The 72089-nt window shown below is 40.6% G+C and overlaps 1 protein-coding gene across 2 annotated transcripts; it reads right to left on the bottom strand.

Annotated features, from left to right (window-relative positions):
* Positions 1-47661: 47661 nt before the first annotated feature.
* Positions 47662-65937, bottom strand: ASNS (asparagine synthetase (glutamine-hydrolyzing)). 2 transcript variants are annotated; one of them, XM_045827760.1, is made up of 12 exons: positions 65803-65937; positions 62127-62394; positions 58233-58470; positions 54236-54421; positions 53880-53981; positions 53294-53421; positions 52185-52311; positions 50939-51045; positions 50362-50462; positions 49285-49366; positions 48511-48666; positions 47662-48004 (listed from the first exon to the last, which is right to left on the bottom strand). In XM_045827760.1, the coding sequence occupies exons 2-12, from the start codon at positions 62373-62375 to the stop codon at positions 47795-47797; spliced, it is 1686 nt and encodes a 561-aa protein (XP_045683716.1). In that variant the 5' UTR covers positions 62376-62394; positions 65803-65937; the 3' UTR covers positions 47662-47794. The 2 variants fall into 2 exon arrangements, with proteins under 2 accessions (XP_045683716.1, XP_045683715.1); XM_045827759.1 differs by lacking the exon at positions 65803-65937 and adding an exon at positions 65365-65486.
* Positions 65938-72089: the final 6152 nt, after the last annotated feature.

The following is a 72089-nucleotide window of genomic DNA, read 5'->3' as shown; positions in this document are numbered from 1 at the left end:
AAAATTATAGTAATACTGTATGAGAGAGTATCATTTCCCTCTACACTTCTAAAACTCTAAGAATATCTTACGAGCTTTAGATGTCATTTTCTTGATTTTAATAGAAGAAACAGAGGAAGAAAAACTTCCAGACAAATAACTGTCTAAATATTTTAGAAACTAGTGAAATTTAAGAAAAATGCTTTTTAAAATAGCAAATCATTTATGTAATATATGATAATTACTCCTCATTATTAAATAAACTACAACTATTTGCCTGCATGATTTATAATATAAATCATCAGGCCAACTGAAATAATGTATGTCAATGGTTCTCAAAAAGATTCCACCGTGGGCCCGTGACACATAATATTCATAAAACACGTGTGACACGATTCTAAATGGAGGGCTACAACACAGACAGGACATTCTGAGGATTATGGACAGCTCCCAATAATGCTACCCTCAAAAGAGTCACACTCAAGAAAACAGAAGGGAATGCAAGCTAATAAAAGTAATTCTGTTTTTTACCTTTACTTTCTATTTTATTTATTTATTTATTTATTTATTTATTTATTTATTTATTTATTTTCTTTTTAGAGAGAGGGGAAGGGAAGGAGAGAGATAAATGTCAATGTGTGGTTCCCTCTCTAGCGCCCCCTAATAGGGACCTGGCCTTCAACCTAGGCAGGTGGCCTGACTGGGAACCGAACTGGTAACCCTTTGGTTTGCAGGCCCATGCCCTATCCACTGAGCTACACCAGCCAGGGCTTACCTTTACTTTCTTAATTGTAGTTGCTAATACTGCTCTGTCATTCATTAGTTCATTCAAACACCATGTCTTTTGCCACAAATTCACTGAATGTCTGCAAGGCCTTAGGCTTTGTGATGGGCACATTACAGAGAAAAATGAGAGCCGCTGAACTCAGCTTTGTCTCTTACTGATCAATATATTAATAGTATTGCCTGTAAATGTCAAATGGCTGTCTTATGTTAATTTCTATAATTGACAGATTGTAAAATATTCTTTATCTTAACTGAAGATTCATTGCACTTTTTAAAATTACTGAACGTTTTACCTATTTTACTTAACATACATTTACTGAGCACTGTGTGTTTGATAGAGAGGCTGAACAGAAAAGTTTAGGTTTTAAGATGACCAGTTAGAAATTAAGCCATAAGCTTCTGGTGAAGGTGACAGTTGTCACCAAATTAAGGAAAGACAGGACAGTCTGTGTATAATTAAAATATTCCACTTTAGCTTCCTAACCAAGAAAAATTAAAAATGAACCCTGCAGTTCCTCAATAAAGTGAACTGAGTTGAAACCAACACAGCCATCAAGTAAAAAAAAAATAATAATTGTATTTCAATTTCTAGCAATAGGGAATACCAGAGACCCTAAAATCATCTGGCCTCAAACCATCCTAAAATATTTTTAGGAGGAAAATATTTTAAAATATGCCTTTAAATTAATGAAAGATGCTGTGAAAAAATTAAGATAAATCATGTGAGGCTGGCAGCAAAGTGGGAACTGCAGCCTGGGCAGGAAGCCTGGAGCCCGAGGGGCCAGAGTACTGTGGGAGTTCTCAAAGTGGGGTCCCTGGACCAGCGCCATCATCATCAACGAGGAGCGTGTTAGAAATGCAGATTCCTAAGCCCTGCCAAAGCCCACCAAGTCAGCAACTCTGGGAGTTGAGCCTAGCAGTCAATCTTGTAACAGAGCGACAGTGATCCTGATCTTATAGCATAGAGCAGAGTCCTCTGAGGGCTTGCTAATTTCCTCCGTATGCAGTCTGGGAATCAGCAGTATTATTGGACACACAGAATCTCCGATGCAATCCCAGACCTACTGAAACGGAATCTGCAATTTAACAAGATACACAGGTGACTCGTGCTCACTCAAGTTTGAGGAGCACTGGTCTTCAGCCATGTCTTGCCAACTTTCTTGACCCACAGAAATGTTTATGACACACACATTGCAGTAGGGTCAGGACTAGCAGAGACCAGTAAGGTGCCCAGGGTGAACAATTTAAGAAAGGAGGCACTCATTCTCAGGGTTGTGCAAATACACGTCAATGAGTGCATCATTAGGATACACATATATGTATCTATGTGTGTATATTTGACTGCATTGTTAATATCTCTACAATGAACTTGAAATTAATTCTATAATTTAAACAAGAAAAATATCTCCTCTTAATCTTCAAAAATAAGAGAGAAAAAATACTAGGACTCTTCTCCAGATTGTTGTGTTATAAGAACCTCAAATCACAGTGAGGTGGTGATGCGTGGGTCACCGGCCAGCAGTGATCACAGAACGCTGCGGATGGCTCAATGAAAACACGCGAGAAAAAACATGCATAGAGACAGACTAGTTTCTGTGGAGAAGTAGGGATGAAATGGCCACCCCCTCTAGTGGGGAGTGCGGGCCGATTTACTGTCCATACTGCTTTTATTAGGCTCATTTTGCATAATAATTCAGGTAAAGTACAGTACTCATTAGGGGAAAGTAAGGAACCACAGAAAACAAGGAAGTCTGAGGGTCTATTTTGAGTAGGGGTAAAAGAGCTGTAAGACTTTGAGAAACAAACTAACTTCCTCCTTGGACCCTTCTCATTCAACTGAGAGCATTCTAAACAAAGTTTTCACAGTAATTTACATATTCTTTCTTAGGCCTGATCACCCGGGGAATCCGCCCTTTTCAGCACAGAGCTGTACCACCCTGTCATTGTTTCAGGCTTAGGTGGAGCAAGGGAACTAAGGCAACCAAGAGATAAGGAGATTTTCTCCCAGACGATGAGAACTCAGGCTATGTCAAAGCCAAGGAGCAAGGGTCCATCACCCCCTTTTGCTGCAACCCCCAAAGTCCTTCTTTTGGGGGGCCTCCCAAAGTGATCATGCCTGTCTTAGGTTGTTCCCCCCTTGGGGAATCTTACCCGTCTTTGGCTAACCGACCAAGCTTTTTGGGGGTTCAGTTATGAATAAAGCAGCAGAAGCAGCATTCCTGCCAGGGAGATAAGCTTTTGTCTCCTTGCTGGCTTACGGTTCCAAGGGCGTTCCCTTAGCCTTAGCCTAGGTGGGGGTTTCAGCTTCTGATACCAATCAGGGCGGTTCCCAACAAGGTGGGTATAGAGATATTACAACTTAGCATCTCATTCATTTACAGGAAAACTGGAATCACTAAACACAATGAGTCATTAATATCCTTAAGTTGCAGAACAAAACCAGTTTTTTGACTGTCAGGGATCTTGACTTTTAAAGCAATACAACAATCATGGCATCGTTATTCTTTCTTGGCACTGACTTGGTGTGAAAAGCAAATCACACATTTTTATGCCCAGGGTAGGGGCAAAGAGTCTCACACTGGAAACAAACTGTATGTTCAGTCTGCCACAAAACGGAGATATTATACTCGAGATGGATCAACTGAACTGTATTTGTTTCCTCGTTTTGTGCAGTTTGACCTTGCTTGTTTTGTTTTAAATAAAATAATGTAAGGATGATTCTACTTGAGATGGTAGACCTAAACAAGCCACATTTAACTTTTAAAAGGCATGTTATACAGATGATACATTATGAAATTGTATACCTGAAACCTGTAAATTTTATTAATCAATATGAATTCATTAATCAATGAATTTCATTGATCAATATGAATTTCATTAATAATAAATTCAATTAAAAAGGACATATAAATCCCTCCACAAGGGCTAAGCCACCTGGAGGGGTTTTGATGTCTGTTCAGAATGCCCAGCCTACAGTTTTCTCAGGAGTGCAGCACAGGTGAGGCAGCCCAGAAGCAGGGACAGAAAGGTACAACCCCGTCTTCAGCAGGCACTACACCACTGTTTCTAGTAATGTAACATCCTCCTCCCACCACAGTACTGCAAGCAGAGGATGGAAATGTAGCATCCAGCAAACACAAGAACAAATATCGGAGACTTTCAGGGTATCAAAGATGTTACTTTATTGGCCAAGTTTAACCTGTGCAGGGGCGAACTCTCAAAGTATCCAGCGACACAGTGCCCACAAGGAGCTGCAAACAAGAGCCGCGCCAAGCGCTTACAACTACGTTCTTATATATGGGCGGGCAAGCAAGCGTTATACAGAAGCAGGCGTGGCAGTTAGTAATTCGCTTACAAAGACCACGCGCGGGAATTTCAAGCCAAGCATTCTTGCATGAGGCGGGAAGGCAGGCTGTTTGTTCATTAACCTAGTAATCTCCTGGCTCTAGCTAGCTAGTTTTCTGTTTTCTCATTAAAAACTACAGAGCACTGCTTATCTAGCCTACCCAGGGAAGAGTGTCTGCTAGACACAGGATGTTTGCTTAACTGTACTCTGGCTCTCTTATCATTTCTTTTTAGCTACAATGTGGTTCTTGTCTATTAAGGTTAAATTTAGTTCTTAATTTCCTTGTTCCCAACAGAATCACTATTTCAGCAGTAACATTTTGTCAGTTATAGGTAGAAGTGGCCAGAAAAGAATGACAGAGTGTTCCAGCGAGAGCATCTTACCTAACTGCTCCGTCTGTGGCTGGGGAAGCCGACATCCAGAGAAGTCAGGCCACTCCTCGGTGACAGCCAGGCAGTCAGGAGAAGGCAGGCTTCCCCGCAGTTTCTGTGATGATTACCGAGTTGTAGTTGTGAAAATATGATATATTGGCTTTTCTGAAACCCAGGCAAATTTCAAGTTTAGAATCTGCTTTAGTTTCTATTGCTATTGCAAACCTAAAAATAAAAGGCCAAAGTGAGAGGCAACAAGCTTTTATTTGAGATCCAAAAGAACAGCTATTCAGGAAGCACTGATCCAAGCAGAAGTCCAAATAGGGTTCTGATGGGGAGGTGAAGGCAAGGGGTGTTTATGAGAAAGGGAAGGGGGGCAATTCACGAATAGATGGAAGGAATTTCTACAGGTGCTGACATAGTGATGCTTATTTTAAAGAATGTCTTTAATTTTCAGTCTATAGTCAGGATGTCTGCTTTCTTGTTATCTTTGCAAACAGCTGACATTGCAGGGCTGCTTTAGGCTCAGTCCGAAGATTATTCTACCTAGTTTTAACATTCCAGAAGTTTGAGGGGAAGACCTACAAGGTACTTCCTCTGGATGGCAGCCCCAACTCCATTTTAAAGTGGCTCTGTTTATATTATTTTTCACACTGCATAACAAACAAGCACAAATGTAGTGGCTTAAAACAACCCCCATTTATTAGCTCAGAGCTCTGTAGCCAGAAGTCCAGGCCCAGCATGGAAGGAACCTCAGGCCCTCACAGGGCTGGACAAGGTGCTGGCCAGCTGCACTCCCGCCTGCAGCTCAGGGTTTCTTCCAAGTTAATGTGGTTGTAGCAGAATTCAGTTCTCTGAGGATGTAACACTGACGTCCCTGTTTGCTTGCTAATTGTCGGCTGAGAGACATGCTCAGCTCCTAGAAGCTGCACGTACTCCTTGCCGCATGGCTCCTGAAAGTTCAAAACCAACAACGGAGAATCTTTCTCAGGCTCAATCCCTCTCATGCTTCAAATTTTCCAGACTTTCAATCCCTGTCTCCAGGAGGAGCCTCATTTCTTGTAAGGGTTCACCTGGTTAGGTCAGGTCACCCAGAATATCTCTCTTTTTTAAAGCCCTTGTGCCATGTAACATCACCTAGTTAGCAGAGTGATAACCTATCATATATTACTTAAATCTTTAAAAAAATGTTTATTGATTTGAGAGAGAAGAAGAAGAAAGAGACAGAGAAACATTGATGTGAGAGAGAAACATCGATCGATTGCCTCCCATTCGTGCCCCAACCAGGGACTGAACTCACGACCATGCCATTAAGCGGCACGTATGAGATCATGGCCACATAATTTGGAGGTACAGATTCTCAGACAATAAAACCCCCAAGTCAAAGGTGAATAGCTAAGCACTTTATTAAGTGAGAGAAAAGTGAAAGCAAGAATCAAGATCATACATCTCCAGACAGGAGCTCACCAACACCCGAACATAGATGCCAGGAATCCCAGAGACAGTACTTGGGGTCCGACTGGGAAAGTTCTGAGCGAAGCGTCCTTCTCACCTTCTCTCAGGTGAGATTCCAAAGTCTGGGGTCCAAAGGTGGGAGCTATGCTTAAATATGTGTTAGACAAAAGTGGCTATGCACCAAGGGCCTTGTGTGACTTAACTAACCAACAGGTCCCTCTGGGAGAAGGGCCAGGTCTCCTTCAAAGGAACAGCTAATATTAAAAGTACTAATCTCCCGGGGAGAAAGGCCAGTCCTCCCTTGGACATAGCATGCCTACATTTCATTCTTACAATAAAGGTCACAGCTTGAGCATAAACAGGGAGGATTCTCAATGTCCCTTTAACACATCAATGACCTAGGTATGTGCCCTAACTCAGGATCAAACCCATAACCTTTTCATAACCAACTGAGCCATACCTGCCAAGGCTGACAACCCACCATTGACAGGTCCCTCCCACACTCAAGGGTGGAGATCATCTTAGGATTCTGCCTGCCACAGAAGCCACCCCATTCAGCAGCCTGCTGTAACACGGGCCCAGCCCTGAGCTCCTCCAGGCTGAACAGAGGTGCGTCAGGATTCCGCACACTTCTGAGGGCAAGGCCACTGATTGTGGGCATGCAGATTAATGAGCCACAAAAGTTCTTGCTCACTCACCCAATTTCAAACAAAAACTTTAGAGGTTTACAGCCTTATGTAAGGAGAGGTACCCAACCTAAATAACATAAAATTATTGAGTGAAACAGGAACACTTCAAGTGTCTAGTTTGAGATTATCTATATCAACTACCATAATTTTTGGACTATAAGATGCACTCCCCCCCCCCCCAAATTTGGGAGGAATAATGGTTGTTAATGCTGCTGTTGAGTTCTATTTATATTTATATTGGTGAAATATTATGTTATTTATGTTATTAAATATTTTACCACATTTTTTGCTTAAAATTTTTTCCCCTATTTTCCTACTCTAAAACCTGGGTGTGTCTTATGGTCCAAAAAAATATGGTATTCAAAATTATGTTGTTCCTGTAAAAAAGCTGTGTTCTGAGTCTCCTCTTCATCATGAAAACAAAAGCAATGACGAATGAGAACCGTGCATATTGTAAAGACAGTGTTCCATCAGTGATGATCTGAGCCTTTTTTTGAGCTAACTGGGTAAAAGATGCATTCATCATACAGGTCAAAAGACATGGCCTGCTGCTGGCAGCGGTCCCACCCAACTATTTCCACCGCTACAGCTCAACTTCTGATCTTCTCTGCTTGTCTCCTAGACCCTGCACTAGCTCCTCACCAGTGCCTACGGTCCATTGCTATGCCTTGTAATGTTTTTCTTGGTAACTGGACACAATGCATTGGATAAAAGGAATTGCTCGGTAATGTGATGGTGATGTGTGGGGGAAGGGGAGGCATTCTATAGCCCTACGATTAGGTCTCAGTCTTTCAGGGAGCCTGTGCCTCTGGACCTCACGAGAATTTCTCAGCTGCTTCCTCCTCCCTTCGATGGGACAGCAAGGCTGGAGTGGGCTGCAGTTGGGTGTTTTTCTTCCCAGGTCAGGTAGGCTTTAATAATATCCCAGTAAGTTAGGCTGTGGTTAATTAGTTTCCCCTGAGGGCAGGCCTTGCTTGAAAACAAAAACAAAAACAAAAAAACCCAGAGGGCTTTTTTTGGTGTATTTTAAAATGGCTCCTTTTCACGTCCTCCTAATCGGGGCACCAAAGGACATTTGTCCAATATTTACTGGAAGAGCCCATCTGAGTTCCTAGAGATAAATCTCACAATAATGTCCCCACTTTCCCTACCACGACTGGATCCCCCTGAGATTCATTTCTCAGAGTTGTCCACACTAGGCCTCCGGCCACTCACCGATTCCAGTTCTGCCTTTCCTACCCCGGCCCTGGTTCCTGCTTCGGTTCCCACTCTCTGCTCAGGTAAGCCTGGACTCCCTGTATTCACCTGTCTGTCTCCACTTTGGGAGGCTATGGTTTGCTCTGTTTTCCCCCTTGTCTTACAGATTAAGAAGAGTTGTGTTTTGTTAGTAAAGATATGTGTACCCTTCATTTCACTGCAGCATTATTCATGGTGGCCAAGACATGGAAACAAAAGTAAAATGTCCCACAATGGATGATCAGATCAAGAAGATGCAGTACATATATACAATGGAATACTACTCAGCCATAAGAAAACATGAAATACTGCCATTTGTGACAACATGGATGGATCTTGAGAATGTCATGCTAAGCAAAATAAGTCAGAAAAAATAGAGAACCTTATGATTTCATTCATGTGGGAAATACAAAACTAAAAGCAAAAATGAACAAACAAGACAAACAAACAAAAACTCATTAATATGCACAACAGTATGGTGGTTATCAGAAGGAAAGGGAGTGGAAGGAAGGTAGTAAAGGGTAAAGGGGGTCAAATATATGGTGATGGAAGGAAAGCTGACTTTGAGTGGTAAACACACAATACAATATACAGATGATGCATTATAGAATTGTACACTTGAAACATATATAATGTTATTAACTAATGTTACCCCAATAAATTTAATAAAAAGGTTTTTTTAGAAAGGTAAAATCACTGGTTGGCAATAGGAAAAGATGACCATATATTGTATGACCCCTGTATATGCAATTTTCAGAACAGGCAAATTCAGGGAAACGGAAAGTAGATCATTGGTTTCCAGAGAATGAGCACATCAGGGAGTGAGTAGTGACTACTCCGGAGTAAGGGGTTTCTTCTGGGGTGATGTACATGTTTTAAAATTGATTGTGGGGATGGCTGTACAATTCTATGAATATTCTCAAAACCATTGAATTGCATACTCTAAAAGGGTGAATCTTATGGTATGTAAATTGTATCATGATAAAGCTGTCATTTCTTTTTAAAGAAAAAAAAAGTTGTTGAATTTTCAGCCTGTTCAGCTTTCTAGTTGTTACAACAGAGTAGCAACTTCCAAGGAAACCCAGCAGTCAGGATGTTTTTAACTTGTGTTCTCTTAAACATACTTAGACTCCGGATGTCATTAATGCCCAACTTTAATCCCATTACACAGAAAATTTAATACTATTTCCTTTTAGTCCTGTGGCCAAACCCATGCTTACATAATATTGAGAAATGTCACTCAAAATCTACAGTAAATAACTAAGAGAAATGTCTGTTCACCACATACAGTTAAACAGCATTTGACCCAACAAATGGATTTTGTCTGGAATGTGTATTCTTGTACTGGCTTCCCACAAGCTTGACAAAGCTTAGCTTGTTTTTCTGTCTGCCACTGGAAGTTCAAGTTTTATTTTCAAATTTCCCAATATTTCACCAGTATTAAGGGAACAAAATAAAGGATATATATTTAAGATGACAGCTGTATTTGAAATATGCTATAAAGCACTTCTCTTAAATTATACTATGTAGGTGGGATGCTATAAAAATGATTTTTGTTTTGTACAATGTATAGTATTACAGTATTTTAATATTTTAAATGGCTTTTTAAAGGAGGAAACAACAGAAATACTATTTGCCATTTTTCCCACATGCTATGAAGTTTATCATTAGTTTACAAGTTAGAATCTCAGAGTCTGAGGCGGTTTCGTTTACAAGACATATAAGCCACTCCCTTAGAAAAACAAGCCCGCAAGATGAATTCAGTGAACTGTGCATAGTTATAGTTAAATAGTACTAAATAGCTGGTTCTACCCAGCAGAAAACTGAAAATGCATAAAGAAGCAGGAGCCTACAGAGTGGAAAGGGGGGATCTAAGACTAAAGAACAAAACTAACGGCATCAAGATTAAATTAAGCTGCCCTGAAATCTGAGGAAAGTTACTGCCCCACCTATAGGTGGCTTTTGCTAAAATTGTAAAGTATAACTTACATGCAAGTGTGTTTAGAAAGTATTAGTGTGGTTTAAAGAGCAATAATAAAATAAACACTCATATGCCCTCTGCCAAGGTCAAGAAATAGGATATTACCATCATCAGAAGCTGCTCTGTGCTCTTTTTGATTGAATCCTATCCTTCCACCCCACCCCTCTCAGTGGTAACTGCTATCCTGAAATTGTAATTGTTCTCTAGTTTTTCTTTCTGTTTTTACAACCTATGTATCTCTATGGTTAAACATTTATAACGGACTAAGATTGCGTGTTCTTCTACAACTTGCTTCTTTTGTTCAAGTTTATGCTATTGAGATTGTCCATGTTGATGTGTGTGCTGGATGAATCTTTTTCACTGCAGTGTAGTATTTTACTATATAACTATTCCATTCTTAGTCATCCATCTTACTGTTTATAAAGACTTGAATTGTTCCACCTTTTTTCCCTATTACAAACAAAGTTGCTGTAAACGTTCAGCTACCTGTCTCCTAGTACGTGCGCCAAAGTTTCCCAAGAGCATATATTTGGTAGCAGAATGGCTGGGTCATACAATATGGTCATGCTCGACTTCACTTGGTAATGCAAACTGTCTTTCAAAAGTGGTTGTGCCAACTGGCATTTCGCCAACAGGGATGAGAGTTCACATGGCTCTACTATATCTTTGGCTGCGCTTGGTATTATTAGTCTTTCTAGCTTCTGTCCAGTTGATGGACTCTCTCTTCAGAATTAAATAGCATTTCAATATTATTGTCCATTTTTGTTGGGAACTGCCCTGCCTGGTTTCAGAGACTGTAATCCCCCATGGCGAAGGCTGGGTAAAGGACCTTGGAACCATAACCCACTTAGGAGACAAAGCTTATCTTCCTTGTAGGGGCACCACCTCTGGCCCCTTTCTCTTCACCCTGCTTGGCCCCGGGCAGATGACTCATTAGCCAATGGCAGGTAAGATTCCTCAAAAGAGGGATGACCTAAGACAGGCATGGTCATGAAGAGGCCCTCAGGGAAGGACTCAGGGGGCTATAGAAAAAGGGGGTAATGGACCCTTGCCCCTTGGCTTTGACAGAGCCTGAGTCCTCATTCTGTCTGCAAGAAGTCTCCTAAACTCTTGGCTGCCTTACTTCCCCTGCCTGACTTAAGCTTGAAACAATGCTGGAGGTAGGTGCAGCCCTGTGCTGGAAAGGGCAGGTTCCCTAGGGCAATCAGGCCTAAGAAAGAATGCATAAAATCCTATGAAACCTACTTTGCTAGTACCCTCAATTTAAATGATAAGGGTCCAAGCAAGAAGTGAGCTTGTTCCTCAAAGTTTTATGGCCCTTTAACTATCTCACCATGACTCAGAACAAGCCCTCAGAGTTCTTTGACTGTTTTCTATTGTTCAATCATTTCTGCCTGACAACGATTGATGAGCTTTACGTATATACCCTGTATTCCTGTGCAAATTGAACCCAATAAAATCTTGTCAAGGCAAGGGTCGAGGCGCTTTCCTCTTGAGAGAGTGGCTGAGGTGCTCTGAGGTTTGCTCTCCCCTTGAGAGAGAAGCCGCACTGTCCCTTTTCCTCTGCAAGACTCAGAAGTCCGTGTGAATTTGTGTCGTGTCATCCATAATGCCGCAGGCCACAGGAGCCAGGATCCGTATCACATTTTCTCTATTGTATTGGCTGCCTTTTTCTTATTTATTCATATCAGTTCTTTATATATTCTGAATACTAACCCCTTGTTAGTTAAACATGGTTCTGCAAATGTTTTTTTTCCCAGTTAGTGGTTTGTCTCATCCCTCTCTTGATGGCATCATTTCATCTCTCTAATGAGAGATGGTCCTAGTTGCTGGTAGGAGGGAGGGCAGAGTGGTTCACCAAGAAATACCAAAATAATAATAATAATAATAATAAAAAATCAAGAGAGGCTAGAAGAAAAAGTCATTGTATGGAATAGAGTCAATTCCTGACATAAAGTTCAAATGAGCTGGGCCAGACAGCATTTAAATATAAGTGAAAAAGAAACAAAAGTGAGGCTAAGTGTTTTCCTCTAAAAACCTGACTCACATTATTTTAAATGCAATGCTTACTTACATTTCTTAAGTTAGCTATTTTAGGGTATTTTTTAGCAGATTTCATTTATTTAATTTTAGAGAGAAGGGAAGGGAGGGAGAAAGAGGGAGAGAAACATAGATATGCAAGAGATACATTGATCAGTTGCCTCTTGCATGCCTCCACCTGGGGACCCGGCCTGCAACCCAACCATGTGCCCTGACTGGGACTCGAACCAGCAACCTTTCAGTTTGCAGGCTAGCACTCAATCCACTGAGCCAGTGTGGGTTTTGATTTTTTTTTAAGAGGGTAAAGTATATTTGCCTCTACCTCAGACATTGTTAGGAAAATACTTTAAAAAATTCATGGTAGCATATTCAAATTGCAAACTTATTTCTGTGAGAGCAGGTGAACCCAATGAAAGCAAAATCGTGTCTAAACATAAAATGTGACATTGGTAAACAGTTTGGGTTCTATTGTTTCAGTTTTACTCTATCTGTTCATAGCAAATAAGCATTAGGTTTATATTTTTCATTTGTTAATCTTCCCTCATCTTCTTTTAAAATTTTTGAAACATTGCATCGTTAGAGTCACACATTTGATTCACAAATGTCTTGAGCACCAACCAAGTATCAAGTTCTCTGCTACCACTTATAATAAAATAATAAATAAAACTGGGCACTAGCTTGGATAAGCTTATACCCTAATGGAAAGCAGCAGACAACTGCAACACAGTAAGATAAATATCATATTCTGGTTGAGAACAAGGTGCTTGGGAGGCAGTTAATAGGGCATCCAACTCAGTCTAGTCCAATCTCCTTGCTTCGTTCTGAAAGTCCTTTAATAACATTTTTTCTTCATTCGTTCTTCCCCCAGAACCTCTGGCAACCATGATCTTGTAACTGTCTCTGTAGTTTTGCCTTTTACAGAATGTCCCATATTTATAACCACAGAGTATGTAGTTTCTCAGAGGTCTCTTTCACTTAGCAATATGCATTTAAGTTTCCTCTGTCTTTTCGTGGCTTAATAGCCTATTTCTTTTCTTCTTCCTTTTTTTTGGCTGAATAATATTCCATTGTCTGAATGTACCACAGTTTATCCAGTCATCTATCGAACGACATCTTTGGTACTTCCAAGTTTTGGCAATTATGGATAAAGATACTATAAATATTTGTGTGCAGATTTTTGTTTGAACATGAGTTTTTTTTTTTCATTTGGGTAAATTCCAAGGAGCACTACTGCTGGAGCATATGATAACAGTATACTTAGTTTTATAAGAAACTAGCAACTGTTTTTCGAAGTAGCTGTACTATTTTGCATTCCCATCAGCAATGAATGAAAGTTCCTGTTGCTCTTCATCCTCGCCAGCATCTGATGTTGTCAGTGTTTTGGATTTTTACCCTTCTAATAGGTGTGTAGCAGTATCTTGTTCTTTTAAGCCCAATAACATTTTTGTTTCAGAACAAGTAATTACATTTTGACTATAAGCTTTGCCAAACCCTTCACCATAGGATTTATGAAAGAATTTTAAAACTCCCTCAAAAAATTTACATGGAAATGCAAAAAGCAAATAATGATAATCAATATAACTTTATAAAGTAGAAAATACTTATGTATCCTTTGGTGCCTTTTCTACTTACATTTAAATGCTGTTCAACTGAGCTTAATGTAATCTTGTCAAAAGTATCTCTTATATCAAACCCTGGCTGGTGTGGCTGGCTCAGTAGATTGAGTGCTGGCCTACAAACCAAACGGTCACTGGTTCAGTTCCTGGTCAGGGCACATGCCTGGGTCGCAGGCCAGGTCCCCAGTGGGGGGCGCATGAGCGGCAACCACACACTACTGTTTTTCTCCTTCTCTTTCTCCTTCCCTTCTCCTCTGTCTGGAAATAAAGAAATAAAATCTTTTAAAAATATATAAATGATATCAAAATTTACTATAAAACTATAGTAATTATTATGTTGTAATATTAGCATTGGGATAGAGAAATATATAAATAGCACCAAATTCAGGTTCTGGGGATATACCTACTCGTATACAGAAACAGACTGCCTTTGCAGATTGGGTGGGGGGGCGGGGAATGGATGCTTTAACAACTGTGCTTATACAATTGGTCATCCATATAAAAATATTCATTGGTCCTTCATATTATACACAGCAATACATTCAAAATGGGTGGAGGACCAAATGTAACACTATGAAAATCAAAACTTTAAAACTTCAGGAAATAATTCAAAAGAATGTCTTTATGATCCTGATAAATACAAGGATATGCTGCACAAGGTAAAAAACAAAACAAAACAAAACAAAAAAACCCCTCACAATTCAAAAGGCAATAAATGTAATTAAAAGGAAATAAAGATAAATGCAAATACATTAAAATGTCTGTTTATTTACAGACGTCATAAAATAAGAGAAAAGACAAATCACTGATTGGTAGGCATATAACTGATAAAGAGTTAATGTCTAGAATAAATAAATAACTCCTGTAAATTAATAAGAATGACTGCCCCCACCCCCAGCAATAATCTTCAAAAGTTTGAGATACACAAATTCTATGCTCTAATCTTTCCATTCTAAAACATTTACCCTAGAAAAACTCATGCATATCTATCAGCAAGATGAATAAAGAATTGTGAAGATTCATTCAACAGAATACTATACAGTTAAAATGGCTAAATCTCAAAAAACTGTTAATAAGATACTGAAAATAAAAAGGTATTGAGTACATACCCTTTTATTACAAATTTAAAATATGCCCAATACTATATATTTTGCATAAATATCAGCATATGTCATAGAAAAAGGACAACCTTAGCAGCAACGGTAAACGCGGAAATTTAGGATAGTGCTTACCGCTGGGCCTCCGCAGCACGTGTGCAGCTGACCCTTGAACAGCACCAGTTTGAACTTCAGGGTCCACTGCTCATATGTGAATTTTTTTGTCTTTTCAATGAATAGAGTGAGCCCGTCAGACCTGCAGGTTTCGCATCCGAGGATTCAACTAACCACGGATTGAAAACAGTATATTCGCATCGCCAACCGCAGATTCGCAAACTGGGATCAAAAACAGTATTTTCTTATTCCAAACTGTTGTTTCCCAACTGCAGATTCTCAACCACGGAGATTGCACCGAGGATTCAAAGGGCTGACTGTAGAATCAGAAGTTGTACTGGGAAGAAGAGGGGTAGGTTCTCCACTGCTCAAGGGGTCATCCCCCAATCCCCACCTTGTTGAAGGACCAACTGTGTTGTGTTACTTCTTACGCTGAGCGATGCTTATATAGGTAGTCATTAGCCTCTTAATCCCTTTTAGTATGTCTGAAATATTTCATAATTAGTTTAATTAAAGATTGAGGGTTTGGGGGTTTGTTTTTTTGTTTGTTTGTTTTTGGTTTTGTTTTTGAGTATCTAAAATAGAGTGCTGTGAGCATGCAGGAGCTCTGATGAAAAGACTCTACTTAAACACCCGGTAAGGTCCCCACCCTCCTTCCAAGGCGCACTTCACACCCAGCATGAACCCCTTCAAATGTGACCATGCTCTGCCTTCCATTGTACCCTTGACCCCTTGACGCACAGCCCTGCTCCTCCTTCCTCACGTTTGCGGACACACACCTCCCCTCCCAGTGTCCCCTGCCCTCTGTCCTTACTCAGCCACCCCCACTCCACAGCACCTTGCCACCCGGCCTGGCCACTGCCAAAAGAGGCCCCAGACACTCTGCTCTAGCTATTCCCACTCTTCTCTGGTACATCTCAATTTCATAGAATGCTTCAAGGAGCCCTTTTTAAAAGGCATTTTTGAAACAGCCAATAACATGGCATTAATAAAACATTCCTCCCAACACAGGCGTTTACTAAGTGTTCTCATTACTAAACCTCAGATGGTGTCTGCAGAGTGGCTGGTTTACTTGCATAGTCCTTGCTTATGTGCACAGCTGGCTTTCCCATTTGATATTCCGCTTAAATGTCTACAACTCTGTTTAACAGTTAAGGGCAAAAATGCTCCAAGTTTTACTGCCACCATCGGAACTATTTTCCCATGCTCCCAGTGCCCAAGACCCAAGCTGTACTAGCATTTGGTGAAATTATGCCACAATGTATCATCTTTAAGAAGCTTTTTGCTGCAAAATACTCCTCCCTTACTGCCAAAGGACATTTAGGCTTTGTGAAATATTTGAATTCCCTAAAAATTGGCAGGGATGTTTTATAGGAAAGTTTTGGGTCCTACTTACTCAAACTAAGCAATGTTGTCACACCCAATGTGCACAAAGAAAGTTGGGGTAACCCAAAACTACAAAAGAAGAATTTAAAATACATTTTAAAAAGTTAGTGGAGAAAAATAATTCAGAATGAAGCTCAACAAATAGGAAAAAAATAAAAAACAAAGGGTCGGCATCCTGGACCATTTAAGGGTAACTAACACATCACCCTGACCTCACACTCACCTCCTTTTCTGTTCTTCCCGCAGCCCGGTGTCCTTATTCTGCCTGTTGCTGAAATGAATGGCCACAGCTGTGCCCACCTGGCCTGGCTCCTCAGAGCTGCTCTTAATACCCAGAATCTGGCCTTCCCTTCCACATCACCATCAAAACCTACCTGTGCTGTGTCTCATCCATTCAGTTTTCACAATGGAGGCCCATCTTCTCTACAGTGCTAGTTTATGGTTCCCCATTATACCTTCCACAGACATTTACACAAGCTCTAATCCAAGTAAATGCATCTTTGATATACCATGAAAGGCAGCTAGGAGAGACAATTGGTGAGAGGTAGGGGAGAGTTGTGTGTTGCTCATAGTGCTTTGTTAGTTTCCCTAAATTACAACCCCTGAGTAACTGATAACGCCTTCTGCCCTGAAGCTTTGTAGTGGGTCAGCCTCGCAGAAGGAGACAGAGTCCTGCTTCTCTGTCTTTTGTATGTGTGTGCAGTTGTCACACCCAGGGAATTCCACGGCACCTTGATTGTGCCAAGTTCTTACCGGATAAGATGGGACAAGTGGATAGGGTTGGTCTCAATGCTCTGCCTTGAACTCAGGCAGGCCTGGGACAGAGAGTTATAGGCACTCAGGTGTCCTGGACTCCGAGTCCCCGTCAGTGGCCACACTCTACCTCACTTCCGGGTCCGCCCTTACACCCTACCAGCTCTGCACTTCTTGCTTGGCTTTCTGTTTAAGACTTTAATGCTTCGGGTGTGATGTTCTGCTCTTCATCTCAAATCTGGCCCCGTCTCAACCACTCACACCACATCTACCTCTTCCAGGTGCTCATCCCACCTGAGTCAGGCCTGGCCCTGAGACTACCCCAGGGACAGCCTGTCTAGCGGTGCTTCCTCCTGGCCTTTCAGAGCCTGAAAATAAATCTCAGCTTCTAGTGAGCTGTTTTGGTGGTCAAGATGAGCAGAGCCAGCCTTGGATGTGGGTTCAGGAAATGGTTAGCTGCACGGGGATTACATGGTATGATTTGAGGAGCCATTGTACAGAAAAGTGGTTAGGAGCCCCAACCCAGAGTTGGACCGATTGGGTTCGAATCCCACATCCAGGACTTCCGGCCAAGATGGAGGCATAAGTAAATACACTTTGCCTCCTCACATAACCAAAGGAGGACAACAAAAAATTTAAAACAAAAAAATACCCAGAACTGCCAGAAAATTGAACTGTATGGAAGTCTGATAATGAAAGGAGTTAAAGAAGAAATATTCATCCAAACCTGCAGGAGGGGTGGAAATAGGCAGCCGGGGTGAAGAACACTCACAAGAAGGCGGCAGTGGGTGGAGCAGGCAGTCCCACATTTGTGTGTGGATAAACAGGGAGAAACAACTGGGGAGGGTGACAGACCATGCAACCCAGGGTTTCAGTGTGGGGAAACAAAGCCCCAAACCTCTGACTGAAAACACCTGTGGGGGTTGCAGCAGCAGTGGGAGAAACCCCCAGCCTCACAGGAGAGTTCATTGGAGAGACCCACAAGGCCCTAGAACAGGGTACACAAACCCAGGAATCAGCACTAGAAGGGCCCAATTTGATTGTGGGTAGCAGAGGAAGTGACTGGAAACCAGCAGAGAGCTGAGCAAGTGCCATTGTTCCCTCTCAGTCCCCTCCCCAACATACAGCATCACACCGCAGCAACATGGGTTGCCCTCCTGAGGAATACCTAAGGCTCTGCCCCTTACAATGTAACAGGTACACTAAGACAAAAAAAATGGCCTAAATGAAAAAACAGATCAAAGATCCAAAAATAAAACTCAGCAATAAAGAGATAGCCAACCTATCAGATGCAGAGTTCAAAACACTGGTTATCAAGATGCTCTCAGAAATGGTTGAGTATGGTCACAAAATAGAGGAAGAAGAGAAGGCTACACAAAGTGAAATAAAGCAAAATATATAGGGAACCAACAGTGAAGGGAAGGAAACTGGAACTTAAATCAACAATTTGGAGGAGGAGGAAGAAATAAACATCCAACCAGAACAGGATGAAGAGACAAGAATTCAAAAAAATGAGAAAAGGCTTAGGAACCTCCAGGACAACTTGAAACATTCCAACATCTGTATCATAGGGGTGCCAAAAGGAGAAGAGGAAGACCAAGGAATTGAAAACTTACTTGAAAAAAATAATAAAGGAGAACTTCCCCAATTTGGCAAAGGATATAGACTTCCATGAAGTTCAGGAAGCTCAGAGAGTCCCAAAGAAGTTGGATCCAAGGAGAAACTCACCAAGACACATCATACTTAAGTTACCCAAGTTTAAAGATAAAGAAAGAATCTTAAAAGCAGCAGGAGAAAAGGAGGCAGTTACCTCCAAAGAGTTCCCATAAGACTATTAGCTGATTTCTCAAAAGAAACCTTGCAGGCAAGAAGGGGCTGGAAAGAAGTATTTAAAGTTATGAAAGGCAAGGACCTACATCCAAAATTACTCTATCCAGCAAAGCTATCATTTAGAATGGGAGGGCAGATAAAGTGCTTCCCAGATAAGGTCAAGTTAAAGGAGTTCATGGTCACCAAGCCCTTATATGAAATGATAAAGGGACTTATCTAAGAAAATCAGTGGGGACGGGGAAGGGAAAGATGGGAAAAAAGGTACAGGGAATAAGAAACATTAATGGTAGGTACAAAATAGACAGGGGGGAGGTTAGGAATAGTATAGGAAATGGAGAAGCCAAAGAACTTATATGTATGACCCATGGACATGAACAAAGTGGGGGATGCTGGTGGGAGGGGGGTGCAGGGCAGAGGGGAATAAAGGGGAGAAAAAATGGGACACCGGTAATAGCATAATCAATAAAATACATTTTAAAAAGAATCCCATATCCATTACCTATTAGCTGTTTCCCTGTTTAACACTGGGAAACTTCCCTCACCTCTCCAAGCCTTGCTTTGTGGGAATGATGGTGAGATTTTCCTCATAAGCTGATAGTTGAAAATAAGTGAGACATGCAAATACTGTGCCTACCCTGGTAACCCACATGTACTTAGTGTTCAGGGCATTCACTGATGCTAGAATCATTACTATGACATGTGTTATAGGGACTCTTGCTTCCGCTGTTAGAGATTCAATCCTGACTGTATGAAGAAATGCTCACCTCAGCCCCACCCCCTGGCCACTATAAAGTCCCCAATCTAGTTTCCTTTCTTTGCTCTCTCAGGCCCTGCTCTGTCTAGAGAGCCTCGTGCTGTACGTAATAAAATATCCTGTGTGTGTGTGGCATCATCCTTCTTGACTTCAAAATGAAATTTTATGTGGGTGTCTATTCTGCTTCTGCAGAGTAATAACAACACATAGTATATTGGAATAAAAGAAACACATTGTCTAGGGGTTAGGCCCCTTCTGCAGCAATAAGGCAAAGGGAAAAGCAGAAATTCTTGCAAAGTGTTCCTGTAAGACTGAGAAGATGTAACTTGCTCAAAGTTTATCTGTGCTCTCCGCCATGCACTAGTACTACGAAATTCACAAATTTTTGCTCTGATGCTAAGAACCATCCCCTGAGTCTGGCCAGTGTGCTTGGAGGAAAATCCAAGAAGAGCAAAATGTATCTGGGTTCCTCATTGTATCTCTCCTGTCCACAGCAGGAGAAATCTGGCTGGAAGAGCATGGTTGAGATACATATGCTGCAGGCATGGATTATTTCGTCAAAGCAGAAACTTTTTTCAGCTTGCCTATCGTCTGAGGTTATTTTCCCCAAAACTCACACAAAATTACTCATCTCTAAATAGAAGTAGGACATTGCTTGCCTGCAATATTCCCATCCTATTGACAGGTTTAATGAGATGAATGCTGCAGGAACTGAAATCAAGCTTATTAGATTAAATTCCAATTTGGCAGTTTAGCAAGAAGTGTTCATCAATTCGGTGAATGGGCAAAAAAGAAAAATCACCTTGTCATCCCAAAATATATAGGACGGTATATTTGATAAAGAGGAAACAAATGTTGTCAACATCCTTCTCTGAAAAAAAAAGTTATAAAAATACATTTCATTTTAACTCGGAAATGCTTTAGAAGCAATGCATTAGACAATGTAGTAATATTCCCTTCTTTCTTTATCACATTTTAGTATTCTTATGTCCTCTGCATCTTAGAAACCAAGAATGGAAGAGCTCTGAAAGATGAAACTTCAGGGAATTACTTTTGCCTGTGCTTTGTAATCTCACAAACCGTCTGTATCTGTTACTCATTTCCTGCTAGTGACTAAATGATGCTTTTCATCTCTTTCCAGATGAGAGCCCAGGAGACAGGTAAGCAAAAAGTTTGTCACTGATTGCTGAACATCATCTGTAGTCATGATGAGATAAACAACAAAAAAGAGGGATGGGTTAATCCAGAAAAGTTTACCCTCTCTGCAAAGCTGGAACTTGCCTTCTGGAACAGAAATGTGTATAAGAGCAGAGATGGGAGCATTTGTGTAAAAACTTATATTAATTACCAGTGGCTACTATGTCTTATTCACCCAGCACTAATATACTGCTTGCACATAGTAGGCACATAATAAATGCAACAGAGAATGAATGTGCATATTAGAACCAATAAGAGTTTTTTCTTTTGTGGACCATCAAAATTTATCTTATAGTAACATGCACTGAGGATTAAATATTGATAGCTAAATCATTCTAACTTAAAAATGAGTATGATCTTCATGGTCTAAATTATGCTAGCAAAACACTGCTTATTGAGAAGGACTGTAAAGAACATTGATATACATTCTCAGCATTGGAGGAGCTTAGTCTGGGGGTTTCTTATTTTAAACTTTACTAAATATCACCAATTTGGTCTCCAAACTGGCTAAACCAATTCAAATTTCCTCATGCCAGGTAAAAAGGGAGTTCATCAACCCACATTATTGCTAGCCCTTGGGCTCATCATTTTTAAAATTAATATTTACAGTGTGGTGGATGTAGCTGTGTGGTTTTTATTTGGATTTTTCTTGATTTGTAGTGAGATGGAGCATGTTTTTTGGTGACTCAGGTTTACTCTTCTGCTGTTCTGTAAATTGTCTCATAACTTTTTCCCAGTTTTCAACTGAGGTCTTTAGCTTCTTCCTATTGATTTGTAAGAGTTATATGTCCTGAGTATCAACCTTCTGTTGTTTATATGCACTGAAAATATATTCAGTGCATTGTCTTTTCCACTTCAAATGTTTTTGAAATAATTATATTCTTCACTAAGAATATACAATATTTGACATGAAAGTAAATAAAATAAAGTGAAATAAAATAAAGCATAAACCATGTTCAGGGGTCAGAAGAATTAACATGATTAAAATGTCCATACTATCCAAAGCAACCTGTAGATTCAATGCAATTCCTATTAAAATGCCAATGGCTTATTTCACAGACCTAGAACAAATATTTCAAAAGTTTACATAGAACTAAAAAAGACCCTGAGTAGCCTCTGCAATCTTGAGAAAGAAAAACAAAGTAGGAGGAATCATAATACCTGAATTAAAACTATACTACAAGGCCATTGTAATCAAAACAGTCTGGCACTGACATAAAAAGAAGACACATAGATCAATGGAACAGAATAGAGAACCCAAAAATAAACCCAAGTCTCTATGGTCAATTAATATTTGACAAAGAGGGCAGCAGCATACAATGTAGTAAAAATAGCCTCTTCAATAAATGGTATTGGGAGAAGTGGCCTGTAAAAAAAAAAAAAATGAAACTAGAATACCAACTTACACCATATACCAGAATAAACTCAAGATGGATAAAAGACTTAAATATAAATCTTGACACCATAAAAGTCCTAGATGGAAACACAGGAAAATTTCAGACATCCTGCATAGCAATACTTTTTCCTATATATCTCCTAGGGCAAGGGAAATAAAGGAAAAAATAAACAAATTGGACTATATCAAACTAAAAACTTCTGTACAGCTAAAGAAACCATCATCTAAATGAAAGGGGAACCAAACATATGGGAGAACATATTTGTTGATGATACACTGGACAAGGGTTAAATCTCCAAAATATTTAAAGAAATCACATGAATCAAAACCAGGAAGACAAACAATCCATTTAAAAAATGGGCAAAGGACCTAAACAGACACTTCAGTTAAAACTACAATGAGATACTACCTCACCAGTCAGAATGGCCATCATTAATAAATCAACAAACAAGAAGTGCTGGTGAGGATGTAGGGAAAAGGGAACCCGAGTGCACTGTGGTGGGAATGCAGACTGGTGCAGCCACTATGGAAAACAGTATGGAATTTCCTTAGAAAACTAAAAATGGAACTGTGCTTCGACCCAATAATTCCACTGCTAACTTTCTGCTAAGTAGGCACAGACCTCATTACCTACTTTAATGATAAGCCTGGTGCACTCATTCAGGTCCATGAAGTGGAGTGTGCAGTAACCAAGAATAATAACAAGCTACTAGCCAAGGCTGAGCTCACAGACTGAAGAAGCATTTGATATAGATGCCTCCAGCATCCCCAGTAGGTTTTCTGTACACAAGAATACATACAAAGAGGACAAGATCGTGACAAAAACCATTTGAGCAAGGAAGATATTGAGCAAATAGTCCAGAAAGTAGAATAATACAAAGCTGAAGATAAGCAAGTTGGTCCCCCAAGAACTTCTTCAAACCCTTGCACTCACCATGAAGATCAACACGGACACTGAAGAACATCAAGGCAAGATCAATGACAAATAGACAGTTCTTGACTAGTTCAATAAAAACATCAATTGGATCTTTTTTAAAAAAAAAAAAAAGCCCTGGCTGGCGTAGCTCAGTGGATTGAGAACCAAAAAAAAAAAAAAAGCCCTGGCTGGCATAGCTCAGTGGATTGTGAACCAAAGTGTCGCAGGTTCGATTCCCAGTCAGGGTACATGCCTGGGTTGCAGGCCATGACCCCCAGCAACCGCACATTGATGTTTCTCTCTCTATATCTCCCTCCCTTCCCTCTTTAAAAATAAATAAACAAAATCTTTAAAAAAACATCAATTGGCTAGACAAGAATCAGACAGTTGAGAGGGAAGAATATTTGGAGAGAAGGTCTGAAGCCCCATCCATCTCAGTTGTATCGGGGTGGAGGCAGCTTACCAGGAGGAATGTCTGGAAGTAGCCTCAGGATGGAGCTTCTCATCTATATGATGATTATAAATTCCAGTTTTCCCTGGACACATAACAGGCTTATACCTGTTATTCTGAGCTAAGTATTAATAAGGTCACCCTCATTTCAAAGAAGTCACAGTTTAGAGAATAATGTCCATGGCCACTACTCATGTAGCCAGACCAGAGAGCAGAGTGCATTCCAAACAAAAGTTATAGAGCTCAAATTTGTAATGAGAAATCCAATGGCAGTTTAAAACAATAATATAGGCACTTCAGTATAAAGTCACTAGTGGGCATTCTGAACACTTGAATGTGGGAGCACAGAAAAGGTGGCTACACTGCACTTGATGGTTCTAAAACACAAATGGAAAATTCACTTCATGTCCTGAAGAATAAATAATGTTCTTTATAAAATAGGTAACATGTGAAATAGAAATACTTTGTAACAAACATTTTATAAAGAATAGAAAAACAACTAAATGAAATACAACACAATGCTAATAACAGTTGCCCTGAAAGTAGAGGGTAGACATGCTTGCTTTTCCTCTCTTTATACTTTCCGTAGTTCCCACTTGTTTTGCAGGGTGAACATATTACTTTTATAATCAGAAAATGACTCTTTTAAATGTTCACAGTGACTCAAAAACAAGCAAAATGTAACCACAGAATATGAACCACACTTAGAGGTACTACAAAAGGACAAAAATGGAGGGATGAACAAAGAGGAACTAAGAACTTACAAATCAGAAAATATCTAGATACCTAATAATGTAAAATTCAGGATAAGAAGTATGAAACAAGACAAAGAAGGACAGGTTTTGATGCAAAAGGCCAGAATTCACAGAAATCCATAATATATCCATCTAGCCAAATAACATACCAGCAACCTGCAAAACTCAGAAACTATAGGAGAAGCAAGAATATTAAAAACATCAGTACTATTGCATTGTTTTCCAAGTGAACATGGAGCACAGATAAATATTGACTGTGTTTTACCTCACAAAGAAAACTTTAATAGGTTTCAAGGAGTAAAGATAATGAAAACATTATCTAATCAAGTGCAATAAACCAGAACTTTATAATAAAATTTTAAAAGATCTTTCTGCTCGGAAATTTAAAAACTCAATATTATACAGTTGCAAGATCAAAATAAAGTACAAACTGCAACAGCAGAACTTTTTAAAAATGTTGAAAGATATCAGAATCTATGGGTACAATTTAAGTAGTGATCAGAGGGAAATTGATAACATTAAATATCAGTAAAACAAAATAATGAAAGTTAATCATCCAACTCAAAAATTGAAAAAGGAATAATAAACTAACACCCACAAAAACTCAGAAGGATTATTGACAGCCTAAATTAACATTAGTAAAAAGAACAATTTAAAATGAAAAAATAAGATTATTTGAAAAGATAAAAACTAGACAAACCACTTAGCTAACCTTACCAAAAAAAAAAGGAGAGATTTTAAACACACACATCCAAAATAAGAAATTGCAAGAGGAAGTAACCATCAAAACAGAAAATTAAAAATCTTAAGTGAATAGTTTACGAGTGTATGCCAAACAACAAACATATCGAAAAACTTTGATGAAAAATGTTCTGGGAAAACCTAACTTACTAAAACTCACCTGAGCAAAGATTTGTTTGAAAATATGTTTAACCATGTCACTTTGCTAGAAGAAAGAGCAAAAATAAAGGGTTTCTTGTGCCCGTGAAAGCACCAGATCCATATAAGACAGATGGATAATGTCAGTCTGTGTAAAATGCTCTGAATCATAGGTAAAGAAAAACGGGACCCCTCCCAGATTCTTTCATCGAGGTGAGGACACACTCACACCGTCACCTGCAGACAGCGCGCACACACACGAGAAAGTCATGGACCCCTCCACTCAACAGCAATGCGAAACTGCCGAGCAGGGTATGAGCAAACAACATCCAACAGCACCCCTTTAAAATTACATTCTGACTCCATAAGCAGATTTCAGTGAAGAAATTAAAGGAAAAACCCATGAATAAAAAATTCATTATATTAAGAAACCAAGGAAGAAAGTTCACTTGATCTCCATAAATGCTAAATCTCCTCAACAAAAACCTAAAAATTTTTAATAGAATTTAATATACTACACAGCAAAACATACTTCCTTAATATGAATTCATGTTTTATTTATATATACCAAATGCAGTGTATATAACCTGGTTGTATATATCTTGGGGGGAAAAAAGAACTATGAAATCATTCTGTAAATATGAGAAATTTGAAGATGAACAGGATATTACATTGTCTTAGGAAGTTACTGTTAATTATCATAATTCGGATAATAGTGTTGTGGTTACCTAGGAAAATGTCTTTATTTCAGGAGATACATACTGAATTATTTAGAGGGTGAAATGTCATATCTGAAACTTAATTCCAAATTATTCTACAGAAAACATATATATAAAAAATACTAATAATTTTTGTGTTTGAGTGGTGGCCATAGAGATGTTCATTGTACTATTCTTTCAACTTTTCTTTTTGAAAAAAATTTAATGAAATATTGGAGATTGGATAAAATTTATAAAACTAGTAATGACGGTACCTTGCCAAAATACTTTCACTCTCTTGCTGTTCAAATTGGGCACTTTTGGTTCCAAGGATCAGACATCCACCCCAGTTACCTCAAGAAAATAGATTTTTAAGAACGCTGGTAGACTGGACCTAAAATTGGAATCGAACACCCATGGGCATTCAAGTCGCCCTAGAAACTGCCTACTCTCACTGCGGCCCCTGAGGGCTCACCTGCCCGCTCTTTCTGGGCCTCAGCCTTCCACAGTGCTTCTACTGCCTCTCGATGGTCCGCGGACAGGCTTCCTCCGTTACTCCCAGTTTCTGCTTGCCACATCTAACGGAGTTAAATACACATCACCCTTTGACTCATCAACCTCACTCCTCGAAATCCATTGCAAAGGCGTGCTAGCAAAAATTACAGAATACTATCTACACAAGGCTATTCATTGTAACATCATTAAATGAGCACAAGGCTGAAAACAACCCAGTTTCTAACTTCCTTCAAAAGGGGTCTGATTGAATAGACTTTCATAATCCATTCAGTGAACTGTGTAGCCACGAAAATCAATGAGAACGATCCCTACATACTGAGAAGGAATGATCTCCAGATTACATGGCAAAGTGAAATAAACAATGACGAGTGTACTACTTACGGTATGTTATGTTTTGGGGTAAAATATATATAAATATAAATGTATTTGCAAATGTGCATATTTATGTCTACTTTCATTTAAAAGATGGAAGAATAAACCAAAAAATTAATAAAAATGCTTCTCTCCAGTGGGAGAGAAAAGAGGATGGGTGAGCCAGATACAAAAGCAAACTTCTCTGAAAGTAACTTACATTAGAGTTCTGCCAGGTTTCCCAGGGCCCAGGCCTATGACCGGCAGAGCGGCATCTACTGGCCAAGCAGCGCACTGCAGGCAGCCCAGATTCAAGGGAAGGGAGAGAGCTTCCCCCTCTCCAGGGTGGGGTGAGACCGAGACCATGTGGCCATCTTCAGTCTGCCACTACATTTCTAAATGTGATGCAGTAAAACAACCCAACATTATCTGCTTCAGAATGTGGTGCAATAAAGGGTACAAGAGAGGACCCCAAAATCCAAAAATGTATTAATATAAAATTTTGTATTTATTCTTACATGTTTAAACTTCAGTCAACTTCAAAGTACTCTCCATTTGATGCAATGCACCTATGAGACACCTCTTCCACTGTTCAAAGCAGTTTTTGAACTCATGGATTTTGATGCCTTTTAATTCTTCTGCCATTTTTTTACTGCACCTCTTCTGTGTCAGCAAAACATTTCCCTTTGAGGACATTTTTCATCCAGGGAAACAAAAAACCATTGCTCAGGGGTGAGATTGGGTGAGTAGGGAGGGTGGGGCACCGGGGTCATGCCATTTTGGTCAAAAACTTCTGAACACTCAGTGCAGTGCAGACAGACGCACTTGAAAATCACCCATCAAGAAGTGGGCAAACTCATTGAAAGAGTCTTCAAAAAAGATTTCACTGAAGCCAAATGCAGCCTCTCACGACAACACCAGCTGGTGCATTGATACAGATGGGTTCCTAGGACATCCACCTAGTGGAGAAGCTTGTACTGCAAGGGGCCTGCTCTCTAGAAGAGAATTCTGTTTTTTTCTGAGTCCCCCTCATATACAACAGTAGCAATAAAGTAATCTTGCCTAAGAAATTAAATCTGAACATCTACTCAGGTCTCTAACTCTCAATTAAACAACACCTTATAGAAGCAATTGGCCAAATCCAAAATGTCGGATATCCTACAGGACAAATAATCAGAATTCAGTTTGAAGGTTTTCTTTGGATTATGACTCAGACAAGCTAACTGTAAAAAGACATCTCCGGGGCAGTTGGTGAAATTTGAAATTAGACTATGTAGAAGAGGAAAAACAATTTTCCCTCTACCCTTTTAGGTTCTCGGCTGAAATCCTCCTATAATAAAAGAAAGATTAACATGAAGGAAAAAAATCTATTTTAATGACATACATACACACAAGGACCCCTACAAAGATATGAGAACCAAAGGTGGCTGTAGCGTTCTTATTTCCCACTAACTGGCCTGGGCCATGCCTCTCAGTGTTGCTTAGTCCAGGCTCTCTGAAGAGACTCAGCCAAGCCCTGGCCAGGTGGCTCAGCTGATTGGAGCACCCTCCCCTGAGGTGGGGGAGTATTTGAAGACTAAGGTATGTCCATAGACTAGCAGCAGTGGAAGGGGAGCTGACACACTAATTAGCATCTTCGTGCTGGCTCCCTGAAGGTGGGGGGAGTGAATCTTTGAATTGGATCAGCTTTGCATGCTCCAAGTTCAAAAATAACAATAACAGCTTTTTGACTCATAACTCCTTTGTTACAAGGAGTGAGTGGGGATCAGGAGTTACTGTATCATCCCTGTATAGCTGAGGCAAGTGGCAAAGTGATTTCCCCAGGCACAGAGCAGTTGGTGCTAGGGGAAATAAATTAATTGTGTTTTTGTTAATCAACTAGACTGCATCTTCAGAAAACTCTGTTACATTGAAAGGAATTTTCAAGATAATGAATAATTATCTTTAAGCATCCTCCCCACTTTTTAAAAAATGTCTTTTTAGACTTTCCCATGGAAATCTACATTTCCAGCAAGGAGCTGGGGACGTGTTAGAATAGTAAGAAAGAGGCTGGAAAGCCAGAGACTGTTCTGCTTATGCGAGGCCTTAAGAAGCAGGCTGAGGAGTTTAGAATCCATGGCTTTGCTAAAAGTGGTGTGACCAAGAAGGTAAAGTTCAAAAGGAAGAGGGTAGATTAATAAAAGGAAGACTAATGAAAGCTGGGGCACCAGCTAGGAAGGTCAGTTATAAAGTCCTGATCCACAAAAAGCAGCAGTGGCAATGAGGAGGATGCAGAGTATCTGAAAGGTATTCCAAAATGAGATACTGTGTATTTTGGTGACTGAAATGGAACGATACCCCAGGTGGATATGGAATAAGAATGAGAACCTCAGAAGGAAGGTAGCCACTCAGTCTCTGATTAGTAAGAGCTGAAAGAAAGTAGGGTAAGAAAGACATTTTTAAAGGCCAAACTTTGAGTATATCATATATAGGTACAAAATTCTCTAATTCCTTTATAAACATTTACTGAATTGTAGAAAAGGTGGACTTCAGGCAATTTGGACCATTTTTCACTATGTTGAGAAGATAATTCTGGGCCCAGAAAATTCATATTGAAATTAATTTACTAATACTGCAGGGAGTTATACACAGCGTTGGCTGAGAGTTTAAGGTATCTGTAAAATTATTTAATCATTCTTGCATTTTCTTCATATCACTGATTCTAAAAGCTTTTCTAATAATCTTAGCCATGGTAAATTTAATAAAATTTCTTTTACTTTAAATTACATTTATTGTGAAATGTTTTAATTACCCATGGATAAAATTCAACTGGCAAGGAGAGTCATTCATTCCCAGGTTGAAAGAGACAAGTTTGACAATTCCATGATAACCAAAATCGATGCTGCTGCTTTCCGAGGAAAAAGCAATCTGATTTCATCTGGAAGCCAGTGCATCATATCCTAGGGTCAATATCTTAAAACAGCAGTAATCCAAGAAAACTGTAGGCTCTTTCCCAAGAGAAAGGGCTCTAAGGGTACACCTACTTCTCTAACATGTATCCTCTTGGCAATTTGACCATCATCTGAAAGTTAACTCCTTGAAACTGAGAATGGATCTTCTTCTAACCCTGCAGTTTTCTATTGTGGCTGCATATTGGAATCACAAGTGATGTGACTGTTCTGCTATCGAGCCCCCACCCCTCCCCCACTCGAATGCAATTGTTCTGGAGTGTGAACTGAGGAGCAAGCATTTCAGATGCTCCCCAGGCGACTCTAATGTGCGGAGACAGTGGAGAATGTCTGCTGTGTTCTTACTGTTCTTGAAAGCTCAGATTTCTTTCCACTTTTTAAATGATTTCCTGAAGTTATGAAAAGTTTATTGGAATATAACCACTGGTCTAAAAAGAAAAAAATGCCAGAGGGATTGAAAACAAACGAATAATGCAAGGACAAAAAAAAGTAGTTTTATCTGGGTAGTTGGAGAGCACTTCAGGGAGAAAAATGTTACTTGGAGAAATTAAAGCCTTTTAGATGGACGAAGCAGAGCCAATGACTGCTTTGTGTGGGGACTGTTGAGTCCAGGGGAGTGGGAATTATTCAGCATGATATGGTAAAAAGATGTCTCCCTTTGGCAGAGAAGCAATTTCCTATTGGTTTTCTTGTTTTATTGGCCAGTAGGTTTGATTTTCTTAAATGGAGTGTTTTGCTGATTCTTCTGGCAGCTGAAAAAACAAAAGGTTGTCTGGCCATTTGGTTGTTTTGTTGTTTGGGTGTTTGGCTGGATGTTGGAGGAGAGAGAAGATTGGAACACGGCCTCACAGGCCTCTGTATACATGGCAACAGGCTCGATCCCAAGATCTGGAGAGAAACGACCATCGAGCGACTTCTGTTGTGGAGTGTAGTTGCTGGAGCTTTGCAACAGCAACGTCAGGCATCTTTCTTTCCCATGTTGTAATTTCCCCCTTGGTTGTCCACTGAAGTTCTCTGTAATGCTTTTCTAATAATCACTGCCACCATTTCCCATTTTGTGTCAGTGTGGTCTTAGCAATGAAGGAAGCAAGGTTCATGGTTGTAGTGACATGGGGCAACAGGCAGTAGCAGAAAAGAAACAGGTGTCAGGAGTGAGGCTATTACACGGTGGGTGAAAAGCAGAAATCCTATGGGAACTACATTGCAATTTTCTGCAGTTATACTGAAAGGAATCCTGAGATGCTTTATTTAGAGAAAAAAAAGGAGTAAATAACTTCAGAAAATTTCAGAAATTGAGGAGCCTGACTGGTGTGGCTCAGCAGATTGAGCACTGGCCTGTGAACCAAGGGTCACCAGTTCAATTCCCAGTCAGGGCACATGCCTGTTTTGCAGGCCAGGATCCATAGCGGCACATGAGAGGCAACCACACACTGATGTTTCTCTCCTTCTCTTTCTCCTTCCCTTCCCCTCTCTCTAAAAATAAAATCTTAAAGAAATTGAAGAATGTATGCCTTCATCTAAGGCAGCCTAGTTCCAGATAATTCTAAATTTGCTAATAGTGAATGTTAGTCCTTTCTCGTCTTCCTGAGGCCACTCCTAACCTGCCCCGCTTACTATTAGGTTAGGCCCAGTGAACACTGAGTTCCTGCCAGTAGAAAGTGAGCAGATGTAATTTAAAGTTCTTCTGGGCTTGACTTCTAGAACTTCTCATATGGTCTTCCATGGTCTTCCTCTTTACTCACCGGGCATCTGAAGGCAGGGTTTCCAGTGTCCTTCCAGGCTAATCTGAGCATCCCCTGAAGGACGAAGGAGTCTGGGTTCCTAAGTACCACAGGAAAAGCTGCCCATCAAACACTTCCTGGACTATGAAGAAGATAAAAACATTTGCTATGTTAAGCCACTGAAACTTGGGGTTTGTCACAGTAACTAGCAGCTAGTTTTACTTACCTTGACAATATGCTAAGTGACAATATGCTATGTCCAAACCCAAAGAGTCTCATTCTATACAGTCATTCAGCAAAAGAAAAAGAGCTAAGAACCTCAATAAATTTAAAAGAATTCAAATCATACAAAATATGTTTGACTATAATGGAATTAAATTATAAAATAGACAACAGGAAGAAATCTGAAAAGTTCCCAAGTTAAACTAAAAAACACGTATCTGAGAAACCCATGGGTCAAGGAAAAAAATCAAAGGGGAAATTAAAAAGTATTTTAAACAGAATGAAAATGAAAACACAATATTTCAGAATTTGTGGGATGATTTTAAAGCTGTACTTAGGGAAATTTATAGCTCTTTGTATTATAATTATTCTCTGGTAGTTTTATGTCTCATCTCTTCAGTTCTGTTCCTCTTATTTTATTTTTGCCCACGTGAGGATGGAAACAATGATTTTCATCTTCTTTGTCTTATTAGCAATTATCATAACCTACCTACTAAATAAATATGTATTGAGAGACAACTGTTGGCCTACAGTCCTGACTCGGAGTAAAAGCTTGATAAGTATCTTCTGAGTACAGAATGAGAACATTTTGGCTTAGAGAGAAGGTAACAAAGGAAATGAAGAGAGTTAGCTCCATTGCCCAGAAAGATATGCCAAATCAAAACATTTCATACTCAGGTTCATGCCACTCATATTTTGATCATTTCCTCTCTTTTAAAAGTACAAGTCATAGCATGACAAATCTAATCTGGTCCCATCTAATGGAAAAATTCCTGGCATTTCCAGTGAGATCTTGTCCTGCCTCTTCTGAATGCTTTCAATGAGACTCTCCGACATGTCTGTGAATTTTCTAGATTTATGATAGTACAGTGCTTTGGATTTGCTTTTATAAACTGATTTGTAATTCCAATAAAAACAGGAGTGCCCACACTGGCGCTGAGTTTGCCTTGAAGTCCTTGCAGCTCAAGTGGTCTGCCTCCCTAACCAAGGCAGTTTACAGGAAGGCAGAGCTATTATCATGCAGTTACTTCAGCCTCAGAAGAACACAGGTGTATCCCCCAAACTTCCATTTGTTCCCTTTGTCACTTATTAGAAAACAACACATTTGCATACATCGCCTTGAACACGTTTGTGTTGCTTTCTTGTACACACTCTTAGTAAGCAGGCTCCATGGACATACATACCTGCAAGCAGCCCCTCTGCGTGTGCCCACATTAACCATGGTCAAAGGTAAAGCAATGCCTAGTGACCACGAAGAATGAATCCTGATTGCATTCCCGCTCCTCCTTTATTGCTTTGTTGAACACCCACCCATCTTTTGAGTCAGCTTGCCCATGATTCCTACTCATTTCCCTTGACCATTTCAGTAGACTCTTCTCAGAGTTCTGCAGTTCCATTATAACCTCCTTATGACTTTAGAATTGCATATTTTATCCAAGAGCGTATAGAAGAGGAAGCTGGTGTTTGCAGTTTTGTTTCCACTGCCTTCTGATGATTCCTTCCATTTGGACAGCGTCTTTGTCTGCATTCCAGAATGTATCTTGCCAATGTTTTTAAGGAACAATCAGCCATTAATTACTCTTACATACTGTTCTGGAGCTAAAACTTATAGGAAGATGTTTATGATGATCTAAGTGTATTTTGGCATCTAATTTTCTAAGATACATTACTTGAGTTGGGCCACAATAATCAAACCCTGCTCTCAAACTATTTTGTCACCATGCAGTGTTTTACACAATCAGGTGAAGTATGTTAATTTAATAGGCCTTTGTGCTCCGTGTCTGGCTACCTAATATTTTCAATGACACAATGGTAAGCACATAAATTCAGCTCTCTCCTTCAAAGGCAGCATGTGAATCTTACTAATTTTTATTAGAACACAATAAACCCTGTCATTAATATAACACTTTAGAACTCTTGGGTAAAACCAACACCTTGTATTTAAAATGACAAGTTAATAATCACTGCCATCTGCAGGCAACAAAAAAAATCTCTGGTTTATACGAACTTATTGGATCAAAGGCAATTGCAAATGAACAAAATAATTATATTTCCAGGGAACAATGCACTCACAGATAAAGACAGACTTGGTTATTTCCTGCGCTCCACATTTGCATTGGAACAGACAGCACCCAGAGCAAACAGAAGGATAATACTGAGCAAAAGCTCAGTTGCGTTGCCAACCCCGAGGTCACAGTCTTCACTGGAGAATATAGAATCAAAGGCAAGATGCAGATGGGGAAATGCATGGGTCCCCCAATAGAATTGTTTTGGAGCATCACTACTCTCAGGGGGCAAATACAATTCACCTATTTCAGCTTGCTCTGTAACTTTTCTGAGTAAATCAGCAATAAAACTTACTTGATAAGCTAAACTGATAACTATTCATATGCTAAATATGTCTGGTGTCCATACTCAGCTCAAGGATATTAAGTGTTATTAGAGGAAGACACTGATCTGTTCCAATTCATTAAGTTTGCATACATAAACACAGTGTGGAGAAAATACTGTCGTATATCAATTAAAAACATGTTTTTATATAATGTGTTCAAGAAATAGTACCTTTAAATACACCTTTGGATAGCAGTCTACCTCAGTGCCCCTTGATGGCAGTAACCACTGGCACTCAGGAGGAGCAATTCCTCATTATTTTGTACATTGCAGAAGTTTGGCAGTCCTGGCACCCTCCCCCCCCCCCCAAGTGTCAGGAGACTCCCAGTCTCATGGCAATCAAAAATACTCCCATTATTTCAAAATTGTTTCTAGGGCAATAATTCTTCCCTCTCTCCCAATAAAGGAACTTTTTGAAAGTTTTCCCACTAGGAGTTGAAGGATTTAATAAGTAATTTGCCTACTGTGTGGTTTATGACTCTTTAGACAAATTCTAAACCAAAGACACAAAGGAAAACATAACCTAGAGGGTAATTTGTACAGGACCATAAATATATTTATTTCTGCTTCTACCTTTTGCTAAATCATGCCTACCAAGGATCCAAAGTTAAAAACCTAAAAGTTTTAAATTCTATATAATAAAAAAAAAAAAACCCACCGATAATAAGAGTCAAACTGAAACCAGAAAAGGCAGCATTTGTGTTGTCTGTCACCACCAGAACCAACAAGTAGAGACAAGGACTGGATCTTCATGGGCGTTCTATTTGGATGGCCGGTGATCTGAGAAGACAGCAGGTTATGGGCCCTAACAGACCACTTTATAACTCATCTCAAGCTGACCTTTCTCATAAGGAGAAGAAAAGAGCAGGTGAGGGATCTGGAATTCAGGAAAAAAGTTAACCAGATAAACGCTGCAGTCCGGCAATTTTCCTAGCATCCTTTTCATTTGTTGACAGGGATTTTTTTTTCTTTTTAAAGATTTTATACATTTATTTTTAGAGAGGGGAATGGGAGAGAAAGAGAGGGAGAGAAACATTGATATGCGAGAGATGCATCAGTCAGTTGCTCTCACACACCAGCAACTGGGGACCTGGCCTGCCCGGCATGTGCCCTGACTGGGAAGGGAAATGGCAACCTTTCCGTTTGCAGGCCAGTGCTCCATCCACTGATCCACACCAACCAGGGCTTTAATGTCTTAGTTGAACAACTGAGTGACTTGTGTGTGTCTGGAAGTCAGTATGGCCTAAGGCAGTACTGCTTGTGTCTTTCTTAGACCTTGGCTTCCACTGCATTACAGGTCTTCTATACCAGCCTGATGCTGATGAATGTCATCAATGCACCTTCCCAATTCTGTGACTCGCCTTGGCTGGTGGTGAGGGAAGCTGCTCTCCCCAACTCAGATCCTCAGCTGAAATAGGGAGCAAAAGGGAAAGCGGGGGGGGGGGGGGGGGGAGTGAGCCCTGCTTTGGGCAACATAGTTTGCCCTGCAGCGGAGGACTTGTCAGATGCCCAGCAGGAAGTTAGGGAGGAGTCTGAGGTGTGCTGTGTTTAGCTTCATCGCTGTAGAGGTCACACCACATGACAAGGTTTTAATTCCAGTGGCAAACAAGAATTGGTAGAATGAGATTTACTTTTTTTTTCTGCCCTAGGCAGCTCTTTTACAGAATAGATAGCTGCACCTTCCCTCCCCACCCCACCCCGTGTTAACTGCAACATTATTTACAATAGCCGGGATAGTGAAGCCCAAGTATCCATTGATCTTTTCTATTGTCTTTTTAGTCTGTTTCATTTATTTCTCCTCTGACCTTTGTTACTTCCTTACTTCTACAAACTTTGGTTTTAGTTTGTTCTTTGGTTAGTTCCTTGAGGTGTAAAGTTTGAACTCCTTATATGAGCTCTTCCTCTTTTCTTAATGTAGGCATTTAGTGCTACAAACTCCTGTCTTAAAACTACCTTTGCTGCATTCCATGAGTTTGGTTATAGTTTCTTTTTGATTTCTTCTTTGACCCAATGGTTGTTCAGTAGCATGTTGTTTAATCTCCAAATATTTGTGAATTTTCCATTTTTCTTCTTGTAATTGATTTCTAGTTTTGTTCAACTGTGGTTGGAAAAATGCTTGATATGATTTCAATCTTCTTAAATTGATTAGGACGCTTTGTGTGTGTGTGTGTGTGTGTGTGTACGTGTGTGTGAGAGACCTAACATACAGCAGGGTGCAGCACAAATAACACCCCTTTTTATTACAAAATCTTTTATTACAAAATCATAAGCATGTAATTCTGTAACATAACAATAGCACCCTCAACCACACCATATGACATTTGAGATGAAATTTTCAAATTAAAACTAATTATTACACCCATATTATTACTCCACCAACCACACCCAAGCAGGCCTTACTTCTGCTGGACCCTGTATATATTCTGGAGAATATTTAAAGTGCTCTTGAGGAGAGTGTATATTCTGCTGCTTCTGAATGAAATGTTATATAAATGACTTAAGTTCATCTGGCCTAATGCATCATTTAAATTCAATTTTTAAAATGGATTTTCTGTCTAGATGACTTATCCATTGTTAAAGTGGAGTGTTAAAGTCTCCTACTAGTATTGTATTGCTGTCTGTTTTTCCCTTTAAGTCTATTAATATTTGTTTCATATATTTAAATATTTCCACATTGGGTATATAAATATTTACAAATGTCCTATCTTCTTCTTGAACTGACCCCTTTATTATTCCATATGACCTTCTTTGTTTCTTATTATAGCCTTTGACTTAAAGCCCATTTCGGAGGGAGAGGAGTTCTGTTTGAAAAGAATACTTTCTCCATCCCTTCACTCTCAGTCTGTGCATGTCCTTAAAGCTGGAGTGAGTCTCCTGCAGGCAGCATATATTATAATTGGGTCTTTTTTTAATCCACTCAGTCCATCTATGTCTTTTGATTGAAGAATATAGTCTATTTACATTTTAAATAATTACTGATAGGCATGGACTTACTGTTGTCATTTCATTGATTGTTTTCTACCTGTTTTACAATTCCTTTGTTCCTTTCTTTTTTTCGTCCTTTGTTATGTGATGACTTTCTGTAGTGGTACCTATACATTCCTCTCTTTTTATCTTTTATGTATCTATTATATCTTTTTGCTTTGTGGTTCCCATGAGGCTTACAGCAACTTACATTTGTAACAATCTAATTTGAGTCATAACAACTTAAGTATAAACGCATGTTAAGCTCTGTGTTTTTATACCCCTCCCTCATGTTTTATAGTTTTTACACATTTTACCTTGTTTATCTATTAACAAATTATTGTAGTTATAATGATTTTTACTACTTTTGTCTTTTAACATTCTTAATATATTTATAAGTGATTTAGCCACTACTATTATCAATATAACATTAGAGTATTCTGAATTAACCCTTTACCATTGAGATTTATACTTTCATATGTTTTCCTGTTACTAATTAGCATCCTTTCACTGCAGCTTGAAGAAGTTCCTTTAACATACAAGGCTGGTCTGATTGCAATAAATTCCTTCCAATTTTGCTTGTCTGGAAAACTTGATCTCCTTTTCAATTTTGAATGACAGCTTTTCTGGGAAGAGTATTCTTAGTTGACAATGTTTTTTTTTTTTTCTTTTCCTTTCAGTACTTTGAAATATCATGCTAGTCCCTTCTGGCCTGCAAAATTTCTGCTCAAAAATCTGCTGATAGTCTTATGGAGGTTCCCTTGTACTTACAGTTTGTTCTCTCTCTCTCTCTCCCATTGCTCTTAAGATTCTCATTCTGTCTTTAAATTTTGACAATTTGATAATAATGTGTCACAGTGCAGGTCTTCTTGGTTTATTATTATTTTTATTAGTTTTAGAACTCTGGGCTTTCTGGATCTGGCTGTCTGTTTCTCTCTCCAGGTTAAGGAATTCTTCAGCCATACTTATTCAAAGAAGCTTTCTGCCCCTGTCTCTCTTCTCCTTCTGGAACTCCTCTCAGTTTACTGGATCATGTCTATAAGACCCTTACTATCTTCATTGTTTTTCATTCTTTTTTCTTTTTGCCCCTCTGATTGGGTGAATTTCACTGCCCATCCTTCAAGTTTGCTAATCCACTCTTCACTTGACCTAACCTGTTGTTGAACTCTCATGTTAAATTTTTTGATGCAGTTATTGCATTCTTCAGCTCTACAACTTCTGTTTGGTACCTTCTTATATTTTTTATCTCTTTGTTGAAATTCTCACTTCATTCATGCATTGTTCTCCTGACCTTTGGAAGCATCATTATAACCATTATCTTTAGCTCTTTGTCAATTAATTACTTACCTCATTTCATTAAGTCTTTTTCTGGAGTGTTATATTATTCTTTTGTTTAAAGTATATGTCTTTTTTTCTCTGTTTTCCTTGATTCTAAGCTTTAGTTTCTATGCATTGAATGAAAGTCACCTCGCCCTGTCTTGACAAAGTGGTCTCATATAAGAGATGAACATTATTGAGCACCCTGGCATGAACTCTTGGTTGTTTCTCAAACCTGCTCTGTGATGGTCCAACCTGCTTTCTTGTTCTCCATGGTTCCTGATAGTTGAGGGTGTGCCAAAACCTGTCAGTGTCCCAAAAGGAAGGATCTCGGTCAGCACTGGCATGCAGGCTGGTTGCAGTTTGGACCCTTAAGTAGCAGCTTTAATTGCTTTAAAATATGCAGGTAGATCTTTTCAAGGAAAGACTGGAACCTGGGCTCTCCCGTGAAGCAGCTGTGCCCTGTGCAGAGGTCTGGTCTTTCTTTGCCATGGCCCACAGCAAACCACCCCTTGCCCATGCTGGCCTTACCATTAACACCTGCCTGGCCTCTCTCAGCTACTGAGTCTGATTTTTTTGTTTGGGTTTATTAACAGAGATATTTATAAGGTCATCACCTAGGGTTTGTGGTTTTAAACTATGTCCACAAAAGAAGTGCTAGACTACAAATGCATGAACACACATACACATAATTCAGATGTTAAAACTGACAGGAAAATCCCCCCAAAAAACCTTGTGGAACATATTTGACTGACTGTCGTCTTACCCCACCTTGTGGCCATGTGAGAACCATACAGACTATTCCCATACCAAATACAACAGAATGTGGCTTGGTTAGGGGATAATGGGATTAATAACTATTGTGCATTTCAGCAAAGATCTAAGAGAGCAGTTCATAAAATTTGATCTTATCAAATGTGTGCACGGCCCCTGCCCTTTCACCCAGCAATGCCCCATTCTTTGCACCTCTGCTTTCTTCTCACTCCCTGGAACGGAACGACACAGAGCCAGGGTCCCTCCCTGCCCCTTCACTTCCCTGCCCCAGAAAGTCCAGCATTCCCACAAAAGGCTTGACCAGTGAGCTCAACCCAGCAAAGTTAATGGAGAGAAGTTATTGTTTTGTTAGTAAGAACTGAAGAAGGCATTTCTTGTACACGATAATGATCATCGTAATTGGGGCTTGCCAAGTCCCTACAGATTATCTACCTGCAAGCAAAAATCGCCTTCCCAATAGAGAACTCCTTTCCCTGGCATCCATTACAATCAACAGACAATTCCACTGCCACAGGTTGACCTTCTTCTCTTTCAATATCTAGGTTGCTTGTACATTCTGTGTCTGCATCCATAAAACTGGGATGACAACAATGGTGGGTACCTTTCAGAATTGTTACAGAGACCGAGGTTGGGGTTAGACTCACAGTAAGTCATCACAGTATGTTAGCTGATTTTATGTATAAACAATGTGTTCAGTACAAGGTCTTTGTCTTGTAGGTGGATTAGAATAAGCTGAGATGAGTCAGGGCTAGCTAGAATGGGTGATTATAAACATGAGAGTTTACGTATAAATTTTATTGCATTTGAAAGGCAAATAAAACCAGATTTGGGGGTGGCCACATTCCTTCTTACCTTTCAGAATATAAAAGACCTTACCTTTTAAGGGCACACTTCGTACAGGTGTGTTTAGGACAGTGGATCAAAGAGGAGGGAGATAAAACATTCTAAAAAAAAAGATATGTATAAACATATACTACACACTAGTCATACACTGTTAGCAAGTCAAAACCACTTACTGATAACCTATAGTAAATCACAGAGCTTCTGTGCTGAGATTTATTTTATGAAATGAATAAAACATCTCTCTAGTTTGGCATAAAATACTTTGCCAACATCACTATGTTGGAGAAATACATAAAATTGCCTGAGGATGAAATCATGTGTGATGACTGCCACCTTGTGGTCTTATTATACTAGACCTCAGAAATCAAATGAATATTTTATATTGAAACAACCGAATTCTAAAATACAACAGTTTGAATATGACTTCCCCCACCCCCAAGCATTGTTACTAATTCCCCAAGTTGCAAAGTTACTAATCCTCTGCAAACTGCAAAGAGAGCAATGAATTAATTTCTTAACATCCATTTGCTGGCTAGCTAGGGCCTGAAATTAAGTATGAATTCATGTAAGATCTAAGTCACGAAAGCTCTAAATCATGTAAGGTCTAAATTGTACAAGTGATGCGTGCTTATGTGTTTGTTATGTATTTTTTAAATTGAAAAAATATTATTGTAGACTTCTGGCCAAGATGGAAGCGTAGGTAGACATACTGTATGCCTCCTCACACATCCAAAAGAAGGACGACAACAAATTTGAAAACAAAAACCAACCAGAACTGACAGAAAATCAAACTGTATGGAAGTCTGACAACCAAGGAATTAAAGAAGAAACATTCACCCAGACTGGTAGGAGGGGCTGAGACAGGCTGCCGAGTGGAGAGGACTTGTGGCAAGGTGGTGGCTGTCGGACAGGGCGATCTCACGTTCGTCTGCAGATAAATTGGGAGTAACAACTAGGGAGTGAGAGAGACCGCACAACCCAGGGGCCCAGCACGGGGAAATAAAGCCTCAAAACCTCTGATTGAAAACACCTGTGAAGGTTGAAGCAGTAGGAGAAACTCCCAGCCTCACAGGAGAGTTTGTTGGAGAGATCCACAACATCCTAGAACACACACAAGCCCACCCACCAGGGAATCAGCACCAGAAGGGCCCCATTTGCTTGTGGGGAGTGAGGGAAGTGACTGAAAACCAGCAGAGAGAGGAGCTAGTGGCACTGTTCCCTCTCAAGCCCCTCCCCCACATACAGCGTCACAACCCAGCCACTGGGTTGCCCTGCCCTGGTGAACACCTAAGGCTCCGCCCCTCACTACATAACAGGTGTGCTGAGACAAAACACATGGTCAAATGAAAGAATAGTTCAAAGATCCAGAAAAAATACAACTAAGTGATGAAGAGATAGTCAACATATCAGACACACAGTTCAAAACACTGGTAATCAGGATGCTCCAGGAACTCACTGGGTACTTCAACGGCATAAAAAAGGCCCAGGCAGCAGTGAAGTTTGCATTATGTGAAATAAAGAAAAATCTACAGGGAACCAACAGTGACGGGAAGGAAACCAGGACTCAAATCAATGATTTGGAGCAGAAGGAAGAAAGAAACATCCAACCTGAACAGAATGAAGAAACAAGAATTCAAAAAGTGAGGAGAGGCTTAGGAACCTCTGGTACAACTTTAAACTTTCCAATATCTGAATCATAGGGGTGCAAGAAGAAGAAGAGGAAGACTAAGGAATTGAAAACTTATTTGAAAAACTAATGAAGGAGAACTTCCCCAATGTGGTGAAGGAAATAGACTCTCAGGAAATCCAGGAAGCAAGAGAGTCCCAAAGAAGGTGGACCCAAGGAAGCACACACCAAGGCACATCATAATTATATTGCCCAAGATTAAAATTAAGGAGAGAATCTTAAAAGCAGCCAGAGAAAAGGAGACCGTTACCTACAAAGGAGTGCCCATAAGGCTATTAGCTGATTTCTCAAAAGAAACCTTGCAGGCAAAGAAGGGTCTGGAAAGAAGTATCCCAAGTTATGAAAGGTGAAGACCTACATCCAAGATTACTCATCCAGCAAAGCTATCATTCAGAATGGAAGGGCAGATAAAGTGCTTCCCAGATAAGGTCAAGTCAAAGGGAGTGCATCATTACCAAGCCATTATTACATGAAATGTTAAAGGGATTTATCTAAGAAGAAAATCAAGAATATGAACAGTGAAATGACAATAAACTCACAGTTATTAACAACCAAACCTAAAAAAAAAAACAAGCTAAGCAAACAACTAGAACAGGAACAGAACCACAGAAATGGAGATCACATGGAGGGTTATCAGTGGGGAAGTGGGAGAGAGAAAGAGGGGAAAAGGGTACAGAGAATAAGTAGCATAGATGGAAGGTAGAAAACAGACAGGGGGCAGTTAAGAATAGTGTAGGAAATGTAGAAGCCTAAGAACTCATATGTACGACCCATGGGCATGAACTAAAGTGGGGGGATGTGGGTGGGAGGGGGTGTGCAGGAAGAGGGGAATAAAGGGGGGAATGGGACAACTGTAATAGCATAATCAATAAAATATATTTTAAAAATAAAAAATTATTATATGCCTAATTAGATGTGCTAAATAACTTATGAACTACCCGTAAAATAGAATATATGTCCCCATTAAAATATAGAATTAGAGAGAAATTATGGAATTATATTTCCACCTCACCGCACAGACCAGGCTGCAGTTTCACGCTGACGGCGGGAAGGTGGGAAAGAGCGGAAGGCTCTGCAGCCCATCTCTCTTGCTCCCTCGGGGCCCCACCACTCAGTAATCAGCTCAGCGACTTGGTTTGCTCAAGTGACCTGTATAAAACAGGGGTAATAGTGACTACCTGTTCGTTACTATGCCTGTATAAGAAAGCGCCCCAAAATGTCATAGTGGCAAACAACCTCGGAATCTGAACAGAGCACAGCAGGGTTGGGTGGATTATTTCTGCTCCCCATGACCGAGGCCTCGACTGGAAGACTCAGCCTCAGAGCCCGAATCATCTGGAGGGTCACGCATTCACATACCCGGTGGGTGATGGCTGTTGACCAAGACCTTGGCTGGGGTCATCAGCCCTGACCCTTACACATGGCCTCTTCATGTGGTCTGGGCTTCCTCACATGTATCAAGAGAGAAAGCAGAAGTCAAATCACCTTCCGTGGCCTAGCCTCGGAAGTCAGTGTCGCTTCTGCTAGGTTCTACTTAGTCAAGGCAAACATAAAACCCTGCCCAGGCCCCAGGACAGGGGAAACAGGGCCTCCTCAGAGGAGGGGCAAGGCTCTGGAGGGGCCTGTGCGGCCACAAATACGACCATAGCAGGTTTTAGGAAATGAAACCTGCCACACTTCCTCAAGGGAGGGTTAACTCACAGACTGAACAAACACGATAAAGTCCTTAGGACAGTCAGTGGGTATGTGCCTGGTGTGACGGATCCACAGCCCAGGTTTAGAATTGTGGAACCACCCCGCTGGGGACCCACTCCAGGGCCCTGTTATCTCAGACTCCAGACCACATGAAGGTGACTGCAGGCCAGGAGGACTGAGGGGCAGGCTCTGACTCTACAGCCTCGAGAAGGTATTTGTACACCAGTCTGACACCAGAGGCCCAGGGTTCGTCCTTTGTATTACACACTTCCCTTGTAAAGGGCTTTTGAAGCTCAAGGACTTATTTAACCAAGATCATACACTTGCAGGCATACAATTGTGCCTTTATAGTAAGAGACCTGCAAGAAAGTATTAAAAGCTGTTTAAAGTAAAGCAATGGTAGGATTTAGGTGGGCTTATTTTTTTATTTATATTTTTTAACAAACTCCCTGAGCCTTTTAAAATTCCCATTGCCCACCCCATCCTCCTTGACAACCATCAGCTTGTTCTCCATATTAAAGGGACTGTTTCTGTTTTTATTTGTCTTTTTAGATTCCACATGTGAGTGGAATCATATAGCATTTGTCTTTCTCTGACTTATTTTATTTAGTGTACCCACTAGGTCCATCCATGTTGTCACAAATGGCAAGATTCCACTTTTTTCTTGCTGAATAATATGCCACTGTATGTATGTATGTCACATGTTCCTTATCCTTCATCCACCAGCGGACGTCTCGGTTGCTTCCATGTCTTGGCTGTTACTATACTGCTGCAATGAACACAGCAGTGCGTATCTCTTCACAGATTAGTGTTTGTGTTTTTTTTCACATCAATACCCAGAGGTGGAATTGCTGAATCATGTGGCAGGCAGCTCTACTGTTATTTTTTGAGGTATCTGCAAACTGTTGGAAGTATATCATTCTGTCAAAAACTATAAAGTACCTTTTATAGAGTCCATGTTAAGGCAAAATGAAATACACATCTTAAGGGGTACCTCATCCACCAGGGTGCTCCAGTGAGGCTGAAAAGCAGGGCAGTACCAGCTAATAACCTTTCCCTTTACCCAGAGAGGACTGGAGCGCCTGTTGCTAGAAACGCTGTGTGGACCGGAAACCACACACCTCTTTCGTGCCTTGTCACCAACATCGGATTTGTCCAGGGAAACAGGTTTGGCCAGGTCGAAACTGTTGAGTCATCTGTGCACACCCCAGTGGCAAGTTTCTTCAAACCTTCTATTTCAGTTGCAGAAAAAAAAGTTAACTTTATACCACGTGCCAAAAACTTTATGTAGATCTCACATGCAAGGTAAAGTCCAGTGAGCTGCCGTAGTTATGGCTGACCTGAGGGACTGAGTTGACTATGAAACTCCCAAACTTTTGGGTAGTATCTAAATACACTGGATTTCAGTCACCAAAATTTAATATCTGAAGCTGAATTCACACCGTCAAAACCTGGCAGTTTGTGGTTTATGGCATACCTTAATCTTGCAAGGTACAATTGACCCTTGAACATGGGCTTGAACTACACAGGTTCACTTATATATGGATTTTTTTTCAATATACACCTTGAGTGTATTTTCTCTTCCTTAGGATTTTAACATTTTCTTTTCTCTAGCTAACTTTACTGTAAGAATACAATATATAATACATATAACATACAAAACAGGTGAAAATTGATTATGTTGTCGGTAAGGCTTCTGGTCAACAGCAGGCTATTAGTAGTTAAATGCTGGGGGATCAAAATTTACACGCAGATTTTCAACTGTGAAGGGTGTTGGCCCCCCTCACCCCAACATTGTTCCAGGGTCAACTGTAGATACAGGGTAGATGCCAGGTGGCACCCGGGGAGGCCAAGGGAGGCCTCAACCCAGTCCAAATTCTTGTCACAGAACAAGAAAGGATTCAAGAGCACTTCAAGAGCACGACAGAAGGATTTAGAAAAGGACAGCAGAGTTATTAATGTGATAGCACACGCTTGAGGAGCGAGAGGCAGCAACCTCAGAGAACCAGATATACCCTGGTGGGGTCTGGGTGGGAGGTTTGCACTAAATGTGGGCTTGGAGGAAAATAGGTGGGTGCTCTGCTTCTGACACTGGTGGGGTGACTGCCGATCCTGCTCATCTTTGTCCCTTCTCTCTAGATAGTGATTTTTTTTCTGTCCTCTCCATTACAGGAAATCGGGGAGGGGGAAGTGAGAGAACAGGTGGTCAGTGAAGGTCTCATGTGTGAAGTTCCAGCCAAGAGGGAGAAGGCTGGGACAGAGCTTGAAGCCTTTTTCCCTTTTCTAACTTTCCTGCCTCATCATCACTGCCAGCCAAATTTCCCAAGCCTTCTTGGGATCCCTTAGCTCAGCTGGGTGGGGCTGCACCATGAATAGATGGGCCTGGAGCCAAACGGTGCTACGTTTAAGCAGTTCGAGCACCTACAAATACAAGATTATCATTAGGAGTCATCCATTATTAACTAAGGACATTCCTCCAGCTTTCTAGAGACATCTTAAAATTATACGTGAAGGCCTATAGTTAGCTTCCGACAGTCCCAGTCCTCCAACTCACCAGCTACATCCCTGGCCCACTCCGTCTTCCCATCAAGCCTCCCCACCGGTCCCTGTGCACCAGCAGCGCCCACTTCAGTTCAGTCACGAAATTCATCTTTAGACTGTATTTCAAAATACTGACCCTAAACAACCAATGAGCATTCCAATGGCAATCTTCTACCCGTTCACTGAATGTGAAGGGGAGTAGAATTTGCCACCTTCAAATACGCCTCTTGGGGAATATTGATTATTTTAGGCTGGTTAATTTTAATTAAGGGCAGATGTGGGAGAAGCTCTCCCTTGGGGCCCTCCCTTGTATACAGGAGGCACATGTTATTAAACTTCGTTTTCCTCCTGCTAATGTGTTCTGTTCATTTGATTATTGGAAGGGTAGAGGATAATTTTTTCTCCATAAAAATGTTTCCTTCTTATATTTTCTTTGCCCAACTGGGTTCTACATACTTTTTCCTTTCATCAGAAAAGCTTGGCTTGGGTTGTTCCTCCAGCACTATGGCGCACGGAACGCGTCCACCCAGCCCACCGCCATTTTTTATGAAGCTTTAACTGAACACAGCCTGGCCCACTTGTTGGCACATTGTCCACAGACGCTTTTGCACTAGTGGCAGTTAGTGCCAACACAGCTCTGCAAAACCTAAAAGGTTTACTCTCTGGACCTTTACAGAAAATGTTTGCTGGCCTTTGACCACAAACAATAATTCTGATACAGCGGGCAGTTAGGTGGAGAAGAGCAGCGCAGGAACAATAAACCAGGTACAAAGGTCACCAGGGTGCAATGCCCCAGTACCCAGCAACGGGCAAAACTGGGAGAACAAGTGCTGCAGGGTGGGACCTTGCCCCCAAGGTGACCTTTCCATGCAGGTCAGGCCCTCCTCTGCCATGTTGCTCGTCATGCAATAGACCCCCTTAGAGGGGAAACTAGGGGGCCAGAGAAAAGCCCCAGGTGACTCTTACACAAGCCCTTGCACGACCATTCCTTAAGCATTAAGTCCTCAAGGCAGGGAGGTTCTGACCCACGTCACATAATCTTAGGAATGATGCCTTGGTTTACTGATCAAAGACAGAGTCTTGGTCAAACTGGAGATGACATCGAGGCCTCAGTTCCGGGCCCAGAAAATCAGTAAGGCCAGGCAGGGCGACACCATGGCTGACACCAGAACCAGCTGTGATGACCAATGACCCCCTGCCCTGGCACCAACCAATCAGCACAGACCAGGACCCTGAGGAGACATGACCTGGAAAACGGAATATTCTATTGAGATCCTCCCAAGCCCTCCCCTACAAATCCGGCCTTTGGGAAACAGATAAAACCCCTTAAGACGAAGGACCCAGTCAGTGCAAGTGCTACCCCTGCCTTTCTCTCCCTTTCTTCCCTCAAGGCGCACACCTTTGCTTTCTCTCCTCTTGGCTCCAAGGGTCCTGCTTTTGCCTCTGTACCTTGTTTCCTGAGCACACCAGCCCAGCTGACTCACTTCTACCTCTGTGACTTTCTAAATAAACTTCCACTGGTATTTGGGTCTTGACTCTGAGTTCTTTCTTAGCCAAACTTAAGGACCAAGCTCTAACACGCGGTGCCATTAGCCATCGATGGTTCCATAAAACTCCTTGCACTAGTTCAACATCCGAATTACTGTCTCACAAAACAGAGCTGCCGTGAGGTCTTGCAAAGGACTAACTTCTGCAGAGTCTGCCTGGCCAGTTGTTAGGACGCAGAAAGCACTGGGAGGGAAGTCAGAGACCACAGTCTGATGAGGAGGGGCCTGGAAGGAGGCCATGTGGCAAGCGACAGAGCAACCCTGCCAGGAGAGTGCCTGTGAGTCCTTGCAGCAAAGGTTAGACTGTCCCCCGCCACCCACCCTGCTCACTCTCTACCTTACGGCCACATGGCAAAAGCTGCCCCGTTTCTAGTCCCTCTACTGAAAGCACAGTATGAATACAAGTGACTATAGCAATGTTTTAGATTGAAGACTTTTATTTTTTTCGCCCCCTGGGTGGAGGATGCTCTTTGCCACCCTTCGAGCCCCCAAGTCCTCTGCCCTTCACTGTAAGAGGAAATATTTACTTTCACTCTATAGCTCAGAACATGCCTAGGCTTTGGCAGCTGACTTGTAATGGGTCAGAGTGCGTGCAGAAGGGTCGCTGGCATTAATCCACCTGGGCATCCAGTAATGGGTCAGCCAGTCAGCCCGGCCTGGGTAGTGGCGTTCAAAGATCTGACGGTAGTAATAGGCTTCTTTAGTTTTCGGAGTATTGAAGGGAAACCTCTGGGCTGCAGCTGCCATCATTGCATCATCAACCTGTAAGAATAAGAGCATTAAAGCAAAATGTTGGTTTTTTTTTTTTTAACAGCACGGAAATCCCTGTATTTAATCTGGTTCATAAAACCAAAAGAAAAAAAAAAGCATATGAAAAGGCTTGACTGTAAATAGTGCCAGGCACCTCTGATTCACTCATCACTTAGAAAATGTTAAATACCATAAAACATGGAGCTGTGAAACTTCGGAAGAACATTCGGATGCATATTTCTAACCTGTGGTGGCTCTGAGTGTTTCATTCACTTCTTCCTAATAATGTCTGGTACCCAGCAGGTGCCCAAAAATGTGTTAAATGAGGGTCAGTGTTGATTGGTTAACTGTCTCTCTCTTTTAACACGAGATGCTATTTTATAATACTGCATGCTACTTAATTCTTACAAAAGAGGCAATCTCTCCTACAGACACAAAACACTTAAACTAAATACAAAATAAACTTGACTAATAAACAAACTGTCCCAGTCCAGAAAGTATTTTTAAAAACATCATACCTGATGATCAATATAGTCCTGTAAAATCCTAAACCAGGAATTCTTCACTGAGGTTATGCCATCACTGAAGGCTTCTTTTGGTCGCCAGAGAATCTCCTTAGGTATCAGGTTGGAGTCCTCAAATGTCTCTCTCAGCAGGTGTTTTTCTACCCCATTCTGACATGGCAACAAAAGGAGCATCAGTAAAAGCTCCAAATACAAGCAATACCAATGGATAGTTTTTATTGGGTTGGCCAAAAAGTCCATTTAGTGTTTTTCATAAAAAAACACATTTTTCATTTTCACCAATAACTTGATTGATTTGGATATTTTGAGTATGGTATAATGTTGATTGTTCAATTAATGTCTCGATTTTATTACTACCAACTTCAACTGGTCTGCCTGACTGTGGAGCATAGTCCAGCAAGAAATCTCTAGCATGAAACTTTGTGAACCACTTTTGACATGTTTGATCAACCACAGCACCTTCTCCATACGCGGCACTAATCTTTTTTTTTAAAATTTCAGTTGCATTTTTACCTTTCTTGGAATAAAGCATAATATGTGAAAATGTTTTGCATTATCTTGCATCTTCAATATTAAAATGGCTATGCAAAAATTCACCAATTTTGATGCTTTTTTTTTAATACACCTTGTTATGACAGCTGTCACAATACAATCTAAGAAAATTGTTTTGAATGACGTTAAAGACAACTAAACGCTACGAGAGCCATGTTAGGGAAAAAAACAAATGAACTTTTTGGCCAACCCAATATCCTCAGTTGATTCACCCACCTTAGGAATTCTCATGTCTGCTGGCAGAGACAGGTAATAGGAGCAAAATCGATGATCCAGGAATGGGACTCTCAGTTCAAGGCTTAAAGGGGAAGAGAAGAAAACTAAATCAAAATGAGTATTTAGTGCCTGTCAGTTTAGATTCTGATTTAGAGTTTCCTAGCAGTTCAACCAGCCTCTAAGTCATGTTCAGGTGATATTGTCATTTTTACAATTCTCCTGACTACCCTATAAGAGTGCATGAACACAAAAACCTTCATTCATTATATGTCTTACCCCATCTAGGGAGTGAAACAAACCATATGAGAATAATCACTTTTACTTTCCCTTCTGTGAACAAGGAAATATCTATCTCAAAAAGCAGTAAAAGAATACTGAATGACCTGATCATTAAGAATGTCCTTGGCCTTGACCTTTCTGACTCAAAGAATTTTTACTCAACTGATTAATAAGTTACATACAAGATTCAGTATAAACCAGTGTCCACGGTGTTTTCTCAAAGGCCACATCACCTGCTCCCTGAATCCCGGTGACTCTCACTAGGACAAGCGCACAGGATCATAACCAGATTCAGTTCATTCCCAACCCCATACTTTATTATTCTTTCATCTAAGTGTGATTGGTAGAAGCAACAAAAACATTAAATGTTGGTTATTTATTATGTACAGCAAGACTCTCAGTTCTCCAACATATCCAGCTAAAAAAGTGAACACCTGAACCAACCAGAAATGATACTAAAGAAACCTTGATTAGATTACAGGTTTATGATCTAATCAAGCGTCTTGCATCTTCCTTGCCCCATCCCCAAGCAAGGCCACCAGAGCATCAAATAGGCTTGGCAGGTGCTCAACACTCATTTCAACGATGTGCACGATCTTCCCTGCCCTTAAAGACTTAAAAAGAGCTGCAACTGCCTCTCCTCTCGGTTGTTCAGATATGAGCAGAATGTCGCTATACTTTAAAGATGGAAACTCCATCTACAATGACCTATAAAAGTTCTCTCACTATTCCCACAACACTCTGAATTTAGCCTCATTCCTTCAGGACTAAGAGACAAGCTTCATTGTCCTGAGTTACCCATGGGCAGCGGTAGTTCGATCTGCACGGAGAACATCAAACAAATAGAGTTCCTTCAGGAGCCTCTCACTCTCCTCCTCGGCTTCTTCAGGGGAAGGAGCCTATTTTACAAGCAAAGAGCTGAAAGTTACAAGTATCCATACACAGACAGATTTGCTTTGGGCAGATAAAACAGTTTTTATTTCCTCCTCTTACACATTCTCCAACTCTAAAGACGGGTAAGACGAAAAACTACGCAGAGTCTGGGAAAGGGAGCGGAGGCTGTCTAAAGCAGAGCCTCCCTCGCAGCAAAGAACAGACAGCGCGGGCCACCGCGCAACGGCCGTAACACCACAGGGGTTAAGGAATATCAGAAACGTGCTTCTCATGCGTGACTAGTTTCAAAGAATAGAGACTATTTGACATGATTAAGACTTCTTTCTCCCCACAAAGCAGACACAGTAAGATTTCCTCATATACCTCACAAGCTACTCAAAAGTGTTACTGCTAAACTGAAAAGACAGATGATGGAAAATAGTCAAATAATTCATACTTTTCTTAATTTAACACCAGTATCCTTCCATTTCCAAAAGCTTACCTTGTGAAAATATATGTAACCCTGAGTAAGTTCATCTGAACCTTCTCCAGAGAAGATCACCACACTATCTGTGTTCTTCCGAATGTACTTGGAAATTAAGTACATACCTTAAAAAAAGAGAGACAGAAATGATTATTAATGTCAATATAACGCTTCACCAAAAATGTCATTTATTTGGCTTTTGGAAACAACTGCAAGCTCTGCTCTTGGATTAGACTCTTATTATTTCTGCATAGAGATACTAACATGAAAGGTATAAAATTTTTTTGGATATTTGTATCCTTGTTCAGTTTAGCAAAAATTTTAGTTGGACATGCTTGGTCTAAAAGCATTAAAATTTAAAACCTATATATAAAATTGTGGACTTGCTTTGGGCTACTTCATTGCAAAAGCATGTCTTTTAAATGAAGTAAACAAAAACAGTAAGAGTTGAGGTTTTGGTAGTTTAGTTTCAGTTTTGTTCCAATACTACCCACCCACCAAACTAACATATAGTTAAGGGTACTATATAAGTTATTAAAAGATTCCCATTGTTTCCTGCTCCACATCCCTGTAACCCAGTATTTGTTGTTAACCATTTTCATTATCACCTCCCTAGGGAGACTTTTTAGACATTTTTCCTAATTGCTCATTCCCAATAAAATATGAATATCTGTTCATGTATTTTTGCTCCCTTGTGGGCGAGGTCACCCTATCGGATTCCGAGTCTCTTTAAAGAGAAGCATATCGAGGCTGGTAGCACACCAGAGGCTCGACAAATGGATCAGTCTGATTTGAAGTCCACTTCTGATCTCGGTAGGTGGCCACACGGTAAAACTAGTACTGCGTGCTGGGCAGTAACTGTTACTGGCTGATAAGCTGTGTGATGAAATCTCTACCGAGGCATATCCAAAGTGAGGATTCCTTACAGAAGGTCAGTTACAACACAGATCTATCTCTCTGTACAGCTCAAGAAACTTTATCCAGAGAAACTGAGGGAAGAGACTGCAGAAAATATGTATCTACTCTTTGGAGACATAGAAATAGTGACACTCTAAATGTGGAAGTTTCTGTATTTACTGTTCCTCTCACTCCAAGAGATTCGAGGAATTCTTAAATGGTTTTGTCTTAGACAGCTGATGACATAGGAATTTTATTTGTGTGATTCTTGAGTATTGTTTTTTTAAACTGTTGCTTGAAATAGTATTTTTCAAACTTTATACTTTTTCAGAATTACAAGTCTTTTTGGTATCAAAGAATTCCTCACCCACTGAAGCACGAACTGTCGTGATGTCGTAAGTTTCCAGAGAGAATATGACCTCGTCCAGGGCCTGGATCCCTTCCTCGGAGTTAAAGAGGACTTCATGGTGCTCACTCCCAATGTGATTTGCCACCTGATTAAAGAAATACCTTGTTATTCAAGAAACAGAACTGCCCTTGAAAGTGAAACATGCCAGCAGTTCACAATGCGTTATGAACTAACAATAGCAGAAAACAAGGCAAAGCAAGGGGAATCGCTCTGTAAGCCACCACAGTACAGGGAATGATTCTCCAGGCCACCACACAGCAGCCCTACCCGGTCAAGTTCATTTGTCCCCACCTGGCCCCTCCCCTCCACTCAACCACCAAGAGGCAGATCTCCCACCAGCCTCTGCCACTCCAAGACTTCAACCTAACAGTCAGGGGGCTTCCAATTAGTAACCCCCCAAACACACACCTATTTCACCTAACCCGCCTCATCTCTCTCTACTCCAGCGTGATCCTGCTCTAATGCTGGCCGTCTTTCAGCCTTCCTGCAGTGCCTGACTTTATACCCAGGATGTCATGCCTCAATGAAATGGCCCCTCCCCTTATTCTATTTTCTTAGGCCATTTTAGATTCTTTCAGCATTAATCAGCTTGCTTTGGGACTGCTCTCCAGCTGTTTTTCAATCATTCTATGTAAGTTTCTCCAAGTACTTACTACATGCTGGACTCTATCTTATGCACTGTATATGAATCATAGATTTTTCCACCTCAAAACTAGCCTGTAGTAGACATTATTACTCCTGTCGCCTAAGTGAGGAACTGCACAGTGGAGGCAGGATGTAAGACCAGCGGCCTGGCTCCAAAGCCTGCCATCCCGTTACCAGGACCTCACTTTCAAGAGGAGAATCATTACCTTAGGGTTTTTGTGAGAACTGCACTGACCATGGTGGATAAAAGTACCCAGGATGTGGTATAGAACATAGCTAATGTTAAACAGGCATTTCATTACACTACATTTTAATATACTTAACTTACAGCAAGTACTGGAATCGATGCAGCAGCGGAAGTACAGAATCATCATCCGCTGACTTAATTTTCATTCTAACAACAGGCAGAGACAGAGTCTTACCTTTCTGGCAGCTACTAAATCAGGACTGTCTTCCATGCCAATCGCAAATGTCTGGAAAGGGTACTGGACTTGAGCCTCTTTTAGCTGCTTTGCCAGGGTGGCAGCAACCAAACTGGAATCCAAGCCCCCTACAAGCAAGACAGCAAGTGTGCTGGTCACGTGCCTTGCACAGGTTGGCACAGATGGCTTACATTCTTACTAAGTATCAAGCCTGGAGTTTTATCATTTAAAACCCCCAAGTTTTATAAACTAAAAAACAACTTTAATAAGAGAAAAATCTAACATATAACCTGTGATAATGGCATCAGCATTTGAATTGGTTAAAAATCACTACATACAACTCTAAAGAATGTTTACTCACTCATAACAATAATGTAATTATAGTGTAACTTTAAGTTGTTAAATTACCACAAATATTAAACGCAGCTTACCAAAACCTTCATCCTATCATGCAGAAAAGATTAAGTATAAAGTAAATATTTTATAGATAACATCACAGGGAGAGCTACAAGTCATTAAGCTTAAACAAATATACATGAAATACAACTAGGTTAATTTTATTAGGTTAAATATTAACAGTCCTCACCTGATAAAAGACAGCCAATCCTCCGGTCTGTCATCAAACGTTTCTTAATGGCGTTGTTAAAAAGTATCCGGAGGTTGCTCTTCACAGTTTCTATCTCAAAACCTGTTAACACACAAAGTAAGGGAAATGGCTCTGGAAAAGCTCAGCTGAGTTACTCCTTGAAACAAGGGAACAATCATTGACATCCACCATGATGGTATTTGCTCAACAGTGGCATTTGCCAGATCCCAATATGCCACCTCCAAAGGAAATAGGAACTAGATCTTCAAACTGATGTTAGTCCAATGATGCAAGACTACAATCTGCCTTTGGGAGGGAGAGGCTGGGGGTGGCTGGGCAGGCACTTGCTTTCTCACCTGGGAACAGCTTCTCCACACCGTCGTGGACGGCGTGCAGGGGCTCGTCTCTGCAGTGATGGTACTTAACCATTTCCACTGACGCGACCTTGCCATTTGGCTTTAAATCCAGTACTTCGTAGTGTCCCGGGAGAAACGGCTCCACTTTTAAAAAAGGAGCTGTGGAGTGCTTCAAGTTAACAAGACCTGCAAATTCAAAAAGACGAATTCATTCAAATTAGGAGAACACTTCACAGGAACTTCCATACTTAGTTAATATCCTTGAAATTCCTATTTATTTTCCATTTCTCATACAAATGCATGTCCATTATAGAATCAAAATAGAAAAATGAATTTAACCACACAAACCCTACCATCTAGTTACTAGGGAGAGAAGAGTGGTACACAGGTGCACAGCGAAACTGCACCGATTTGTGACGATCTGAAGCAACAGGAAAATCTCCAATGTCCCATATTTCTTCTGCCTCGCTAGAATTTCTGATCAGGAAAATCTATTTTCTATAATAAAGCAAGCAAATACAAAAAGAAAAAATGAGATACATTTATTAAGCAAAGAGGCGGGACCTGAAATGTTAATTTTATAATCTCTGGCAGCCATTTCTTTGTCCTCAGTATGGTATTTTAAGCAAACAGCCCTGGTTCCCTGCCCTTTAACAAGAAAAATGATCTGCTATTAAGTACTCTGGAGTCAGGTGTTGAGAAGTCAGGCATTTATTCCCTAACTAGCTATTATGCCCATAGTGTAACGAATTTCGTCAGCAAGTTCTCCCAGGGAGGAGCCAACCTGACAGCACCAGAATCTCAGATACAAAATCAATGTTTCATTGTAAACGGGTACAGCCTCTCTACACACAACACTCACTATGATTTAACATTTGAGTTTGTTAACCCAGTAATCTACTGCATGCCACTCAATTAGAAGACTAGATAAGCCTCAGATCCCACCATCGGCTAGCATACCTTAATAGGGCCACACAATGCGGGCAGAGGAGGAAGGGCAGTTAAAAGGTTTTCAGCAGGGAGTAGTACCAAGACCGGGTGAGTTTTGGGTAAGTTATTCTAAAAGCAGTGAGAAATGAAAACTCTTGCACTTCTCTGGCTGAGGTCCTTCTGTCTGGGAAAGGGCAGTGTTATGAAGGATGTGAAAAATAAGGCAAGAAATTTCTAAGCGTAAATCGAAGGCAAGGCTATAATTACATATCTAGTTAATAGGGCCCAAAGGAGACAGAGCGGGTCTTTTTCTCTGGTGTTCTCTTTATTGGGCTTCCCTAATAGGCCTTAATAAATATACTTGCTCTGTGCCATTTGGAACGCCTGAAAACAGACGAGTTCAGACATCTATTAGTATCCACACTGTGACTGGGGTCCTGAGGACCCTTTAATTGATCTCATTATCCTTGTTTCAGCCAATAGTAAGTCTGGAAGCTGAGAAAGGACTTAAGGAATAAAGAAAAAGGCAGGCAGGCAGACCAGAGTTTAGAACATCACTGCTGTCTAGGTAAGAGATAAAAGATATGAATGTCTTCCTCAAGTTTACTGTCAAAATATGCTAACTATGATTTGCAAGTATTTTCTTTCATTCTGTGGGTTGTGTTTTCATTTTCTGGATGGTATTCTCTTTCATAAAAAGTGTTTCATTTTGATGAACTCCAATTTATCTATCCTTTTGTTGCTTATGTTTTTGGTGTCATATCTAAAAAATCTTTGTGAGACACAATGTCATGAAGATTCACCTCTTTGTTTTCTTCTAAGAATTTTGTACTTTCGGCTCTTACATTTGGAACTTTGATCCATTTTAATTTTTGTATACAGTGTGGGGTAAAGGTCCAACTTCACTTATTTGCATGTGTATGTCCAGTTGTTCCAGCTGTAGAACAGATTATTCCCTCCCCACTGAGTGGCCTTGGATCCCCTGTTGAAAACCAGATGACTATAGATGTGTGGATTCACTTCCTGAACTCTCAGTTCTGTTCTACTGGTTCCTACGTCTGTCCTTATGTCAGTACCACACTGTCCTGCTTACCCTTATATTATAGTGAGACCTGAAATCAGGAAGTGTGAGTCCTCCCGCTTTGTTCCTTTCCGAGACTCTCCTGGCTATCCTGGGTCCCTGGACTTCCACATGGATCGATCTGAGTCAGTCTGTCAATTTCTACAGAGACGTCATTTTGGATTCTGATAGGAATCACATTAACGTGAAGGTCACTTCGGGAAATACAGTCATTCTACCAACATTAAGCTTTTGATTCATGATCGGGGGATGATTTCCCTTATTTAAACCTTTCATGTATTTCCACAGTGTTTTATAGTTTTCAGAGTACCAGTTTTACATTTCTTTTGTTAAACTTAATACTAAATGTTTTATTCTGTTTGATGCTATTATACATAAAATTTCCTTAAGAAAACTGTTTTCTTAATTTCATTTTTAGATCGTTCATTACAAGTGTATATATAGTGTTCCCTGCAAGTGTATCAAATACAAGTGATTTTTACATATTGACCATATATATACTCTGCAACCTTGCTGATCATAATGGAAGGAATACACAGGGGGCAAAAGTAGGTTTACAGTTGTTCATATGGCAAATAATACAATAACTAACAAATAATAATACAAGAATACACTCTGTGTTTTGTGTACTCATAATTGTAAACCTACTGTTGTCCCACCCTGTACGGGAACTCTGTACTTTCTGTTCAATTTTTCTAAAACCTCAAATTGTTCTAAAAAATAGTCTGTTAAGTTTTAAAAACATTAAAAAAATTAAATGTTTCTCAGCAGGAAAAAAAAAGGACAAAGGAACTAAATAGACTTTTTTCCCAAGGAAGAATACAAATGGCACACAAACAAGAAAAGATGCTCAACATCAGCATCAACGGAGCAAATCAAATCAAAATCACAACAAACTAGTACTTCACATGTACCAGGATGGCTAGAATCAAAAAAGTCAGGAAGAAAGTGTCTGTGAGGACGAGGAGAAACCTAAACCCTCGTACACTGCTGGTGGCAATGTAAAATGGTGCAGCCGCTTCGGAAAACGGCCTGGCGGTTCCTCAAACAATTAAACACAGAGCCACCACTTGACCCAGCAAGGCCTCCCCAGGCATACGCCCACGAGAAATGAAAACACACATCCACACACCTGCACATAAATGTTTACAGCAGCACTACTCACAATAGCGAAAGGGAGAAACAACCCAAATATCCACCCACTGGCAAATGAATAAACAAATGTGGTATATATCCATGTAATGGAATATCATTTGCCCATAAAAAGTAAAAAAAAAAAAAAGTGAGTACCTACACAGGCTACGAGACAAATCTTGAAAACATTATGAAAGTGAAAGAAGCCAGTCACAGAAGCCCACATATGACATGCTCCCATTCTTATGAAATGTCCTGAACAGAAAAATCCAGCGAGTTTCAATGGTTGACACATATAGAGGACAGGGAGTAATAGCTAAAGGTACAAGGTTTCGAGTTCATTAAAAAATTTCTAAAATTGACAGGAATTTTGGTTGCAGAGATCTGTGAGTATACTAAAAGCCACTGAATTGTATACTTTAAGTGGGTTAATTATATGTTATGTGAATTATATTATCAATAAAGCTGTTTTCAAAATACTAAATAAACATTTGCTACAGCTATGGCCTGGGGCCACAGGGCGATGGATACTTGCAGGGCCAGCCCTAGTGTTACAACAGGTAAACCAGCCAATACAAATGGGGTCTGAGTAGATGCAACGCACATTGGCCCAACAAAAATGAAATGACTTTACTACACAAATGTAGACTTCCAGGATTACAGAAGTTAAGTACTAAAAAAGAGAGTCCAACTCCTTGGTTTACAAAATACAAAGCTCACTGGATCCATGACTGATTTAGTCAACTGCAATATTTTGTATTGCTCCCTATGGGATTTGCAGATGTGACCTAGAAAAAAAAAACACAAAATCCAGGATAATAATGCAAATCTATAGAAAAATTCTATCATTACCTTTAGCTTCTGAACACACAGCCAAAAATCCATCTTCTGTCATAGCTTTAAACAGAGGTCTGACTCCATAGGTATCTCTGCCCAGGAATACTTTCTTATTGGCTGTATCCAGTAAAATAAACGCAAATACCCCATCCAACATGCAAACGGTTTGCTCAATTCCTCCTTTGGCATAAAGATGAAGGATTATCTCACCATCCACTTTGGTCTGATATTCAAACTCAAAATGGCGTTGCAGCTTAAGGAAGCAAGAGCAAAATAAAAATGTTAGATTCCTTGTGCATTTGCCAATAAGTTTTTCCAAGTTCTTTCATTATTTCTGTGCTCACTAATCATTTCATGCATGTTAGTGATTTAGAAGAACCATGACATTAAAAACATACAACTTGTTTGAACTCACAATCCTACACATTCTTTATAAATGCTAAACCTGTGAAAATTTTAGTTGCATTCTGATAAACAGAATGCAGAGGCAATGTACCAGAATAGTAATACATGGAGGGATGGAAATGTATATTGTAGACATATTGTGTAGGTAATACAAATATATTCACACACATATATATGCAGGCTAAGCAAATACGTTGTCCAATTGCCATGACAATAGAAATGTATCTTCTGCTACCATGAGATTTTGGTTCGGGAATATAGTATTGGCTGAGTTTCTTCTAGTTCAACCTTAAAGACCTACCTAGGAAAACAGAAAGCAAAAGCATTTGTCACTATTCCCTGACAAATAAATGATTCCATCACAATAGAAACACAGGGTCCAAAACAAAGCTGCTGGCCCCTAGGGGAGGACAACATCTACTCCTCCCACCGCCGCAGTGGGACTGCAGCTCCTCCCTGATGGACAAAACTCCGGAGGAGCTTATTAGTGCGCATGCTCCAAAGAAACAGCAAAGAGGCCGTCACTGTCATCGGGCACAGAGTGAGAGGTGTCAGTTATGCCCCACGCTCCAGGGATCTCCACCACCAGCAAGCTGTGAGGGTGAAAAGCCCTTGGCAAGCTCTCTTTCTTTGTACTTTACTCATGATTTCTGGTTGACAACGGAAAGAAAAAGGTTCATATAAAACCAAGTGCAAATTCTAGGTTAAGTTAAAACATTTAAAACATGTTTTTATATTTCAAAAGGTAAGTCTATGTGTTTGCATGCATCTGGCCTCTAAAACATGCTGGCAATCTTGCTTGCTTTATAAAGTTGTGAGACTTTTGTGTCTAGACCTCACACAGAACTCACAGAACTGTCCAAAAATGGGCTTTGGCCACCTCCAGGGTCTACGAAGCTACCTCCTGGCTTCCTCTCCCTACTCCAAGAGACAATCAGGGATGCTCTCTGTCACTGGCAGGTGGGGTTTGGGTAGTGGTCTTCTGACCTTTCTGGACTTAAGTACCTGAAGGACGAATGAACCTAAGGCAGCCAATGATTTCAGCAAACAACAGGTTCGCAATTGTTCCTCCTCCCCACCCTCGACACCAGGTCATTGTCCCTCTTGGGCCTAACCCTCACAGGTAATTTACGGGTCAATGATTCACATGTACCACTTCTTATTGTCCCAGGACAAAAGCCCCTATATCTTGCCACCATCCAGAAATCAAACTGCCATTGGACTTGGCTGCAAGCTCCCCCTGCCCCCTGCAGGGAGAGGGTTTCCTCTATGCCCCAGCCTTTACTCCGATTCCTCCTGGCCTTGACTTATTGTCCCTCCACTCCCAATATACCTCAGGCTGCATTTTAGTAGCAAATTTCATTTTCATCAAAAACAGGAGGGATTTGGAGCTTATGTTGCAGAATACTTTATAAGGGCCTAAAATGTCCACTCTACTCTATCGACAGACTTCTAGCTATTCAAACCGCATTGCCATAGATGACTATAGAAGCAATGGAACCTCTCTGCTTTTGAAAATAAAGACATCTTTGGCTAATTTACAATAGAAATATCTTCAAAACAGTTAACTTTTTATAATTATTAACAAACGCACAAAAGCAGCAATGCTGTTCAAGTAAACAAGGAACGTCCTGTCTCATTTAACGTGAAAGTCAGGCTAATATTGCCATAATACAACCTGGCATTTTCATGCATTTGGTACTAATTTGGCTCAGTGAGAAAGACATTTTAATTGCTCCTTTCCTGCTCTCCTACCAGCATGATGCTTCATTGTTACCTTCCCCGTTCATCATTTTACCTCCAAACACCTAGAAAAATGATACTTGATGTACAGTTGGCCCTTAACAAATGTGCAAGTAACTTAGTGAAAAACTACAAACACTTTTCAAATGAAAAGTCTATAATTGAGAGTGTTCCTATAAGCAGGCAACAAACAATGGCCAAAGCTACTGTTCCGAGATAAAAATGTCCAAAGGGTGGCGAGAACATATAAAACCCTACCCATGAATGATAGGCACATATTAAGGAAGCTTAAAAAATGCCCAGAGACATCACAGCCCAAGGTATAAACATTAAATGAAATCTGGCTCAAAATAAACCAAAACAAAACAAAACAGAAAAACAGCTATAAATATATTCTTGGGACACTTGGGGAATTAAAGATAGATATTAGATGGTACTGTGGATTTCTTAGGCTTAATAATAGTACTGGTGTTAGGTTGAAAAATATCCTTATTCTTAAAGAGATATATTTAGAAGTTAATATCTGTAATATACTCTAAATACAACCCAAAATAAGTTTGTATGTGTATAAATACAGAGAGACAGAGAGATAAAGCCGATATAGCAAAATATTAACAATTATTCAATACAAATTTTCACTGTTCTGTTCCTTTTGTAAGTCTGAACTTTTCAATAGTAAAAGCTAGAAATGAGGGTGACAAACAAACAAAACCCCTGCAAATTTTAGATTAAAAAATTTATCATGAAACAGTGGGCAAATAACTCTGGACTGAAAGGTTCTTAGCAAATTTAGCTTCTCCAGGTCAGTATTTCCATCCCCTCACCCACTTTCACCCCACAAGTAAACTGTCACCAGATTCAAAAGCTTCCAATTTCAATGCCACCAAAAGTCCTACTTCTTGCTCCATTGCATCTGGCCACGTTTGTCCTTTCACTCTGATTAAGTGGTAGCATGCAGTAACAATAAATATCTTAAGGGCAGCATTGTAGTAAAGCTATAAGTAAGATCACCTCCAAACTATTAAATTCTATTTCTGCCTTAATATCCTCAAATCTCCATGCTTCTTAAAATAGTATTCCAATTCCCTTACTATAACAAGTCCTGCTTGATCTGGTCCTGCCTACCTTCCCAACTCTATCTTGTTTTCTTAGCACAATCCCAGGGCTACTTCCTGCCTCAGGGCTTCTACATATGCTATTCCCTCTATAAGAAATGCTCTTCCCAGCCTTGCTGGCTGATCCTTTTCAAGTGAAAAGGTCCACTGGTTCTCAGTCCAAGTGTCAATTTCTTAAGTGCCTTCTCTGACCATCCTTCCTAAACCTGGGTCTTCTGTATCCATCAGCTCCATATTCATGTTTTCAGAATGCTTGTTATATGTACAAAGATTTTTTTATCTGCATCCTAATGGAATAAACTCCATTACAGAGCACACCTACCTCTCAGATTTATTACTGTATCCCCAGCACCTAATACAGAGCCTAGCACTATTTAATACTGAAATTCATAATAGGGGGGAAAAGATTCTAAGAGTTAAGGAACTTGAACTGTAATCCCCATTTTGCCTTTTTCTGTGCATGACCCAGTCTCTTTACCTCTTTGTGCATCAGCTTCCTATCTACATAATCGGAACAAACAATATCACAAACATGGAGAATGCTTTGAAAAGTAAAAGCCATTATACAAAATTTATAAAATGGTTATAACCAACAAGCTATGAGCATTAACCACATCATGATATATTCTGGTTTCATTTCATTTACCTTCTGGTGGTTGTAGATTTCTCCATTGTAACATAGCCACAAATAAGGAAATTTCTTCACTCGAATTGGTTGCATCCCAAACAACTGGTCAACCACCGCCAACCGGTGAAATCCAAAGCAGCAGTTGGTATACCCATTGACATTCTCAAAGCGAAATGCATCAGGACCCCTGTGTGCAATCTTCATGGCACTCAGACACTGAACAGAGAGGCAGTCATCGCTGCCAAAGAGGGCCCAGATGCCACACATGGTGCGGCAGAGCAACGGGCTGTGGAGGGAAAAGCAGACCAGTTAAATACTCAGCATCGGACCCAAGTTCGTATCAAATCCTGATTCCAAAAACTTGCATAAACCACTTCAATGATCAAAATATAAACTATCTTGGGTGGACGGGGCATAAGGGGACTAAATGGTAATGAAAAAATATAATGAAGATTATATATGTAATGTATATATACATGTATATATTTTAAACTATCTTATCTACAGCAATTTTCCATTAGGTTGGCAGGCACACAGAGGCAGAGAATAATTTTATTTACTTACAAGCATTCAGAAAAGATGGGTGACCATCACGTCCAACCAGCTATCGGACCTTAGCACCCAAAGCCTGCATTGCTCTCACCTTAGGATTTGGTCAGCTAGAGCTGGCGGTGTTCAGGCCACATTCTGTTCCACATCCCAGGTTTACTCCCAAGACACAGATGCTCACGTAGGCTGGCTCCAGTCTACCCAGAGATCCCAGCCCCACTCTCTTCAGCCCAGAATCTCAAAAGCCCTCAAAAATCCACAAGACTCTCTAGATGACTATAGTCTCCTCGACAATTAGAAGTACTCTCTTTACCTGTAGGAACTACACACAGATTGTGGGAGGTAAAATGGAAAATGATACATATTGCTAAAGTATAATATTAAGCTATACAGCTCTTATAAGCATTTTACAACTTCTAGCTAACCTCTAAATGTGACAAAACAAATTATAGAGAGAAAAAGAAAGCAACATTACCGGATACAGGTATCTTGGCTTTTTTAAACAAAAAAAATTACATTGACAGAGACGCAAAATGTTCACCATCAAAACATTCTAAAAAACAAAATGTTCTCAAATTGATGCCTTAGTCAATAATTAAGAAAAGGAGGGGAGACAGGGACATTGATAACATCTCTGAAAAACAGCTGGGTTCATCCCTGTGTGCTGAGAAGCAAATAAATAATTCCTACAAATGTTAATTGCTTCCCAATTTCAAATGTTCAACTGTGAAATAAAGGGCTGTTTTAATTTGGATGCTTCCAGCTCAAAAAGGTTATTTTACCAAAATATTAACTTGGAAACGATTTTGGTGATTTTTAAAAATGCAAATTTGCAGCAAACAACTAGATAATTTGGGACAAAGATCATAAAGAAAAAATATATACTTAGGTTAGATCAATCATTTTGAGTAATCTTCTGAGGGTATTTCATTTGTATCTAAATGAACCAAAGCTTTGTTTGGCCTTTTAATGAGACTAGACCAAATTCATGAAATATGGTATTAACTCAAGCAACTTGAAAATAAAAGTATCACATGTCTTATACAGTCCCTTCCATACACTGGGCCAAATAGCCAATCATGAGATATTTACTTTGAGATTTAGTGGAAAAATTCACTGTGATGTGAGATTACTATTGATAAGTCATCTACCTTTGATTCTATACTATATATACCATGGAATATGGTATATATATACTACTCAGCCACAAAAAAAGGATGAAAGCTTGCCATTTGCAATAACATGGATGGGCCATGACAGTATAATACTAAGTGAAAGAATTTAGAAGATAAATACTATATGATTTCACATATAAGTGAAACAAAACAAAAACAAACTCATAGATACTGAGAACAACAGATTTGTGGATACCAGAGGAGAAAGGGGTCAGAAGGTGAGTAAAAAGTGTGATGGGGGTCAACTGTATGGTCAAGGATAATAACTAGACTTTTGGGGGGTGATCACTTTGCAGTCTATACAGATATCAAATTATGTTGTACAACTGAAACTTCAATTTTTTCAAAAGTGGGCTGGGAAAGTGCTTCAAAAAGCACTCGAGGTCATCAGTGAATCATTTATTTACCTAAGTCCTCCCATTGTTGCTTAGAGAATCCTATTAAGTCTGCCAAGCTGAATACTATAACCACTAACTTGGAGGGGGAAGGGAGATAGCAAGTGTGTGAAGCACGCTTATTTCTCCAGCAGAAAAAAACAAATAAAAACCATCACCTATTTTTATTGGAATTGGTCTCATTAGAGGGCAAAGGTCCTACTGCAATGCTTTTTCCCATTGCTATTCCTTGTTCCCAGTAATTTTCTGTATTTCCTCATAAACTTCTAGAGCAGTGCTGCCCAACATAAATGTGAGCCACATGTCCTTTTAAATATACTAGTAGCTCCATTAAAAAAAAAGGAAAAGGTGAATTTTAAATATATTTCATTCAACACAATTTACTGAAAATAGTATCATTCCAACATGTAATCAGTATAAACAATTTTCAAGGACACATTTTACATTGCTTTTCTCCATTAAAACGTCAACATCCGGTATATTTTACACTTAAAACACACCTCAATTGGGACTAGCTAGCATTTCAAGTTCTCACTAGAATTACATGCGGCTATTAAGCCAGCCGTTACCGAATTTGCAGTGTTGGTTCAGTGCCATCTACTGTAATTACCAACTACTTAAACTTCTTATCACTTCATTTTTACATTAAGATCTCAGCAACCTACTCCTGGTCAGGTGCAAGACTAAACTGCTTTTAATCAATATTTCAGCAATGCGATCAAAGAAAAAAAGAGTTCTCAGTGCTTTTAAATGATTCGTCAAGCACCCAGGGCAACAGACAGTAAAGAAATAATGCCGTGGGAAGAGAAGAAAACTGGGCCTTTATTCAAAATAGTAACATTAATGTGAAGCCAGTCCTATAGAATACACAACCATTGGAAACGGATATGCCAGTTCTGTTGACGTTTTTTTCTATCCCACGCCGCCCGTCACCCTTAACAGATCTCTTTTTGACAAGGTTTGCTCATCAAGTCACTTGAGTCGGGGAAAGGAGGTGGCCAGGTAAAAGAGAGCAGCCGGAAGAGGGGACGTGGGGTAAGTACAAACCCCGAGGCCCAGACCCAAAACCCTGGAGACCCTCCCTCCTGGGCCAGGATTGCGCTATCAAGTCCCCTCAACCCGAAGTTCCAACCGCACCGAGGCCACGTGCTCTCTCCAGCCGGTGCACCGGAAGGCCCCCCAGACTGCAAAAATTTCCCCAGGCTTCGATGCAGTATAAGAAAAAATAATAAAATTCACAGGGGGCAACCTAGGCCGCCGCCTCCGCCTTCTCTCCGAAGCAGCTGGCCTCACACTGGGGACCACGACACTGGTCTTTCCTCTCGCGCTTGCTCCCTCGTGCACAACAATCGGCTCCGCCCTCTTTACCCGACAGGAGCCGCAGCATCCACCGGAGCTGGGAGCTGGGAGCTGGGAGCTGGGAGCTGGGAGCTGGGAGCTGGGAGCTGGGATCCGGGATCTTTGCCTGCCCTCCCACCTGCGGGGGCCAGGCTGCAGCGCATCCTTCACCCGCTCCCGGGGCAGCCCCAGGCACTCGGGGAGGGGCGCTGCGCTGGGCGCGGGAGTCTGGTTTACCTGATCTAGAACAGGGAAGGTGAGCTGCTAGCGGCGGAGCAGAGACGCAGGCTGCGGTCGGGAGGCGCACGGGGCGGCGCGGCCGCTTTCCCCTCAGTTTATAGCCGCCTAGCTCCTGTAATGCTGCGGGAAGTTTCATCAGGCCTGCGAGGACCAACCAGCGCCCGAGCGTGCAGGGAAGTGGGCGTGGCCCGGCGGGCGGTGCTGGGCAAGGCTCGGAGGAGGGGTGGGCGTGGGAGCTGGGAGGAATCGCTCCGCTTCCAGCTCTTTAAAGTGTTCGTGCACTTGCTGAAGAAAAGCCTCAGAGGTCAGGCCAGGGTCCCTATTGACTCCTAGGGTTACCTTGCCTGCTGTTCCGTCAATTAGGGGGTCTTCTACACTTGGTTCTTAGGGAAATCCTTACCAATTTGATTGCTGTATCCCCTGGTCATCAGATCGTCCTCATATACTTAATTGCAAGGTCTTTAAGAGTGTTGTACTTCCTCCTTACAGTGAGGCAGACAGGAATAGCTGGAAAAGTATCCTCTTTTTATTAAATATAAACTAGATTTATTTCATTATATTCTACCTCTGGACATAGCTCAGTATATTTGTATTTTGTGATGGATCACTATTAAATTTGCGATGCGGTTGTCCTGAATTTGTGTTCACACATTGTCACCTTCTTGGTTGTGTTGACGTCTCCGCCTTTTGAGTCCGTGGATCAGCTCAGTGGATACCATTAGGTAGATTCTCAAACATGTATTGAGTCGATTCCTCATTACATTTGGTTGCTGACGAATTTCATTTTCGGGAAAACACTGAGCTCCCTGCTGAATTTTACCACTAACTGCTTATATTACCATCGGAATGCCCTATAACCTCCTTATGTTTCCATCTTGGAAATAAGGGATGATCGTGATTCCTCCAGTCCCAGAATTCTTTTTTTTACATTATATTTTATTGATTATGCTATTACAGTTGTCCTGATTTTCCCCCTTTGGCCCCCCCAACCCAGCACCTACCCTCCATCAGGCAATACCCCAACACCATTGTTCATGTCCGTGGGTTATGGGTACATGTTCTTTGGCTACTCTATTTCCTATGCTGTACTTTACATCCCCATGGCCATTCCGTAACTACCTATTTGTACTTCTTAATCCCCTCACCCCTTCATCCATTCTTCTGCACCCCCCTCCTCACTCATCTGGTAACTAACTTTTCTTCTCTTGCTGCTTTTAAGATTCTCTGTCTTTAATCTTTGGCATTTTAAATATGATGAGTCTTATAGTGGGCCTCCTTTCATCCATCTTGTTTGGGACTCTCTGTGCTCCATGGACTTGTATATCTATTTCCTTCACCAAGTTAGGGGTGTGTTCTTTCATTATTTTTTTCAGATAGATTTCCAATTTCTTGCTCTTTCTCTTCTCCCTCTGGCACCCCTATAATGTGAATGTTGGACCTTTTGAAGTTGTCTCAGAGACTGCATATATTATCCCCATTTGTGTTTTGATTCCTTTTTCTTGTTCTGATTGGTTGTTTTTGCTTCCTTATGTTCCAAATCATTGATTTAATGCTTGGCTTCATCCACTCTACTATTGTTTTCCTGTAAGTTCTTTATTTCAATTAGTGAATCCTTTATTTCTGACTGGATCTTTTTTATGATGCTGAGGTCCTCAGCAAGTTCTTTGAGCATCCTTATAATCAGTGTTTTGAACTCTGCATCTGATAGATTGTTTATCTCCATTTTGTTTTACTCTTTTTCTGGAGTTTTGATCTGTTCTTTCATTTGGGCCATGTTTCTTTGTCTCCTCATTTTGGCAGCCTCCCTGTGTTTGTCTCTATGTATTAGGTAGAGGTGCTTTGACTCTGTGTCTTGGTAGTGTGGGCTACTGTAGTGGGTGTCCTGTAGGGTCCAGTGGCACAGCCTCCCTTATCACCCAAGCTGGGTACTCAAGGTGTGCCCATTGTGTGGGCTGAGTACATCCTCCTCTTGTAGTTGAGCCTTGGTTGCTATTGGCAGGTTAATGGGAGGGATTTACTCAGCTAGTCAGCTGCAAGGATTGGCTGTGACCACAGACCCCCAGCCTCTGTCTTCTGTGGAGGATTGGCTGTGCAAAGACAGGGTGGTGGTACTCCAGCGTGGTCTGTAGCTGTCCACTGGGTGTGCTGGCCCTAGGGTTTCCCAGCTGGTGCAGGCCAAGGTCAGCCCCCACCTGTGTTTTACCTAGGTCACCCTGCCTGATCTGTAAAGCAATCTGAGATGGTTGCTACTTGTGTTGGCTTTGGAGATTCCCAGTAAAAGCCAAGCTGTGATTCTAATCTGACTGCTGCTAGTGCTTGGCCTGGGGCTCACTGAGGCTGGCTTTTGCTTTTTTGATAGAATTTAGGAAGTTGTGAAGCATATGCCAATACCAGCTATTCTTATGGAGAAGTAGCTTGTATGAGCCCATACCTGGGGAGGGGCAGAGTCTCTGGGAATCTCCAAGTGGGGTTCAAACAATGTTTGCCAGGTTGATGGAGGCTCAGATATAGCACCAGCCTACTGTCTCTGTGGAGAGGAGGGTTTAACAAACAGACAGTGACCTCTGCTGGCCCTGTCTTCAGTTTCTCCCTGCATACTACTGGTGTGTTTCAAGGTGCTACCCTGGAGCTGGAGCTCAGAGGGAGTGAGTCTGAGTAGGTGAGTTCATGTGTGGGATCTTTAATAGAAACTGCTTGGGACTCCAGAAGTTTCTTCCTAACTCAATCCCCATTGGTTTTTGTAGCCAGAAGTTGTAGAGACTTATCTTCCTGACACTGGAACCCTGGGCTGGGAGACCTGTTATAGGTGTAGGACTCTCCCTTCCTCAGATATCCCTCCCAAATTTTTATCTGCCATACAGTGATGTGGGACCAGCTTATTCCACATCTGCACCCCTCCTACCAGTCTGGATGGATGTGGTTTCTTTAATTCCATAGTTGTCCGACTTCCATTCAACTTGGTTTCTCATGGTTCTGAGTGTTGGTTGTTCTATATTTTAGTTGTAATTGTTGACATGGTTGTACAGAGAGATGAGCCATAGCTGCCTGTGCCACCATCTTGACCAGAAGTCCCTCCAGTCCTGAAATTCTAAGTACTAAAGTGGTGAGAACTCTGTAGAACCACAGCACCCATGGGAAATTAACCTTTTTCACCCCCACAATGTAATCTAGCTCATTGAAACTCAAAATAGCCTTGTAATCTTGATATTTTTACATTAGACCCAGTTAGAAGTGAATTATCCGAATTCACGCACCTGATACTTGTAGATCCAGGATGTGAAATCAGGGTTGTCTGGAGCTGCAGGCCACTCTCTTTTCACCACATTCTGCCTTTGGACTAAAATGGCAAGAAGGGCTGGGTTGCACTGGAGATGCTGACAGAGAGCAAGGGGCTGACATAGCCTCTGTTGTTTTTACTGAACACGAATGATTTCCATTCAGGATTAAATACATTTTATTTTCCAGATTTCATGCCAGTTCTTATATTGGAGCATGACCCTAAAGTTAGACTTTTTTTCCTATTTATTATCTGCGCTGAGAGTTTGAAAGGGGAGAGTCTCCATTTTAAAGGCGCTGTCGAACTAACTGGTACCAGCATTGCCCTCAAGTTTATTACCCAGTACAGGGAAAGACTTGTCCTCAGAGACAGGTGTTTAAGGCCCAAAATTTTCTCATAAGAATCTAAGTCAAGCTGATAGCCGAAATATTATAGGTTAGAGGTCCGTAAACATTTTAAATACAAAAATTCCTTTTAGAATCTCTCTCTCTCTCTCTCTCTCTCTCACACACACACACACACACACACACGATTTTCTTGACCTGACCCCACAAGAAGATAGTGTGCTTTCAGTAACACTTTGACAGAGAAAATGTACCACCATGATAAAAAAAATAAATAAACAAGGTAACATGACTTTAGAACTCTTAAATAAATTTGTATTTCATTAGTCACATCAGCACCAAAATAAATTGAGAAATAGTAAAATTACATGTGCAAGACATACTAAGATCAGACTACAGTCAGTGCTTGTAGAGTATACGAGTTTGATATCCCCATACAGTACATTCCTTGACTAGTTCAAAAACTGCCAAGAATGTAAATTCTGTAAGCACAGAGCATGCATTGGACATGTAGCAGTTGACAGACAAGAATAAGGATGATAGATAACTAAGTTCTAAAGTTCCTATTGCCCTAAAGTTTTCAGCACCAACAGACTTTGCTCTACCCTCATCTACATAATCTCTCTCAAACCTGACAACAACCTGGGCCCGGAGGTCTTCTAGCCACACTTTACAGAGGTGAAAAAACTAAGAGGAGTTGAGGAATTTAGTTGAACACACACAATTTGAATTAAATCACAAAGAACTGAATGATAATCTGTACAAAGCCAGATCCCATTTGCCTTAGCACCCTGCCTGTGTCGTGGGAGACAGATACTTGGTATGTTATGCAGTGTGGTTGGTTGTGCTGCATATCTTCTACTTGTCCCCTCGGAGCCACTCCAACATCCTTCTCCACCTGGCTTTGTGCCCTGGCTCCCTTGCCCTCCTCTTCCAGTGCAGCTGTCCAAGGGGAGACACCTCAAGGAGATGCAGAGGGTGAGAAGGAGAAATCTCAGGGTATTTCTTCTCCTGACTCCCTTACCACAAAATTCCTCTCCTGAAGTGCACAGCGCCTGTCACCTGGCTCTATCCATACCTCCTTCTGTTCAGATTCCAGGAACTGCTATCTCCTTGTCATCTTCAGTGCTAGCTCTGGGGCACTGAACTCTCTTGCTTTTCCCAAACCCTGCCCACACTTCTGTAATTAGTCCTTACTGGAGTGTGCCATCTGCTTCCTATCAGAACCCTAACCGATACATTGATCTGAGGTATAACTGAGGATGTGGTAGATTTAACTGCAGTAGAAGATGATTCATATCCTCTCTTAATTATTAGACACAAATGAAAACTAAATTATGTTGTCCTATTTTCCCACATCTTATCCTACCTCCACATGAAAGCCTCACTCTAAAAGCAGCCTTGGAGCATTTAAAATTATTTGACCTTAATCACTAAGGAATCAGAATAAAATCCTCCTCTGCCAAATGAAACCTTTAGGCTAGTTTATAAAATTTTTTAAAACATCAACCAGGTTTGTTTTTATCAATGTGTTTTTCTTCCGTCCTTCCTTTCTTCTTTCTTTTCTTTTTCTTTTTTTGGTAGGTAGATCTATTTTCTAGAATTAAGAAAGCATATAGTAATTAGACTATACCTCATGATGATAGTAGCTTTCCTTTGGCAATCATTGGCTACAAAAATGTACATAATGAAAAACTTAATTCATGTTAAGTTTAATAACAACTTTAAGTTGTATTTTGTTCAACCCAATATATCTTTGTAGAATATTCAGGTTTATTCCCAGGTATACATATAGTTTATGATGTGTATCTTTGGCAATTCATGTGATGTTCTTGTGTTTCCACATCTGTAAAATAATGGGACTGAAATAAATAAATTTGCTAGTTCTTTTTAAGAGTTCTAACTGTTAAAACTAAGTAGATGTGAGCTCTTCAGGGCATTCCAAGGTAGGATGAGAAATGACCACTTATTGATCTTCACTCCCAAGAACACTCACATTTACATTGCAAATAGGAACCCCCCCCCCCCCATTTAAACATAACCACCATCAGGGATAGGACAGAACTTGCTCATGATCACACAGGTATGCAGGAGTGTGTCCAGAGTTTGAGCCCAAATGGAGCTGGTGCCAGAGTCTATTCTCTCTCAGGCAAAATGATTATCCTTTTTCTTAAAGGGTACAGCTGAGGTTTGGGTTGTGCTGTCTTAAAATACAGTTATTACTCAGTGTGATCTTTTTCCAGGCTTTGCTTCCATTTCTCAATTGAAAACTAACAAAGGACGAGAGGCATTTTTAAATTATTTTAATTGATATATTAAGAATGTAGAATTAGCCCTGGCTGGTGTGGCTCAGTGGTTTGAGCACCAGCCTGTGAACCAAAGGGTCACCAGTTTGATTCCCAGTCAGGGCACATGCCTGGGTTGTAGGCCAGGTCCTCAGTGGGGGGCATACGAGAGGCAACCACACATTGATGTTTCTCTCCCTCTCTTTCTTCCTTCCTTCCCTTCTCTCTAAAAATAAATAAATAACATAAAAAAAGGAATGTAGAATTAATCTCACTCCTGTTTTGAAAAGACTCTGGTGTCAATATCCCCACCTTTCTTATCTCCACTTACCCATCCCCACTGTCACTCATATGTCCCCAAAATTTATTATGTAAAAT

The sequence above is a fragment of the Phyllostomus hastatus genome, unplaced genomic scaffold, assembly GCF_019186645.2.
Source record: "Phyllostomus hastatus isolate PE091 unplaced genomic scaffold, TTU_PhHast_1.1 phas_scaffold_78, whole genome shotgun sequence".
NCBI lineage: Eukaryota > Metazoa > Chordata > Mammalia > Chiroptera > Phyllostomidae > Phyllostomus > Phyllostomus hastatus.
Note: the sequence above shows the minus strand (reverse complement) of the source record. Positions and strands in the feature narration are given on the sequence as shown.

Bases quoted from the DNA above. Each gene is read 5' to 3' on its own strand.
- ASNS (XM_045827760.1), bottom strand. From the start codon at position 62,375: ATGTGTGGCATCTGGGCCCTCTTTGGCAGCGATGACTGCCTCTCTGTT. The intron at 52,312-53,293 runs GTAAGACTCTGT...TTCTTTAATCAG, and splicing joins ATTTAGTAGCTGCCAGAAAG to GTGGCAAATCACATTGGGAG. The intron at 48,005-48,510 runs GTATGATGTTTT...TTATTCTTACAG, and splicing joins AGGACTATATTGATCATCAG to GTTGATGATGCAATGATGGC.